Source organism: Erpetoichthys calabaricus, chromosome 3 (genome assembly GCF_900747795.2).
Source record: "Erpetoichthys calabaricus chromosome 3, fErpCal1.3, whole genome shotgun sequence".
Classification (NCBI taxonomy): domain Eukaryota; kingdom Metazoa; phylum Chordata; class Cladistia; order Polypteriformes; family Polypteridae; genus Erpetoichthys; species Erpetoichthys calabaricus.
In genome coordinates, this window is record NC_041396.2 from 5,362,291 (window position 1) to 5,434,379 (window position 72,089).

At 41.4% G+C, this 72,089-nt stretch overlaps 1 protein-coding gene across 1 annotated transcript; it reads right to left on the reverse strand.

Moving 5' to 3' along the window:
- Nucleotides 1-14,407: 14,407 nt before the first annotated feature.
- Nucleotides 14,408-37,058, reverse strand: LOC127526998 (cytosolic phospholipase A2 gamma-like). The gene is made up of 6 exons (XM_051924293.1): nucleotides 36,845-37,058; nucleotides 35,058-35,178; nucleotides 27,463-27,599; nucleotides 23,498-23,717; nucleotides 19,711-19,831; nucleotides 14,408-14,556 (listed from the first exon to the last, which is right to left on the reverse strand). The coding sequence occupies exons 2-6, from the start codon at nucleotides 35,109-35,111 to the stop codon at nucleotides 14,408-14,410; spliced, it is 681 nt and encodes a 226-aa protein (XP_051780253.1). The 5' UTR covers nucleotides 35,112-35,178; nucleotides 36,845-37,058.
- Nucleotides 37,059-72,089: the final 35,031 nt, after the last annotated feature.

A 72,089-nucleotide genomic window follows, 5' to 3' on the forward strand; every position in this document is an offset into this window, starting at 1 on the left:
CCAACAGTTAGTCACAGTGCATCAGTTGCAGCAAGCAATGTGCTTGGAAAGATCTCAGTATGGATTTATTATAACAAGAAACTAACTTTTGGGTTTAGCGCTGTTGCAGGGTGTCCCCGAGTTGCAGACCAGCAGTGGACAAAGTCTAAGACAAAGTGCAATTGCGTTGGGCTTCTGCGGAGTTGGAGAAAGGGAACAAAGTTGCATAATTACTTAGACCCCATTGTGAGCAGGTTTAAAATATTTAGTGTAATATAAATATTAAAAATATTAAAATATAGAGTGTAATCTTACAAATTTAATTTCACATTCATCAAACAGACTATTATAGATATGGAAAACCACAAAAAATTGCATTTCAAAATATCAAAGCTATATTTTATATTTAGATTGGGACTGAAGTACAGAGTGATACAGAATCAAATATGTTTAATTTTGTCTATCCATCCATTTTCCACCACTTATCTGAAGCCGGGTCACGGGGGCAACATTCCTAACAGTGAAGCCCATACATCCATTTCCCCAGCCACACTTGCCACCTCATATTGTGGGATCCCAAAGTGTTCCTAGGCCATTTGGGAGATTTAATCCTCCCAGCATGCCCTGGGTCTTCCCCGGGGTCTATTTCCAGGTTGTTGTGCATGTAAAACCTCCAAAGGGAGGCGTCCAGGAGGCATCCGTATCATATTTAATTTATTGCCATATACAAGGACAAGTAAGGCATTGAAAGATTTATATTGTGGAATTTAAAAAATAGAAAAATACAGATGAACATCCATTTCACCATTAATCTTCAGTAAAAAGATGCAGGGTACGAGTCCTTAATAAATAAATTGGGCTTGGCCGCTGGTTTGGAATGTGCACAGCGAAAGATATCTGCAAGTTTCTTCCATGCTGTATTCCTTGGGAATGCTTTGGAGACCTGAATTCAAATCATATTTTATTTGTCACATACAATTATACAAATTGTAGTGAAATGCATAATTACAGAAGCTGAAGAAAAATATGAATATTATAAAAAAAAGCAATAATCCCCCCATAAAACACATTAGAACTTCTTTATGGGTGTCCTCCATAAGAGGAATATGTATTATATAGCACTTGCGCTCTACTGTGAAGTGTGTGCTGCGATGAGACTTTCTTTATGAGTATCGTCCAGCCTGTCACTAGGTATGCATATGCATTGGTGACTGTTGGATTAATTTGGTCATAACAAAAGGTGGGCGTTGTCATGCATGTGCATCTGAGGATCCATCCAACCATCCAAGCTCTTCCCAGGTATGTAATACCACCGTGGGCTGAGAGGGGGCACTGCTGCTAATGGTCTTGTCATCTTCTTCTTCCAAAGCCTCAAGAAATTGCCCAGTGAGGCTATACTGACCTGACCTTTCTGTTCCTGTAGCTTCAAAAGGACGACTGCCCAATAGGAGGCATCATCATTGTGGAAATGACATGAAGGAAGGAGCTACAAGTCAGACATCCCATATGCAGAGCCTAATCAATTACAAGTCACTCCACTACATGGCAATTGCTTTTGTTGTTTTTCATATACTGTACCATCAAGTGTTGTTTTTTCATTGGACAATATCGGTAAATGGGGAGGACCATGTCAGGAACCCCAAAATATTCCTGCTTAGTCGCCCTTCCTTCACTTAGGTGACCAGAGCACTTAATGAGTAGGGAGTATCAACTCTTTTGTTACCGTATTGTCAACATAATACCTCCACAACACTCCAAAGGAATACAGCATGGAAGAAACTGGCAGCATCTTTCAATGCAAACTATCTGATCTGGCGGTCAAGCAATTTCTTAACAAAGGACATTGACTCTCCATATTTTTACTGAAGATAAGGGTAAATCTATGTTCATCCATATTTTTTTATTCCTTATAATATGCAATATAAAAATTTCCATGTCCATTGATAAGGTGCCACATGAGAGGTTGTGCACAAAACTAAAAGAAGTGAAAGACCAGGGTGATTTTAGTAGATGGTGTGGCAGATTGCCGGGGTCATTACCTGGCCGGGATTCCTAAAAGGACCAGAAGGTGGCAGGAATAGCTTCCGGGCCACAAGGGGGCAACCACCCTGGAGCAGGAGAGGACCATGGGAAAAGAACAAAGAGCTTCTGGCCTGTTGGGACCCGTGACCACCGCCAAGGGGCGTCTCAAGCCTCTTAGGACTCGAAAATAGTTACTTCCACCACACTCGGCAAGATGGTGGAGGAACCTGCCAGGGACGCCCGGAGAGTTTCCGGGGCAAAGGGCAGCACTTCCGCCACACCAGGAAGTGCTGCCGGAAGGACGTCATTAGACACCTGGAGCACATCCGGACAGGGATAGAAGGCGCCGCCTTCCAGCAATCGGGGATCCAGAGTCGGGAGTGGGAGTGGGACAAAGCTCCCAGGAGGAGAGTAGAGGCGGCTAAAGAGAGAAAAAGGACTTTATTAGGGTAATTATTGCTTTGTGCATTGTGTGGTGTTTTGGGACTGTGTTTATTTATGAATAATAAATGTGTGAATTTTATAAAGATGTGGTTTCCGACTGGTGGTGTCCGGGAAAATCTCGCAATGGGTACAAAATTGACTCAGACACAGGAAGGAGAAGGTTATGGTGAGTGGAACCTAATCAGAATTGGCTGATGTTAAAAGTGCTGTCCAGCAGGCTTGAGCAGATTTGTGGCAGGTGAAATTTAATGTCACTAAATGTAAAGTATTACAGATAAGAAGTAAAAATGTTAGGTTTGAATACACAAAGGAAGGGCTGAAAACTGAAAGTACACCTTAAGAGAAGGATTTAGGAGTCGTAGTGGACTCTACACTATCAACTTCCAGTCAGTGATCAGAAGCTATTAAGAAGGCAGATAGAATGTCAGGTTATACAGCAACCTGATGTGTGGAGTACAAGTCACAGGAGGTTCTGCTCAAGCTTTATAACGCACTGGTGAGGCCTCATCTGGAGTACTGCATGCAGTTTTGATCTTCAGGCTACAAAAAGGACATAGCAGCACTGGAAAAGATCCAGAGAAGAGCAACTAGGCTGATTCCAGGGTTACAGGAGATGAGTTATGAGGAAAGATTAAAAAAGCTGAGTCTTTCCAATCTAAACAAAAGGAGATAAAGAGGAGATGTGATGGATTTTTTTTTAATTATGAAGAGAATTAGTCCTCTAAATTGAGACTGTAACTTTAAAATGAGTTAATCAATAACATTGGGAAACAGTTAGAAATTTGTTTAGGGTACATTTTGCACAAACATTAGGAAGTTTTTCTTCACAAAGTGAACCACAGACACTTGGGATAAGTGACCACGTAGTGTGGTGGACAGGAGGACTTTAGGGACTTTCAAAACTCGACTTGATGTTTTTCTAGAAAAATTCAGTGGACAGGACTGGCAAGCTTGATTGTTGTAATGTTCTAATCTTCTACGGTCTTGCTTGCCATTTTCTATTTCATTGAGTTAAACAGATTTAATTCAGTATCACACTCTACTTCAGTCACAATATAAATGTAAAATATAGGTTTGATTTTTTTTTAATGGCATATTTCCATAACAGTCCATCTGACGCATGTGGAATTAATTTTGTAACATTACCCACTGTATTAAACCTGCTTATGAGGTGGTGTAAGTTAGAATGCAATTTTTTTCCCTTGCACTGACTCCAGGAAGCCCACTGCGATTGTGTTTAGTCTTAGTCTTGTTAGGCTGCTAGTCCATTGCTCTGGGGCATACTGTACTGCAACAGCTTAAAACCAGAAAGTTAATCTTATTATTATAAAGACATACTGAGGCCAGATCAACACAAGATCATCCTCAGCACATAGCACACTGCAACTGACCCATCATGATTATCCCATATTTATGGATACTAGCACTTTGAGGTCAGCCAGAGTTTGATCTTTGTATTTTCAAACATCCAACTCACTGTGACTAACTTTCTCCCAGAATGTAGTTAAGTCAAAAATTCCACATTAGACAGACAAGGAAAACCAAACAGACAGTGGCTGGGCTGGGATTCATCCATGTTGAATTAATAGTTTGCTTATTCTATCTTCTGCTGTGTGTATTTTTTATTATAATCTCATTTACAATTTCATTATTATTGTCTAGCCATTTATACAAAAGGCTGAGTGCACTACAGTACTGGTGACTTGTATGAACAAGAGATAAGGAGAGACAATAAATATGAGGGCAAAGGTGTGATAGAAATGGAAGTACAGAGGAAGAGAAAGCGAGGGAGGCCAAAGTGGAGGTGGATGGATAAAGTAATAGAAGAGCGGAAAGTAAAGAGTCTGACTGGTGAGGAGGTACAGGACTGAGCTGTTTGGAGAAGGCTGATCAGCACATTGGCCTCACACAGAAGTGAGAAAAGATGAAGAGAAGAAGAAGAAGTTAACTTTCAGAAATAGTGGTTTACCTTTTAAATAGTTCCACAAGTAAGTGAAATCTCCCATTGCACTTCCCCACAAACCTGAGAAATGAAAAAGAACAAACTTATTAGGTGTTAGATAATAATCATAAATTGTAGAAGATTAAAATATGAGTAAGGAGAGAAAAAGAAGTTCCTCCCAATTTCTTTTAATTTTCTTCCCCCAAATTTTCTTCTCTTAGACTGATCTTTTCTTCCACTCTTTTTAGGTGCATTTGCGTAGAATGTGCAAAGCACCTATTGCAATAGTCCTGTCTGTCTGTCTGTCTGCATGAAACAACTTATTCTTAAAAGAAATTTGTTGATATGTTGAGATATCTTTAACAGATTACGCTGTATAAAGTTTTGAAATTTCAAAATCTCCCATTGAAAATCATTGGTGAAGCTAAGAACTTGTCTGCCTTAACACAGAGAAATGTTCTGTGTGACTTCAGCTAAGATTTAGTTTACTGCTTCAAATTTACCTTGATAGCACTTACACCAACTTGTATATTTTCTAGTTTTACTCATCTGACAGCTGCTTGCCAAGTTAGTCAAAACTCTGCAGTAGATGCACAACACACAAGCTGCATGTAGAGACACACACACACACACACACACACACACATAAGTCACCTATCTGGAAATGTGTGAAAGAGTAAAGAACTTCTATAAACGCTGCCCATAGACTGACCTACCATGTCCTCTGCATTTATGTTACAGTATAAAATCCCTTACGGCTGCATTGTCTGAACAATTTTAATTTGCACAACAGACATTATCAACTTGTATCTAAAAGGTGTGTAAACTAATAAATTTCACAATTAGATGTAGCTGCCATAAAAAGAGAATTGGGTTGGAAAAGGAACTGCAGTTTACATACAGGGAAAAGATCAGAGGCATGGGGCATATAACAAGAACCACAATGTGTTTAGCAGTTTCTTCAGTGCACAAAGGGCTGAGTGCTTCAAATAGCAAAGATGGAGTAGATCTACAGCGTGTGCCATTCTGAAACAGGTGCATTGTAGTATATCGTTTGACAAAGAGTTGGGGGTATGGCCTGAAAGGCTGCTTTTCCTTCTGTGTATTTTAAGACTGAAATTAAAATCTTTTAGACACCGTCACCTTTGGTATTCCCATAATACAGTAAATCAGTTCTTAGATATTTAGATTTCATAAATCACTGTATGATATAGTAGGTCTGTAGCTTGTGCATTTTAGATAAATAACACACTTACGTTTTTGAGCAAGGTGTAGCTACCATGGCAGTGCGACTATGGAGAAGATATGGGAGTGGGTGATCCCACATTCACATGTGCATATACAGGACTGATCTGTTCCCTCCTTAGTGCTGGAGCCATGATGCACCTGCATCCCACAAGGTTTTAAAAGGAAACCAAGGCATGAGGGCAAGGTGAAAAAGAAAAACTCAATGAGGATTGCAGGTTAAAGGAAAAGAGAGGACAGGAATGGGAAGGAGCCGGTGAAGTATGAGAGGGGAAGCAGGTGGATGGGAAATTAAGCCCTGTGTGACGAGCAAATGGCCAGATGCTCAAGAGAGGAGCAAAGGGGCTGCACCTGACTGAGCACCCTTAGGAGCAGGCCTTAGGGTGGCTCCCACAGAAGCCCAGTGAAATGTGGTGTGGAGGGACAAGGACCAAAGCTTGGCATGGTGCCTCTGAATGCCAAGAGACTGTAAACAGGAACCCGAGCAGGAGTTAAGGTTTTTTCTGCGTCTGTTGGTGAATGTCTCCTCATTTCCTCCTCCAAGGAAACGTCATATTTAGAGAGTCACACCAAGGCTTGTGGTTTTTAAAGATGGATAATTTTTGCTCTTGTTTTAAAGGATTACGAGCTGTATATACCCGGCGTTGCCCGGGGCAGAAGTAACCTAATCGGTCAAACACTTACATATATACCAAAGTAAACCTAATCGGTCAAACAGTTACATATATAAAAAAAGCGAACCTAATCGGATAAACAGCTAATCTATATACATAAGCAAACCTAATTGGTCAAACAGTTATGCATGTGCAGAATGATTTTACAAAGATTATGCGTGTTAACAATCATTAAAAAGAAAAGATTGAGGAACTCTTCTTGTATATGTGATGAAGCTGGATGAAGCTGACTTGACGAAGACGTAGGTGGCACAGATTGGTTTTTCTAAAACAGAAGAAAAAAATGAGTATCTATTATTATTTTAAATTAGAATGAAAATGAGAACCTTCATTAGAGATAGATTATCCGTATTAAAATATGTGCATGAATAAACTTTTGCTAACTCTGTACCAAAAGTTTCTTCATACAAATTGGAATGGGATGGCTTTGTGAAAAAGTAAAAATTACATAAAAATAAATTGAGAATGCGTACTTCCATTTGACTGAGATTATCTGTAATGATGAAAAAAAAGTTTAGTATGTTTTTTTTTCCATACGGGAAGGATGTAAAACCTTACATAGGCACCCTTCAGCCCGTACTGAAGGGTAGTGTCAGATTGTTACTGACTAAAAAACACCCTTTTTATTCCACAGCTACCCGAAAAAACCACTATTAGGCATTACTTTGGGGTGGCAGTAGTTTAGTTATGAAACAGCTGGGTCCTGAAAAAAATCTGTCTTATTAGTGGCTTCATCACATATAGAAGAACAGTTCCTCAATCTTTTCTTTTTCATGATTGTTAACACGCATAATGTTTGTAAAATCATTCTGCACATGCATAACTGTTTGACCAATTAGGTTCGCTTTTGTATATATGAAGCTGTTTGATCGATTAGGTTTGCTTTTGTATTTATGTAACTGTTTGACCAATTAGGTTTGCTTATGTATATAGATTAGCTGTTTGTCTGATTAGGTTCGCTTCTGTATATATGAAGCTGTTTGTCCGATTAGGTTCGGTTTTTTTTATATATGTAACTGTTTGACCGATTAGGTTTACTTTGGTATATATGTAAGTGTTTGACCGATTAGGTTACTTCTGCCCCGGGCAACGCCGGGTATATACAGCTCGTAAATTATTAAACAGTAAAATCTTCTTCTGTAATTTGCTACCGTGGCAATTTGTGTGTCTGTCCAGGATTTTAAATGACCTGTAGCTCGCAAACCGTTGCACCTATACACTTGAAATGTGGTACACATATAGTACGTCACGTCTACTATCCGCTTTATGGGTGATGATTGTTTTAGTCTTTTTATCTTTATTTTATTTTATTGTACAATCAAGTCCTATCTGCGCACAGCAGGGCAGCCGTGGGCGGATGCGTATGGTGTATTCACTCGATGTTATCGTGCATTGCGCTGTCAGTGGTATTTTGATAAAAGAATTTGAACAACATATAAGAAGCGTATAAATTATTAAACAGTAAAACATTAACATTTAAGAAGTAAAGTTACATTGAGTACTACTGCAGTGCCTTCGGGTATACCTCATTTTTTCTTTGCCCATTACATGCTTAAATGTATACATTTTTTGGTGTACCTACCCGAGAACACGCGACATATAACCGACCGTGGGAGAAGCATGGATTTTAAACACGCGTTGAGTTCATCTGCTGGTCTCCCTCGTGGAATAACTGGTAATGTTTGAGTAAAATCTACAGCGAGTAAAACGACATTACCTCCTTTTTTTTTTTTACGATCTCTGAGATCTTGCTTTTTTCGGTTCAAGGCTTCATAAGCTCTTTTATGTTCAATGTTGTACTTAATAAGTACTAATTATCCCAAACCATCATCTTTGAATGTTGCAAGACTTTCGCCTTGTATGTAGATCGGGGTAATTACATTCATTGCATTCCTAGTCTGAATCACAATGTGATTGTATGGGTGGTTACCTGGCACTGTAGGGTTGCCACCCGTCCTTTAAAATACGGAATCGTGCCGCGTTTGAGAATGAAATTGCGCGTCCCATTTTGAATCAATACTGGACGGGATTTATCCCGTATTTTTTTTATAATTTTTTTTTTAAAGCAGCGTCTCATGCAAATCATCCCACACGCATTTTATGAAGATGCCTCCTTTCCTACTTTTGATTGGGTAATACTTGATGTCATCGTTAGTTTGATTGGTGTTTTTAACTGTCCAGTGAGTAGGGCGTGTCTTTCAACCGTAAGCAGATTTTTTGCACTGGTATCACTGACCTCGACGACGGCGACGTCATACGTCAAAAATAAATTACGATAAATGACGATTTTAGCGATACTTTATTACGACGGCGGCTACATAGACACGATCAAATAAAAACAAAAAAATCAAATAATCATTCTACATTTTCAAAACGTCGAAAAAACGACGGAATGAAAAAAAGGCCCACCCGACGACCCACCCATTCCATTTTTATATATATAGATTTATTTAATGAACATTTTAATCTCCACCAATGTTTGTCATGGATTATTTTTAATTTATTTATTCAATGAAACACTACACTGTTTGTACCCTTGTTTGACTTTATTTGTAATAAAAGCGCTAAGCACTTGACCTATGCCTTTCTGCTGTGTGTGTCCTCGTTTGCCTGGCTCTTCCTCGGGTATGTTATTGACAGTTTGGTTTCAAGTGGCTCCTGGAAGCAACCAGGAGTGTGGAGCTGTCACGGACCATTACACACCGTGTTTCAACAAATATTTGTAACAGCCGACCCCTTACTCAGACCGGCCACTTCACTACCAAGACTTATACATTGGATTACCTGAGGTTTCTTACTCTAATAACAAGCAGTACTCCTTACATGACAAAATAACCGGAAACAGTTATATTGGAAACTGATATATTGGAAAATAAAAGACAGACAAACATTCAATAATAAATATATATGTGTGCGCAAACCACCACTTATCCCAAAAGCACCAGTGACTAATTACTATATATAATAACGCAAATATTTCCATTAAACCCTCCCTTGCCCCTAAACAATGAACAAAAGCAAACAACACAAATACAAACATAGATCTGATAAACACAGCAGTTGAAAATGTGGTGAAAAATGTGTCCCAAAATAAAGTCCAGCGGTATTGAAAACTGGCTGTGGTGATATTGTGCTTCCTCCCGACAACAAAACGACCTCACCATAAACGTCCTGGCAATGGTTGGAATGAATTCGAACCCCGGGGTTCCTCAGCTCTGGCTGTCATGATGTAGGATCAGATGATGAAAAAAGCAAGCAGTGGACTAGAGCAATGATCAGAAGTGATGACTTGATAAGTGGATGGTTATATTGTCCTCTCTCTCTCTCTCCTCGCTTCTCGACTGTCCTCTTTCACCTTTGCTCCTCTTTTTTAAATGTAAAATGTCCCGGATGTACCTGGTGTGTAAACAGGTATTTCCGTCTCTGGGCTGTGGTCTCACTCCATCATCCTTACCCTCTGCACTTACGGGAACAACATTCACTGATGCACAAATAACGGACAGTAAACGGGACGATGAAAACAAAACGCACTCAGCACAAACATAGTATATATTATTATGTAGCCCCGCTACATATTAATAGATCGACAGAGAATTTATTTCAGGTGCTTGTCTTCTTTCATGGAGTAATACAGATTGTGATTTTATGCTGGCTTTCTCATTTCCTTTTCATAGTTGTTTTTCTTTGGGTTATTCCATTTTATTGTTCATATAGTATGAGTCAGACTTTAGTTTGTTTAACTGAGTGGTGTTATATTATTACTAAGATCGAGAAAGATGGGATTGTTTTTATTGCACTAAACACCTTTTAGGTGTTTATTGGGGTTTTTATATTTTTGGGATCACTTTTGTTTAAAAGAACACTTAGTCACAGACCTTCCACAACTATTAACAGCACATCAATCAATGTTTTCTGTATGTGAAGTTGTTGAAGTTCATAAACTACACAAAATACAGCATGGAGGACACTGGATGTTTTTGAACTGTGGACAAACTAAAAGCTGGCAAATTCAAGGGGCAAGGGAGATCTGTGAAAATAAATTGTAAATGCATTCTATGTCGTGTTATAAATCAAAATTATTCATCTTTGCAATGTGGCCTACTAAAATAAATATATTTTAGAATGGTCAGAGGTGGCTTAAATGGGACATATTTCTCTTGATTTTGCGTTATTCAGTATGATTCCTTTGAATCCTTTCTCATCACAAGAACTTTTACCAGTGCATCAAAATCTCTTAATATGCCACACTGCATAGAGAAGAATAACCATTTTACTGATGCTTTGTAAGTGTTATTAAGAGCAAAAAATGCCTTTGTTAAGGTCTTGTTACACACTAATACTGTAAATGCATTTTTGCATTACCTATAGTATTACCAACTTTCTAAGCAATATGAGCAATAAAACACCCCTGTGTACAAAAAATGTGATAGTCTTAAACAAAGAAAAGAGAAGCTCAAAAACACAAAATTGAGCTGTTGTCATTCTTTGTCAATCACTAGGAGAACTTTAGAAGTTTAATGTCTATTCAGATGAAGGAGTATTTGAACTGGTATCTTTTTTTCCTTGGAAACGTGAACCTGTAACGTAATGGTTCACAACTAAAATCGTGAATGTACAGTAGTGTGTGAGTTTTGTCTGAGAGAATACACTCTCCCTATCTCAGTACTAGCTTATTAATACGGTTAATCAGATTTAAGTTAAGCACTTTGAGCTGCCTTGTTTGTATGAAAATGTGCTATATAAATAAATGTTGTTGTTGTTGTAATTTGTGGGAACTTGCTGTTTAACTGCGTCATTTAACAATTAGATTTATGGGCAGAGTTTAAAGAGTGGCCTTGCTGCACCCCCAAAAGATGCACTAGGTTACTAAAATAAATCTCCATTAAGGATATTTTTTGTTGGAAGTTTTTTTAAGGCCAAAGTTAATGTAAATATGTTAATAATCATCAAATACAATAATGAAATTCATCCTACCCTAAGAAACCTTTTCGTTAGAACCTTAGAAAAACTTTCGATGAGAACAGGCAATTCAGTCCAACTAAGCTCGCCATTCCTATCCACCTAATTCCTCCAAAACAACATCAAGTGGAGTTTTAAATGTCCCTAATGTCCTACTGTCTACCACTCTACTTGGTCACTTATTCCATGTGTCTATGGTTCTCTGCATGAAGAACAGCTTCCTAATGTTTGTGTGAAATTTACCCTCAACAAGTTTGTAGCAGCGCTACTTAAATTTGCCTACAACTCCCAGCAGCCCAGGCAGGATTATGCTATTGGGCAGATTCAGAGGGTGCAGGGTTGCTGGGAAGAAGGTTAATTCGGAATGCAATTTAAAAAGGAACCAAACAGACAGCTAGGAGATTGTGATTAACATCGTGTAATTGCCTCTACGCATCACACAAACTGTTGGATTACAGCTTCAACTACCGTGGATTACATTTTCCTCGAAATGTATGTGCTGTCCTGTGCCTGCTTGTCCATGTGGTTTTGTCTTGATACTTTTTCATCTGGGGAGTGCTCCCAGTCACATTGAATCTTCAGGCTGCAATGGGTACATGGTAGGACAAAACTTTACGTTTCCTTCAGAGGGCTGTTCACAGGGTTTTTCATTCCACATCCCATCGCCATGAGTTTCTACTGTATTAGACTGTTTTGGACTTTATTGTAAGTGTTAATTGTTTACTGTAACCCAGCCACAGGAGATGCACAAACCTGTATGTTTCTTCCTGCAGGTTCCAAGCCCAGATAAATGGGGAGGGTTATGTCAAGAAGGGCATCCTGTGTAAAATTTTGCCAGATCAATATCCGGACAACAATACAGATTTCCATATCAAATTGGTTGAAGCATGGGTTAACATTGGAGACCACTAGTACTGTTAGCCAACAGGGTACTGGAGGAAATTGGGCTATTATTGGCAGAAGATGGAAAAGAAGAGTAGGGAGATGTGTCCGGAGACAGGAGGAGAGGAGGAAGGTAAAGAGAGAGGAACTGAGGGTAGGAACTTTGAATGTTAGCAGTATGACTGGCAAGGGGAGAGAGTTAGCAGATATGATGGAGAGAAGGAAGGTTGATATATTGTGCGTGCAAGAGACTAAATGGAAGGGGAGTAAGGTCAGGTTGATCGGAGGTGGATTCAAATTGTTCTATCATAGTTTGAAAGAGAAATGGTGGAGTTATTCTGAAGGAACAGTATGTTAAGAGTGTTTTTGAGGTGAAAAGAGTATCAGACAGAGTGATGATTATGAAGCTGGAAAATGAAGGTGTGATGATAAATGTTGTTAGTGCATATGCCCCACAAGTTGGGTGTGTGATGGATGAGAAAGAAGATTTCTGGAGTGAGTTGGATAAAGTGAAGTACCCAAGGGACAGAGAGCGGTGATTGGAGCGTATTTCTTTACTGTGTAGTGTATGTAAATAATTATTACCGTCAAGATACTGAGGAGGACATTTGCATTCATGTTTTTGTGCAATATTGTTTATTTCTCTTCACTATTTCATGAATATAGTCTTTATTTATTGATTTATTGAGCCGCTTATCAATGTCTGTGTGAGTCAGTATGTGTGTGCCAGGGTCAAGGCTGGATGTGTTCCTGGGGTCCCCCACAATAAAATAAACAAATCACAGACGGTGCAGATCTTAGCGTTCTTCCATCTGCTGCATTTTCCAGATGTGTCCCTGTATTCGTGATGAACTCATTTTATAGTCACGGTCTCGATCCACTGGGCTAATTCCTTTCATAATTTTAAACACTTCAGCAGTGTCATCTTTTAATTTCCTTTTGCTTAAACTGAAAGGGCTCAGCGCTTTTAATCTTTCTTTGTACTTCATCCCCTGTAGTCCTGGAATCAACCTAGTCGCTCTTCTCTGGACTTTTGCTAGGGCTGCACACAGTACTCCAGATGAGAACTCAGCAGTGTGTTATAAGGGTTGAGCATAACCTCCTTGGGCTTGTACTTTACACATTAGGGCGCTATATAACCTGACATTCTGTTAGCCTTCTTAATGGCTTCTGAACTGTCTAGCAGCTGAGAGTGTCGCATCCACTATGACTCCTAAATCCTTCTCATAATGTGTACTTTCAATTTTTAGACCCCCATTGTGTATTTAAACTTGACATTTCTACATCCTACATATAATACTTTTCATTTACTGACATTAAATTTCATCTGCCACAAATCTGCCCAAGCCTGTATTCTGTCCAAGTCCCTCTGTGATGATTCAATTGATTCTTGATTATCTGACAATCCTCCTGGCTTGGTATCATATGCAATATTAACCAGCAGCCCCAGCACGGACCCCTGCTAAACACCACTTTTAACTTCACCCAATTCTGATAAAGTTCCTCACATCATCAACCTTTGCTTCCTGTATTTTAGCCAATTCCACACCAATCTACACACCACACCCAGAGCTGTCACTTCTTGTAGTTTGATGCCCATCCCCTCATGTGGCACCATATCAAATGCCTTCTGAAAGTCCAGATAAATGATCTCATATGCTCTACTCTGATCGAATTCTTTTGTTGTGTTGTGTGGAAGCTGGAATCTATCCAAGAAAGCATCAGGTTCAACGTAGTCCATCACAAAGTGAACACACACACACATACCAGGGTCAATTTTAGCATTGCCAATCCACCTAATCTACATTTCTTTTAAAACAGTTAACAATCAACCCCAGAATGCACCAGAATTTTATACCATACAGACATTTTCTAACTTTGTTTACAAAATAAGAAAGGGCTTATTTTGCGACAATTACAATAAGCAGACAAACAAACAAACAAAAAAGTTTTTCTGTTATTTCAGTATTGTCAATGGTGTACTTTATCGGAATTTTAAAGATTTAAATGTGTTGTTGTGACATTTAGTTTATATTTTAACTTTATATTACCAACAATTTATGATTTTGACTTCAGATATAATGTAAATATGTAGTAGTAAAGTTGTTATTATAAAAAAATGCAATTATTTTTTATGGATTCCTATAGCCTAAATGTCAAACTGCACTCGTGATTTGATTTTTCTTATTTGTATTGCTTGACATTACATTTTTTAAAGAAAGCCAGAAGAACATAAATTGAGAGAGACAATCTAATCACATTATTTACCTTGTAGTAGGCACACATCAGGCTCTGAATGATGTTCTTTCTTAACCCCGTTTTCAAATTTGCTGCCAAAGTCACTCGTTTCAACAAATATTCCATAACACGGAAAGCCACATTCATGGGGAGTGAATTCAAACCAGATTTCTATCATAGAAGAAAAACAAAAATAAATAAATAAATAAGGAGAAATGAAGATATTTTTATTGTCAATGTGATTATAATTTATCTGCCCTTTATATGTGTTAATGTTTTTTCTGGCTTTCAGATAAAATTCTTTTAATGGGGTCTGTGTAGTCAGAAGAATTTAAAATCTCAATATACAGGTGCTGGTCATAAAATCAGAATATCATGACAAAGTTGATTTATTTCAGTAATTCCATTCAAAAAGTGAAGTACGGTGCGGTAAGACTCGCGGTGGCGGCTTGTGTGTTTACATCAACGCGAAATGGTGCAAGAACTCTGTGCTAGTTTCTAGTTATTGCTCATCGCTGGTGGAGTTTGTGACTGTTAGATGCAGACCTTTTTATTTACCACGGGAATTCACCACCATTTTCATTATCGGAGTGTACATTCCACCTGGCGCTAATGCTAAGGAAGCGCTATGGGAACTGTATACAAAGATCAGTGAACTGCAAAATACACACCCGGATGGACTGTTTATTGTTGCTGGAGATTTCAACCATGCAAATCTCAAGTCAGTGCTTCCTAGATTCCATCAATATGTGGACTTTGCAACGAGAGGGGAAAACACGCTGGATCTTGTTTACACAAACATCCCCGGCGCATATCGGGCTGAGCCCCGCCCCCACCTCGGCTACTCAGACCACATCTCTGTTATGCTAATTCCGGCATACAGACCACTTGTCAGGCGTTCAAAACCGGTTCTGAAGCAGGTGAAAACCTGGCCAGCAGGAGCCATCTCTGCTCTTCAGGACTGTTTCGAGAGCACTGACTGGAACATGTTTAGGGAGGCTGCAACTTACGGCGACTTCACTGACTTGGAGGAGTACACTTCATCAGTGACCAGCTACATCAGTAAGTGCACCGATGACGTCACTGTCTCCAAGAACATCATCTCACGACCCAACCAGAAACCGTGGATTACTGCGGAAGTGCGTGCACTTCTGAGGACCCGAGACTCTGCCTTCAAAGCGGGAGACAAAGTGGCCCTTAGAAGAGCAAGGGCCAAACTCTCTCAGGCCATCAGAGAGGCGAAGCGCGCACACGCCCAGAGAATCCACAATCACTTCATAGACAGCGGCGACACACGGCGCATGTGGCAGGGTTTACAAGCCATCACACACTACAGGACGACATCACCTGCCTGTGACGGTGACGGCTCCCTCCCAGATGCGCTGAACAACTTCTACGCTCGGTTCGACAGGCAGAACGATGTGGCGGCGAGGAAGACCACCCCTCCTCTGAACGACCAGGTGCTGTGTCTCACTACAGCGGATGTGAGGAAAACTCTACGCAGAGTCAACCCACGTAAAGCTGCTGGACCAGACAACATCCCAGGCAGAGTGCTCAGAGAATGTGCAGAACAGCTGGCAGTTGTTCTTACCGACATCTTCAACATCTCTCTGAGCAGCGCCGTCGTTCCCACGTGCTTCAAGGCCACCACCATCGTACCCGTGCCCAAGAAGTCTTCTGTGTCCTGTCTCAATGACTACCGTCCTGTTGCACTTACACCCACCATCATGAAGTGCTTCGAGCGGCTCGTCATGAGACACATCAAGACCCTGCTGCCCCCCTCACTGGACCCACTGCAATTTGCGTACCGTCCTAACCGCTCAACGGACGACGCCATCTCCACTGCACTCCATCTTGCCCTCACACACTTGGACAAGAAGGACACATACGTTCGAATGCTGTACATAGATTTCAGCTCAGCATTCAACACGATCATCCCCCAACAACTGATCGGGAAGCTGAGCCTGTTGGGCCTGAACACCTCCCTCTGCAACTGGATCCTGGACTTTCTGACCGGAAGGCCTCAGTCAGTACGGATCGGGAACTGCACCTCCAGCACCACCACACTGAGCACAGGTGCCCCACAAGGCTGTGTGCTCAGTCCCCTGCTGTTCACACTGCTGACTCACGACTGTGTAGCAACACACAGTTCAAATCACATCATTAAGTTCGCTGATGACACGACCGTGGTGGGTCTCATTAGCAAGAACGACGAGTCAGCGTACAGAGAGGAAGTGCAAGGGCTAACGGACTGGTGTAAAGACAACAACCTCTCTCTGAATGTTGACAAGACAAAGGAGATGATTGTTGACTTTAGGAGGACACGAGGCGACCATTCTCCGCTGAGCATCAACGGCTCCTCTGTGGAGATCGTCGACAGCACCAAATTCCTGGGCGTCCACCTGGAGAAGGACCTCAGCTGGTCCCTCAACACCAGCTCCCTACACAAGAAAGCCCAACAGCGTCTCTTCTTTCTGAGAAGACTGAGAAAGGCCCAGCTCCCACCACCGATCCTGACCACCTTCTATAGAGGAACTATCGAGAGCATCCTGAGCGGCTGCATCACTGTCTGGTTTGGGAATTGTGCCATATCGGACCGTAAGACCCTACAGCGGATAGTGAGGACAGCAGAGAAGATCATCGGGGTCTCTCTCCCCTCTATTGAAGACATCTACACCACACGCTGCATCCGCAAAGCCACCAGCATTGTGGCTGATCGGACACATCCCTCTCACACACACTTTACCCTCCTGCCATCTGGAAAAAGGTACCGAAGCATTCGGGCACACACATCCAGACTGTGCAACAGCTTTTTTCCACAAGCCATCCGTCTCCTCAACAAAAAGGGACTGGACTGATAAACACACACACACGCACACACATTATCACTTAGCTTAACTCAACTACCTCAAAACATTGAGATTGGACTGACTAATCAACACAAGCGCAAACACACTGACCTACACTACCAAACTATCGTATACACCAACCTGTCAATGCTTTTTTTGCACAATATCCATTACTGGACAACTTTTTGCACTAACTTCTTTACTTCCTAATTTTTGCTGCTACACTAAGGAATGTTTACTGTTTCTCCACTACCTCAACTCATCACCACAACACCTTATTATTATGTTACGTTTGTGTTTTTGTCACACTGTCACTTTGTTGCTTTTGTTTGCACATTTCTTAGTTAGCTAGTTTAGTTTTTCTGTTAATTTATGTTGTAATTTATGTTGCATGTAGCACCTTGGTCCGGGAGGAACGTTGTTTCGTTTCACTGTGTACTAACTGTATATGGTTGAAGTGACAATAAAGCCTACTTGAACTTGAACTTGAACTTGAACTTGAAACTTGTATATTAGATTCATTCATTACACACAGACTGATGTATTTCAAATGTCTATTTCTTTTAATGTTGATGATTATAACTGACAACTAATGAAAGTCCCAAATTCAGTATCTCGGAAAATTAGAATATTGTGAAAAGGTTCAATATTGAAGACACCTGGTGCCACACTGTAATCAGCTAATTAACTCCAAACACCTGCAAAAGCCTTTAAATGGTCTCTCAGTCGAGTTCTGCAGGCTACACAATCATGGGGAAGACTGCTGACTTGACAGTTGTCCAAAAGACGACCACTGACACCTCGTACAGGGAGGGCAAGACTCAAAAGGTAATTGCTAAAGAGGCTGGCTGTTCACAGAGCTCTGTGTCCAAGCACATTAATAGAGAGGCGAAGGGAAGGACAAGATGTGGTAGAAAAAAGTGTACAAGCAATAGGGATAACCGCACCCTGGAGAGGATTGTGAAACAAAACCCATTCAAAAATGTGGGGGAGATTCACAAAGAGTGGACTGCAGCTGGAGTCAGTGCTTCAAGAACCACCAGGCACAGACGTATGCAAGACATGGGTTTCAGCTGTCGCATTCTTTGTGTCAAGCCACTCTTGAACAAGAGACAGTGTCAGAAGCGTCTCGCCTGGGCTAAAGACAAAAAGGACTGGACTGCTGCTTTCTGATGAAAGTAAATTTTGCATTTCCTTGGGAAATCAAGGTCCCAGAGTCTGGAGGAAGAGAGGAGAGGCACAGAATCCACGTTGTGTGAGGTCCAGTGTAAAGTTTTCACAGTCAGTGATGGTTTGGGGTGCCATGTCATCTGCTGGTGTTGGTCCACTGTGTTTTCTGAGGTCTAAGGTCAACGCAGCCATCTACCAGGAAGTTTTAGAGCCTTTCATGCTTCCTGCTGCTGATGAACTTTATGGAGATGCAGATTTCATTTTCCAACGGGACCTGGCACCTGCACACAGTGCCAAAGCTACCATTACCTGGTTTAAGGACCATGGTATCCCTGTTCTTGATTGGCCAGCAAACTCGCCTGACCTTAACCCCATAGAAAATCTATGGGGTATTGTGAAAAGGAAGATGCAATACGCCAGACCCAACAATTCAGAAGAGCTGAAGGCCACTATTAGAGCAACATGGGCTCTCATAACACCTGAGCAGTGCCACAGACTGATCGACTCCATGCCACGCCACATTGCTGCAGTAATCCAGGTCAAAGGAGCCCCAACTAAATATTGAGTGCTGTACACGCTCATACTTTTCATGTTCATACCTTTCAGTTGGCCAACATTTCTAAAAATCCTTTTTTTGCATTGGTCTTAATTGATATTCTAATTTTCCGAGATACTGAATTTGGGACTTTCATTAGTTGTCAGTTATAATCATCAACATTAAAAGAAATAAACATCTGAAATACATCAGTCTGTGTGTAATGAATGAATCTAATATACAAGTTTCACTTTTTGAATGGAATTACTGAAATAAATCAACTTTGCTGCGGTGGGTTGGCACCCTGCCTGGGATTGGTTCCTGCCTTGTGCCCTGTGTTGCCTGGGATTGGCTCCAGCAGGCCCCCGTGACCCTGTGTTCGGATTCAGCTGGTTGGAAAATGGATGGATGAAATCAACTTTGTCATGATATTCTAATTTTATGACCAGCACCTGTACATCCTACCAACAATATGGACTCTTGCTCTGATGGATTCTATTTTATAAATGAAAAGAATTCAAAGTCAGAGAGGTACTTGCCTGAAGGAAACTGATGAGAAATGGTGTTTATAATCGGGTTATGTTTGACTTATTTACAAATCCTTTTTGGGCTTTATGCACTGACAATGTCTCTGAGCTACATGTCTTATTCTCTTTCTCTGGACTGCATTGTCTACTTCCTACTGATACACCTGCCTCGAGTGTCCAGTCTTATTTGCAGTCTCTCACCCTTCCATGTTTCACTTCACTGTATCCCTCTGTTTTCCCTTACCTGGAGGATGGGGTTCCTCTCCTGAATCAAAGGTGTCCTTATCAATTGCAGCATACACTGGGTATGGGTTTTGTCCACTGTTCGCAGATTCTTGATGCTTTGAAAGCGGAGAAGTATTTTCCTGAAAATGCAGTGAACACTGTTTTATAGTACAAAATAACATACATTTTACACTAAATGTATATTATTATTATTAGTAGTAGTAGTAGTAGTAGAAGTAGTAGCAGTAGTAGTAGTAGTAGTAGGCCTGATGTGTGCCTACTTCAAGGTAAGTAATTTATTTATAAGCTCCTTTCAAGGTACCCAAGGACACGCTACAATAATATACATAAACTCAAATAGTCCAATATACAAGCAAAATTAATGAGAACAACAAAAGGCAATATTAAAAACATAGGTTATAAGTTTACATTTAAAAACAGAAAGTGAGGTACGTGTAAGGCACTCCAAAGGTAGGACATTCCATAGCCGTAGCCCTGATACACTAAAAGCTCGATCTCCCATACTGCACAATCTGCACAGTGGAATGGTTAACAGTCAGGAGTCAGAAGAACGAAGTGAGCGCGATGGAGTATAGGGACAGCTAAGGTGAGGTCCGACCATGAAGAGCATTAAAAAACTAAAAGGAGAAGTTTAATACTGAATACAGAAGGGAACAGGTAACCAATGCAATTTTAGAAGTGTAGGAGTAAAATGTTCCCAGGATTTTAAAAGGGTAACCACTCTTGCTGCTGAATTTTGTACATATTGTAACTTGTTTAGGCTTCGAGCAGGGATTCCAAACAACATTGCATTGCAATAGTCAAGGTGACAAAAGCATGGATGAGTGTCTCAGTTGCAGTATTAGAGAGCAATGGATGTAGCCTTGAAATTTACATAAGGTGGAAAAGGGCAACATTGGTAAAATTATTAATATGAGGATCAAAGGAGAGTGTAGGATCAAGAATAACACCAAGACCTTTAACTTGTGCAGACAAGGATGTGATAAAGTTGAGGGATTTTTACTGAGAAATTGTCTATTTTCTTTAAAGTGTCTTGAGATGCAATGGTTAAAGCCTCAGTTTTATTATCGCTATTTAGTCTGAGAAAGTTTTCAGACAACCAGTGTCTGCTGTCTGCCAAACATGCAACCAATGCAGGAGGAGGTGATGTGTACATAAACCCTTTGTGTAAATAAATCTGTGAATCATCAGCATAACAATGGAACAGTAGAACATGATGTTTACTAAGGGCACCGAGAGAAAGCATATGAATGATAAAAAGCAGAGGGCCAAGAACTGATCCCTGAGGGACACCCAGGAGCAAATAGGATGGGTCAGACCTAAAACTACCAACAACATCAAATTGCAGACTGTCCTCAAGGTACGATTTAAGCCATGCAAGAGCTTTGTCAGCAATATGTAACTCATTCTCAAGTCTAAACAAAAGAACGTCATGATGGGCCGTATCAAGAGCAGCAGTGAGGTCTAAAAAGATCATTAGTGTTAAAAGACCACAATCAGCTGCGATTAGGAGATCATTAGTCACCTTGACGAGTGCTGTCTCTGTGTTGTGATTGGCCCTAAAACCAGACTCAAATTCCTCAAAAAGGTCATTATAGGCAAGATGGTCTTTTGAATGGCCCACAACAGCACATTTTAGTATCTTACTAGGAAAAGAAAGGTTTGAATTTGGTCTATAGTTTATAAAAATCCTCAGGGTCAAGTCCAGGTTTTTTGAGGACTGGTGCAACAACAACTGTCCTTAGGCTGGAAGGGACCAGGCCAGTACAAAGAGATGTGTTGATGATACTGGTGATACAAGTAAGAAGAAAAGGCAGAGCAGCTTTAACCAAAACAGAAGGCATGGGGTCAAGAATACCAATAGTTGGCCTGGCGGTCATGACAAGCTTATGGAGTGTAGGATCGTCAAACAATTGGAAGCTACATAAACAGCTGCCAGTTAAGATAGCGGATGACAGATTTGACTAGACAAATGGACCTTTTTGAAATTCAGAATTAATCAGATCAATCTTATTATTAAAAAAAGGACAGACATTTCTGACCAAGGTCAAAGGAGGCACTCAATGGAAAGTTATTTGCAGATTTAAGTAGCTTATCCACAGTAGCAAATAGCGTTCAGGTATTATGCTGACCACATAGAATGCTATTAGTATAGTAAGCAGTCTTCGATCTCTATGTAGTGCCTGAGTATAGAGAACAACATATTTGTTACAGGCAAGTGCATGGGCAACTAAACTTGCTTTCCTACTAAGGCGCTGAAACCTTCACCCACAAGCTTTTAAGTGACACAGATCAGGAGAAAACCAAGGATAAGAGAGCTTAAATGTCACACTACGAGTTTTAAGTGGAACAAGATGATCCAGACTAGATGAAAGTATACAATTATCATGATGAACTAAGGTAGCAGGAAAAAAAGAAACACCAGCCTGATGCGGACACGGCTTCAATGTAGAGAGCAGTGGCAGTGACATTTTTTCGTTTTCCTAAATCACAAGGTGATTTTTGCCCATGTGACTGATCACGGATAAGCACATCAAACAAAAAGTAGCCTCATAATCAGAGATGGATAAATCAATACCATATAAATTAGCAGGAGTAATACCAAAGGTAGTAGGAAAATTGACATGTTGAGTAAGATCAAAGCACTGAAGCACAAGGAGAAAATCGGCCATTGTAGCTTTTACAGAATTTACAGAGTCTACATGTAAGTTAAGTCTTTTTTCATCAAGATACCATTAAATTGTCTTAAAAATTGAACAATACATTACCAGTGTTGCTAATGGCTGTTACTGTTTAAAAGTACTGATTTTCAATTTATTATTCACATAGGAGTGTTCTCCTCCTTCACTTATCCGTAATCAGTCATGTTTAAATACTAATTTGTTATTAGGGAAACCTCTGAAATTACATTAGCATTGTTGAAACTTGATATTCTGTTCACTTGTGCTGCAAGGTACGTTTATTCGTAAAATTCTGATCTTGGATTCAAAAAATGGCCAAAACGAGACAGCTTTCTCAAGAAACACGTCCATCTGTTGTATGTTTGCAGAATGAAGGTTATTGAGAGATTGCCAAGTAATTGAAGTTTTCATACTAAGGTGTTTGTTTGCTGTCTTGACAGAAGAGGGCACACTGGATCTAACCAGGGTCATGAAAGTAGGGGAAGACCCAGATGGGTTACTTACAGAAGAGGAGAATGATAGCAGAGTGTGTAGTGTGAGAAACAACCACCTTACAGGTCCTCAGTGGGCTTCTTCATTAAATACATGGCAAATGTCATCTACAACAGTAAAACGTCATCTACAGGATGCTAGCCATAATACACTTTTCCAGTTATCTTTCTTCTAATGCTTTTGTTCTTTTTCCCATTTTAACTTTTTTTCGTTTTACTTGCCAGTTTCAGCTGTGGTTTTTTCTTTGAAGCTCTGTGTCTTAGTCCAGCCTCCTAGAGTCACTGGAGAAAGCCAAGTAGGCATCTGCACATATTTGTGTTTACGCGTGTTTAAATTCAACACATACTGCACATGCAATCATTCTTGAATGCACAGTTTTTTGGAGGACAAATGAGAGTCCCCAAAAATATCCTACATTCTGAACCCTTGTTTTCCAGTGCAGGGTGGTAAAAGCAGAGTCCTATCCCAGTGTCTATGGCCACAAGACAGGAATCAAGCCTGGACAGAATCCAGATCACCACGGGCCAACAAAATAAACTATTTAGTTGTTTAAAGTGCTGTCTGCAGGAAAAGTAAAGATAAAATGCACATTCCAGAAAAAATATATCTTACTGTTCCAATAAGATAACTGACAGTTGCTGCCCAGATGTCTGTTAAAGAGTAGACTTCTTTTGAGGCAGCTTTCACCATTCTCTCCCAAAGATGTCCTTTTTCAAAGATCAACTCTTTGACGTATTCCCAAGAAAATTCCTCTCCCACAAGTTTTTCAGAGATATCTTTAGTGGGTAATTTTGTGGACCAATCGACGTTTTCATATAACTGACTCATAGCCCTAAATGAAGAGAAAACAGAGATATTATTGCCTTTTTACAATAAAAAACAGGGTAATACTCTGTACTGAGAATACTGTAAACTGACAGATGTCAGGTGATGGATCACAGTCTATTCCAGGTCAAACCTGCAATGCCCAGAGTGAACTCTTCCAGCTATGTGTGCAGTGTCTGAATGTAACAAAGACCAAAGAAATGATATTTAATTTTAAGAGACAGAAATCTGTATGTTCACCTATTGTAGTTCTGGGAGAGGAGGTAGAAATAGTGAATGAATATAAATACTTAGGAACTTACTTAGATAACAATCTTAACTGGAATACAAATACAAAAAAATTATTTTCTAAGTGCAACCAGCGCTTATTTCTCCTCCATAAACTCAAACTATTTAAAGTAGACAAGGACCTCATGTTGTCCTTCTATCGTAGTATGATCCAGTCCATGATCACTTTCAGTTTCATTGCCTGGTTTAATAGTCTGACAAACCAAAACTCAAAAAAGCTCCAGCAGATTACGAAGTATGCAGCTAAAGTTATTGGGGCTGATGTAGATGATTTGACTAGTGTGTGTCAGAGGGCAATGCTAAAGAAACTGGAAATCATCTCAACTGATGACAGACATCCATTACATGTAGAACTAAACTTCAGTAAATCAGGAAGGATAGTTGCTTTGAAAACCCACACAAATCGCTCCAGAAACTCCTTTCTTCCTAGTGCCATACGACTTTTCAATAAGAAATATCGGAGATAATGTTTAAGGTTTTGATATATATCCTGTTACCTTTTTTTTTTTTTTTTTTTGGTATAGATATGTTTTATCTAACTGCCTTACCTTAACCTTTCTTATTTCTATTTGTATGTTTTATTTCATTCTGTCTGTTACTTGTTATTAGATGCAACTGAGAAGGCAAATTTCATGTTTTCCTGTGTAAACATGACTAAATAAAGAAACCTAAACCTAACCTAAACCTAGTGTCTGCCTGCAAGCAATGCAAAGCAATGCACCTCCCTGGTGAGTTCTCTCACTCACTAATCCACGCCATACTGCACAGCACCTCCTCTACACTCCCACCATCCACAGTGCAAATCCTGATGACTACACCAAGAGTATTATTGCACATTTACACCATGTACCATCCAAGGTCGGTCATTTTACACTGTGGCAACTACCAGTGATCAACTGCAAACCCACAATAATTGAATTACAAAGTCCCTCTGAAGACATTTCTTGCAGCGTTACAGAAGAACTACAGTAATTGCAGAATTCAAAGTGGAGCACGCTCTAGTGACACTGGCTGATCTGTCACTCTCACACATTCCGCCGCTGTTCTGCGCAGCATGTCCTCTACTGTACACTCCATCCATTCACAGTGAAAATCCTGATGACTACATAACAGCAAGTGTACTTTCACGTAGACACATCACAATCCATCACAGGTCACACATTTTACACATTTGTGCTAACTGACGATGGTCAGCTGTGAATGCTTGGATTTCAAAGGCCCTCAAAAGCAGGTTCTCTGCAGTGTAAAGAAGAACTCTATATAACTGTTTTCAAAATGACATAAAATATGGGATCATTTATGGCTGAAGTAAACTACTCAAAAAAATTAAAGGAACACTTTGAAAACACATCAGATCTCAATGGGAAAAAAAATCCTGCTGGATATCTCCACTGATATGGACTGAAATTGTAATATGTTAGGAACAAAAGGATGCAACATTGTTTGATGGAAATGAAAATGATCAACCTAAAGAGGGCTAAATTCAAAGACAACCTAAAAACCAAAGGGAAAAAATGATGCGGCAGGCTGGCAGGCGAGTCCATTTGGCCAAAATTTCATTGCAGCAACTCCAAATTGTACTCAGTAGGTTGTATGGCTCCCACGTGCTTGTGTGCATGCCTGACAACGTCGGGTGGGAGGCATGCACCTAATGAGACAATGGATGGTGTCCTGGGGGATCTCCTCCCAGATCTGGACCAGGACATCACTGAGCTCCTGGTCAGTCTGAGGTGTCGAATGGACCGAAACATAATGTCCTACCCAGAGGTGTTCTGTCAGATTGAGGTCAGGCGAATGAGCGTGAGGGCCAGTCAATTCTATCAATTCCTTCATCCTCCAGGAACTGCTTGCATACTCTCACCACATGAAGCCAGGCATTGTCGTGCCCCAGGAGGATCCCAGGACCGACTGCACTAGCATAGGGTCTGACAATGGGTCCAAGGATTTCATCGCGATACCTAATGGCAGTCAAGGCGCCATTTCCTAACCTGTAGAGGATATGTCTCCCGAGACCATCACTGACCCACCACCAAACCGGTCATGCTGAACTGGCAGCATAATGTTACATGTCTGTCACATGTGCTCATGGTGAACCTGCTCTCAACTCATGGTGAACCTGCTCTCATCTGTGAAAAGTACATGGTGCCCATGGTGGACCTGCCAATTCTGGTATTCTATGACAAATGCCAATTGAGCTCCTTGGTGCCAGGCAATGAGCACAAGGCCAACTAGAGGATGTCGGGCCTTCAGGCCACCTTCATGAAGTCTGTTTCTGATTGTTTGGTCAGAGACATTCACACCAGTGCCCTGCCTGCTGGAGATCATTTTGTAGGCTCTGGCAGTGTTCATCCTGTTCCTCCTTGCCCAAAGGAGCAGATTCCGGTGGGTCCTGCTAATGGGTTAAGGACCTTCTATGGCCCTGTCCAGCTCTCCTAGAGTAACTGCCGGTCTCCTGGAATCTCCTCCATGGCCTTGAGACTGTGCTGGGAGACACAGCAAACCTTCTGGCAATGCCACTTATTGATGTGATTGCCATCCTGAAGAAGTTGGACTACCTGTGCAACCTCTGAAGGGTCCAGGTATCACCTCATGTAGTGACACTGACCATAGCCAAATGCAAAACTAGTGAAAAAACAGTCGAAAAGATGAGGTCAGAAAAATGTCAGTGGCCTCCACCTGTTAAACCATTCCTGTTTTGGAGGTAGAGTGGCACAGTGGCTTCCCGGGTCCTCCCTGCATGGAGTTTGCATGTTCTCCCCGTGGGTTTCCTCTGGGCGCTACGGTTTCCTCCCACAGTCCAAAGACATGCAGGTTAGGTGCATTGGCGATCCTAAATTGTCCCTAATGTGTGCTTGATGTGTGGGTGTGTGTGCCCTGCGGTTGGATGGCACCTTGCCCGGGGTTTGTTTCCTGCCTTGCTCCCTGTGTTGGCTGGGATTGGCTCCAGCAGACCCCAACAGTTAGTTGGATAATGAATGGATGGATGTTTTGGGGGTCGTCTCATTGTTGCCCCTCTCGTGCATTTGTTGTTAATTTCATGAACACTAAAGCAGCTGAAACTGATTTACAAATCCCTCTGTTACTTAACTGACCAGATCAATAGCCCAGAAGTTTCATTGACTTGATGCTATACTCTGATTAACAAGTGTTCCTTTTTTAATTATTTTGAGCAGTGTATTTATTTAAAAAGAAACAAAATTGTATTATTTTAGTTTTGTACTTAGTTATATCATTCTCACACTGTCCTCTTTACATTGTGAGATGGCTTTTATTTTATATAAAATGTTTCTATTTCATTAAACACCATTATGTTTAACTGATGAATTCTACAGAAAAGGTTGGATTGATTGACTGAAAAACTGACAATAAGACGAAACAGACATCTTGAGACTGGATATTATTTTGAGGTATTCATTTAGTAAGAATCAATGGAAGCAAGTTAATATATTTTTCAGTGTCCTCACCAAGTTGATCCAGACACTCCACAGATGTATGTCACACAGTTTAACAGTCCAGTTTCCTGAAGACCTTCCATTGAGCCCAGCAGACTCAACATGGCTCGGATACCACCTCCCGAGCCCAGCACGGCGACGACAGGAACCTGTTTGAAAAATAAAAAAACAAAACACCAACAGTGAATTTCTCAAGTACAAAGAATTCATTAAATGGGAACAGACAGAAATCAAGTATGTACCATATGTACATTAGTTAGACCTTCTTCACATTTCTGTATTTTTATGTGTCTGATAATAAAAGTAAATGATAAATGACAAGTTGCTGAATTATACTGTATAATATGTGAATTGAGCCAGCTAGTCAATAAGTGAAGGATTCTTTTGTTATCCATTATCAAATTTAATTTTCTTCAGGGCATGGAAGCTGCTGCCAGTCCTGTCAGCAATGGGCACACGGCAGGAACTAATTTTGATTATTGCCATCCCATATAGACAGAAACTGCACAGGGTTACTTACAGTACATCCAGATCATTTAGATTTACTAAACAAATTAACCTGCATGTTTTTGAGATATGGTAGGAAACTGGAATACCTTAAAAACAAAAACAAAAAATAATGAACATGGGGAGAACATGCTGTACACCAATGATTGTGTTCTGCTAAAAAAAACTGCAAACTGCCATTTGCAATGTCTCTGGAGACAAACATTTTTTGAACTTCTGAGTTTAGTTGTTTATGAACCCGATTACTTTCTGATTTTCTGGTTTTGATATCAAAAGTTATAAAGATCGGGTGTTTTAGCCCCAGCCATTGTAAACAAGTGCACAAAATCAAGCTCAGAGCCGTGAAATCTCCATTGGCAAACATTGGGTTGCATTCAATTTGATTTTAAATGTGGCAGCATCATAGGATGCCTCCTTTACCACAAATCAGTACGAGGAATTTCTTTTCTGCTAGATTTGCAAACTCACAGATTGGGACCAACAAGTACTGAAGTGCATTTTGTGCAAAAGTCATATTTTCACTGTTGCCTGCTTCACAACAGAGTATCAAACTGCCTTTGGAAGCAACATTAGCACAAGACTGGAGTTCCAGCAGCTTCATAAAATGTGTTTCCTGCACACAAGTTGAAGATCTCAATGCTCAATGGGAAGTGTCGGCTGGTTTCTGGAGTGGTATAAAGGATATCGTCCGTCATTGGACTTTGGACCAGTGCAAACATGTTCTCTGCAGAGATTAATCTCACTTTACTATTTGGAAGTCTGATGGACCAAACCTGGGTTTGGCAGATGCCAGGAGAATGCTACCTTTCAAACTGCATAGATCCTACTGTAAAGGTTAGTGGAGGATAGATCATGGCAGGGTTTGGTCTGGACCAATGGTTTTCACAAAAGGGTTCCACAGCATGTGACGATGTGGGTTCTGCTCAATGCTCCCATCTTCTGTTCGGGAGCCCTTCGATACCGTCGATAGTCATAACCGAGATGAGCTAGACAGTGAGGCAACAACACAGCAAGGGGATGATGTAAAGTGCAAAAGTGCTTTATTCAACAAACAAAACAAAGTCCACAAAGTGCAGTGCATTTTCAAAGTTCCAATAAATAAATAATCCCATAAAAACAAAACGTGGAGGTTTAAAACAATAGAAAAAAACAATCCTTTAAAACCGAGGTTAAAACGCAATGCAGGAAACAGTCTTTTAAAACAATTAATGACAAACCCAAGCCCAGTGCTTCTTTTACATTAGCGTCTCACCTGCTTCTCCCATGCGCTCCCTGCAACAGGTGAGATGCTCTCTCTGCAGCTGACCTTCTCTGTGTTTGCTTCTACTGCTGTCAGTCGCCTTACCGATCCTTGGCTCCGGCCGGCCCCTCCTGACAGTGACTTGGGACTCCCCAACAACCAAGGCTCTCACGCTGGGGACACCACGTCCCAAGTCCCGCCTTCCATGGCCTCACACGGAGAGTCTCCCACCTTCCAGTCACTCCCGCTCTCCGAAGTAATGTCAATGGAAGTGACCACATCTACTACTCCCCCAGGTGTCGGCCAAACACCCAGGCTGTCTCCTCAGCTGCCGCGAGCCTGCTCACGCTCGCTCTCCCGCACCGGCTTTCTCGCTCACTGCATCCTCCTGCAACCTCCATTTCCTTCTCTTTTTTCTTTTGTTCTTGTTTAACCGTCTCGGGATTCTCTATATAATGGACGTGGCAGCTGTGGCAATCAACAGTTCCCATGAACAATTATGCTGCAAACCGTCCCTCAACTGTGCACTTAGGTGAGAAACGCCCGCAGCACGAATCCACCCGGAAACCGCTTCAGCCACACTACCATGCCCCTCGCTACACCGCGAGGGCGGTGATTATTTATTTAAAAACTGGCCTTTGCTGAGAGAGCTGTAGACCCACAACACCACACAGCACTACTGGAGAGGTTAATGTTCTAAAAAAATCATGTTGAGTTTTGAAGATTGACTTTAAATTGCCTCAAATAGTTGTTTTTTTTGACAAATGCAGTTCAAAATATTCTGCAGTCATTGAATAAAAGTAGTCCTGTATTAATGTAGTTATAGTCAAATGCTGCAGTTTTTCTCCACTGCGGTGTAGGAATTTTGATGATTAATAATCAATAAGACAGCCACCCAGGAGGATGCCATGATAATGTGGGATTTGAAAAGGAAATTTTAACTTGGTTAATTAATCATTGATTTTGCCTTTGGCACTCACAGTAATCTTCTTATATAATACGCTACCATGGCTGTCCGTTTGTCTGTCCAGGATTTTAAATCATCTGTAGCTTGCAAACTATTGACCTGAAATTTGGTACACATTTACTCCGTGACGTCTACTATCCGCTTTCGGGGTGATGATTGACCTCCAATGTTATTCCTCTTTTTATTTTATTTTATTGTAGAATCAACTCTCGGCTTTGGGCAGCAGGGCAGCCGTATAGCACATGCGTATGGGCGCCGTTCTCATTCCTACCATCTTCGCCATCACTTCTTCATATCTTAAATCATTCTTGAGGCAGATTGAACACTTAAGTGCCCGCTTAAGTGAAAAATTAAGAAAAATGTACTAAGTAATTGCAAAACAAACACTGACTTAATCAGTTTTAACATGTGTAGCCACCAAAGTATAAGGCGAGATCGAGCATGGGTAAAACATGTGCTGAAAGAAATCTTTCAGTCCAAAAGTTTGTTTTAAAAATATTTAGTGAAAGTTAAAAGCAAATAAGCCACACAAGAATAAAGGAAAAATAGTTATACACGTAGAATAAAAGGAAAAAAAAGGAAAAATGTATCTTCTCTAAACTTAGCTTTTCTTGAGAAACTCTAGATATTTCTGTACTTAAAAGTTCTTTACTTCTTCTTCTTTACTTAAAGATTCTTAACTTCTTCTGTACGCTATAAACATATGGCTATGCACTTAAATAAGTGCTGTTTTAGGCACAAGAGTCACATAGATACGGGCACGGTTTAAAACCTTATGCCCTCTACACCTTACACATGGCAAGGCTGGTCACTAACTGAAGGATAATGTTTAGTCAAAGCAGATAGAAATGGCAAGAATATACCAATACGATTCTACTTATGTGGGTTATAGGAACCTCCCATAGATTATGCATTGTCATCTTAATATAATATTTATGAATCTTATATAACTTTGAAAATGGCTCTTACAACATGAAAAGATGCCAACGGAAGAACAGAAGAAGCGGGCCGCTAGGGTCAAGAAAACGAGCTGCTCAGGAAGCAGCAAAAGCATCAACTTCTGAGCAAACGACTCCTGAACGTACTGAGAAAGAGTAGGAAAACTATATATCAAGTGTATTCACTGCATGTTATTGTGCAGTCCGCTGTTACTGGTTAATCCAATAATTCAGTAAGGCTTCTACTTCATCTGTCTTACCTTTCTGTGTTGTGGGAGGGAGTCTATCATGGTAACTGAAGCCCACTCGTTTTAAGAAACAGCATAATACATTTTTTTGATAAACACAGGTTTACAGTAGTATGATAAATTCATATACAGGGGTAGGATTCAAAAGTAATGAGCCTCATTTTGTTCTGATGCGAACATACCTCGCCGCGCGCCCCACTTGCCAGCGACGGCGACGGTGGGTGTTGGCTTCACAACGCAACGGCCTTGACGGGAACCCCTGTGTGGTAGTGCGTTACATGGCGGAATGGAAAGTTCGTTAGAGCAATGGTACGCGATCAAGTTCTGCTTCCGGTTGGGCAAGTCTCCTTCCGAAACGTTCGCAATGCTGCGACGAAACTTGGACTTTTCAGTGCGACCCAGAGACAAAACGACAAAGCTCTGAGTGGCACACCTCAAACTCACCCCGTCCCAAGAAAGCGCGGATGAGCAAATCGAAGACGAAGACCATGCTCATTGCCTTCTTCGGAGTGAAGGGGATCATCCACTACGAGTTTGTCCTGCAAGGACAGACCATGAATCGATCGAGGACATCCAAGCAAATGTCAAGGCAGTCCTTGCAGCCATCCCGGAACAGGCCTACGTGGACGCCTTCGAGTCATGGAAAAGCCGCCTACAAAAGTGTATTGATGCAGGAGGTGCCTATTTTGAAGACTATTAATTAGTTGTACCGATTTGCTCAATAAATTTGTCTTTTTGAACAAAGGCTCATTACTTTTGAATCCTACCCCTGTATATATTAACATACTGTATAAGATGACGCAGACAGACAAACATATAACGTATAGGCTGGCTTTTTACTGGTCATTTAAAGTTCTGCTTTGTCTTGGCACAAATAAAAAGTTTTACAATACCAAGACTTTATAGTCACTCAACCAACGTTATATTTCTATTCTGTTTTCACCGCCCAAGCCTATTCATGTCTGTGGGGTCCACGGTATTCATTCCCTTTCACTCTCCATCTTTTTGAGGTGATTGACTGCCAGAATCCAAACCAATCAAGAATGACATGCTAAGAGGTGAATGCTGTCTGAATCACACCAACACAAGCAGTCTGCAAAGCCGGTCTCTCTTTCTATCTCTCTGTCTCTCTTGTCTGGTCCATTAATAGTACAATCGTTTTAATTTTAATAAACTTCTTTGCTATGTAATCATTAAAAGGCAGCATGTAGTAGTTAAGTCTTTGGATCTGGGGCTTCAAACACTGAAGTAGTGTTTTCAGATCCTACTGCTGACGCTGTGTGACCATTAGCATGTGACTTGAACTGCCTGCGCTCCAACTGGAAAAGCTAAAAAAATGTAAGTAATTGTAAGTCTGAAATGTTGTAAATCACCTTGAATTGAGGTGTTAGCCAAATTAGAAATAATAATAGAAATGGCAGACAAATTCTGATGAATATACAATGTGGAAGAAAGATGAATGTTAACAATTATTAATTACAAAATGCATACATTTAACATTTCATTTTAATGTTATTAATATCAATCAACAGAGGTCATTTTTTGTTTCAGACAGATTTGCCAACATTCATTAAATGTTGATATTGTTTTTCAAATTTGTTAATAGATGAACAGATAAAATCTGTTTTTCCTGATGGTGTGTTCTTTTTGAGACGTATATTGTGGTCTGGTTTGTTTATTATAATTATTATTAATATATAATCTATTTACAGTAATCCCTCGCTACTTCGTGGTTCACTTTTCGCGGATTCACGACTTCGCGGATTTTATATGTAAGCATATCTAAATATATAACGCGGATTTTTCGGTGCTTCGCGGGTTTCTGCGGACAATGGGTCTTTTTACTTGCTTCCTCAGTTGGTTTGCCCAGTTGATTTCATACAAGAGATGCTATTGGCGGATGGCTGAGAAGCTACCCAATCAGAGCACGCAGTTAAGTTCCTGTGTGCTGCTGATTGGCTCGGTGACGGAGTGTTGCATTAACCAGGAAGTCTCATCTCACTCATTCAGCATTAACGTGCTACTGCTTCAGGGGCCGTGTCCAAGCACCAACAGAAGATGAAAATGATTGCAGAAAAGGTAAAAGTTTTGGATATGTTGAAGGAAGGGAACAGCTACACCGCTGGAGGACACCATTACAACATCAATGAGTCCACGATTCTTTTTATTTAAAAAGGAGGAAAAGCATATAAGATCTACGGCTGCTTTTTCTTTTAACAAGGGCGCAAAACGAGTTGCAAGTGGACGTGATAAGGCAGTAGTCTGGATGGAATCTGCTTTAGGAATCTTTGCAACAAGGTCGACGACATCATGACTGCCTACCAGCTGCTACGTGTACTTCGCTATACAGTAAGTGTAAACTTATCTACCGATTTTATATTGCTTAACAGTTGTCCCTGTTATTAATAGAGTAAATGGTGGGTTGTAAACAATACAGGGAGGGTTTAAAAACATCCAAATACACGTTAAATAATTAAATAAATATGGTGTCCCTACTTCGCGGAAATTCAGTTATCGCGGTTGGCCTTGGAACCTATCTCCCGCGATAAGTGAGGGATTACTGTATATATTATTTTTATATACTGTATGTGTTTTGCGGTCAGAATAATTTGCTCCACTTTGCATCAATGAGTTTATGTGGTATAGCGGATCTGTGGCTCAAAAAAAAAAAGAATGTTTTGTCAATCTCTGCTCAAGTAAATATTAGAACATTTGAACAATCCAGACAAGAACAGGTCAGTCAGCACAACAAAGCTCCCCAGTCGTAACATCAGGTCGAGTTTTGAAAGTCCCAAAAATCCTACTGTCTACCACACCACTTTTTCCGTGTATCTGTGGTTCTCTGTGTAAATACCTCAAGTTCACATTCACCTTTTTTCTTCTGTACTTCCATGGTTTGTAGTAAAGATGTCACTCAAGAGCATGGTGACTAGATGATGAATGTCTAAAAAAGGTGTTTACTGACATTAGGTGACGGGGAGTGGCTAAATGCGTGTTTACGAGCACATAGTTTTAAGTTGATTTGAGATTTATTAAATCGCCTCAGTGTTACCCTAGTGTGATGGATGGCCGGCTAAATATTCCGGCCCACACCTCCAGGCCGCCAGGTGGAGCCCTCCCAACAGCATGGAGGTTCCCCGAATTCCAGCAGGGCCTTATGGACCTTGTAGTTTGTATACACAACCCTGCTGGATACCATGGGGACCACCAGGAGCCACTGTAGGGAGGCTTGGGTAGTGCTATGTGCCCTATAACCTGGAAGTACGTCCTGGTCACATGAACAGGAGAAACGACGTGCTTCCGGCTTGAAGAAAGGAGCTTTTATCTGACCCGGAAGTGTTCACGGTCACATGGACAGAAGAGAGAAACCTTCCGGGTCATGGACTATATAAAGGACTCTGGGAGACCAGAACACTGAGCTGAGCTGGGAGGAAGGGTGGCTAAGTGTCTGGGAGAGGAGGAGTGAGAATTGTATTAGGATTGAGTATTGTATGTGTAGTGTGGAGTGGAGGGTGCTTAGTGCACAATATTATAATAAAAATAAGAAGTATTATATTTTTACCTGGTGTTTGGCGTGGTACCTGAGGGTTCAAGGGAGCTCTAGCGCCCCCTACTGCTACACTAGGTATAAGTACAGATTTATAGTGTCCTCCATTATATTAGGAACAAAGACACATTTCTCTCTGATGTTTCTGCCACTTTCTTACCTCATTTTTCGAAACGTTTTTTCCCAGTAGCTGTCCTAGTGCTTCAGCAGCCATTGCCTTTCGTGCATCAACTGCTGAACTCTCTCCAAAAGAAAGCTCATCTGAAATGCGAAGCTTTTTGCTAAAATGAGGGGAAAAAAATAATTCTGTAACTGCAGTCAAATCCATACAGATTCATAAATTGGATGACATGGGTATTCATCTGAGATCTTCATGGGAGAGGCACTCAAAGTTCATAAATAAATAACATGCCTTTTTAGGCAAACGTAATAGAAAAGTTAACTGAAAATGGAGTTTTTGTATCCTTAACAGCCCACGCTCATAAAAGAACAGTGAAGAAAAATTGTATTTTTAGGGATGTTTCTGGTAAACAAGGAAGCATTTAGCTGGTAGGAAAATGGGCTGTGTAAGGCGGTGATCTTTGTCTGCAATTTGGAAAGAAAATAAGTGTTGACAGCATAAAATTAAAGAGGTTATAACATTAGATTAGATAAACGTTATTAATCCCAGGGGGGATTTAGACACATACAGCAGCAGAAATATAAAAAACAAAAATACAGAAGGCAAAAGAATAGAATTATTCCACACATACAGTGTTCTCTACAATATTTGGGACAAAGACACATCTATCTTTGACTTATGCCTCTGCTCCACAGTTTAAAATTACAAATCAAACAATTCAGGCATGATTAAAGTACACCTTGCAGATTTTCATTTAAGGGTATGATAAAACAATCCTGCAGTGCCTGTGGGAAGCTTAAAAGAATATTCCACCCAAAATTATAATAGAAATGAATGAAGAGGAGAGGTAGATCTTCGACTGAAAACCTTAATCCCATGTGAACACACTTCCTGTTTATGCACTACCGTAGTATTTATCTACTGTATATTTAAACACTAAAGTCTGTGTGTGTGTGTGTGTGTGTCCGATTCTTCTGAGCAACCTGATTGGTTAGTTTGGCTTTGGTGATGCGAACATGAGAGGAAGTGTGAGTGTAAGACACACAAGGAGGAGTAAAGGCTTAAAAGGCACACTGAGAGTTGCCCACCTACAGGCAGGAGGTTTTAAAGAGGACAGGTGGTGAGCAAAGCACCTCAAAATGACAGACTCTGAAAAGCAGGCCTAATGAAAGTGCCTTTCAAGAGAGATTCAGACACAGGACGACACAGGGGGCTGAAGGTAAACGAAGGGCAAGCAAGAGATATCAAATATTTTAAAATTCAATCTATTACTTGTTTCAACAGGTAACATGGCTAGTTTCACAATATTTTAACAAAAATGTCTGCACTTTGAATATTGTAAGCATATGACAGGATAACTGATATTTGGATCTTCAGTAACAGACATTTTAATATTGTTTGCTTTTCTTCACTATTGGCTCTCTGTGAATTCCTATTGTAACCCATACACGTCCTATTTGTCTAACATTGGATTATAAACTTCATGTGTGGTGTGCTTTTCCTTATGCTTTTCTGTCTTTCTGAACAGACTTTCTCAACTACACTTTGTAGCTTTTGATTTGGCTTTGGTAAAAGATAGAAATGATTTTTGGTTACAAACATTCATTCAGTTTAGACTTCTGATCTTCTGACTAAAGGCATAACACTACCAGCTTCTAGCAGCTGCAGCCCTCCCACAATGCTATGCTGATTTGCTTTTTCTTTACATGGGTTGCTCTCCTGCTTTCATAATTTTATCTGTTTTGGTTCCTCTTGCACTTTTAATGGTAAACTCTGGATAACTGGGCATGCCATCATAATAGCACAGATTTTCTTCAGACACTCACCTGGAACTGATCGTTGTGTCCTGAAGGGACTCTTCTTCTTCTTCTTTTTCTCCTCCACTGCAAAAATCAAAAATGCAATTTTACAATTTACTGAAAATTTGTTCATTGCAGCACAATGTGAGTGTGTACAGAGGGCTGTGTTTAGCTCTGCAACCTGAGGGCCCATTTACATTTGAGAAGAGTAAATTTTCAGCATTTGATTGCCATTTTTCAATTCTTTTATTGGTGTTTTCCAAGCATTTTTGTGGCATTTTGTGGGCGTTCACATGATTTTCACGTGTTTTTCAGTAGTACTAGGGTGTTGTACCATGTTAGCCATTATGAATGTAGAGAAAAGCCAAGCAAAATGACACCTTTTATTGGCTAACTAAAAAGATTACAATATGCAAGCTTTCGAGGCAACTCAGGCCCCTTCTTCAGTTGCCTCGAAAGCTTGCATATTGTAATCTTTTTAGTTAGCCAATAAAAGGTGTCATTTTGCTTGGCTTTTCTCTACATGTTTTTCAAAAATTTTTCATGCATTTTCAAAGAAGTGTTTTGCAGGGAGAAAAAAATGATGGACATCATTTCCTTTTACCATTTAAATGGTTGCGAGGAAATTGTTGGGTCTCCAGAATGTCTTCTAAGACTTTGCTAATTTAAATCCTGGTTCTGAAGAGAATGTGCCATCACCATCAGGAGTGTAGATATTTGGATCAACTGGTTTTGCAGCACAGGGAGCATAAAGGTCAATTCTGGACTTCCTATGAAGAACTCAGGCAGCATCCTAAATATTTCCAGAATTAAGCAAGGATGTTGATGACAACGAAAGTACCATAATATCCGTTAGTAAGACGGAGTGGTGGCTCTGAGGATAGGGATATGCACTGGCAATCGGAAGGTTGCCAGTTTGAATCCCGTAAATGCCAAAAAGGGACTCTGCTCTGTTGGGCCCTTCAGCAAGGCCCTTAACCTGCAATTGCTGAGCGCTTTGAGTAGTGAGAAAAGCGCTATATAAATGCAAAGAATTAGTAATAAAAAAAGTAATAATAACCTGTGCTATATTTGTAAAAAATAAATTGCCTGCTGCAGTAGACATCATGCAACATCAGGCAGGCACGTGATCCGGTCATCAAGTGACAGCTAGTTAGAAAAAGGTTAAGCATGTGCATAGCATGTAATAAGGTGAATAGAACTGAACAGATATTATATTCATATACCAGGGGTCCTCAATCACAGTCCTAGAGGGCCACAGTGGCTGTAGGTTTTTGTTCTAACCATCCATCCATCCATTATCCAACCCGCTATATCCTAACTACAGGGTTCTGCCGGAGCCAATCCCAGCCAACACAGGGTGCAAGGCCGGAAACAAACCCCGGGCAGGGCGCCAGCCCTCCACAGGGCGCACACACACATACACACACCCACACACCAAGCACACACTAGGGACAATTTAGAATCGTCAATGCACCTAACCTGCATGTCTTTGGACTGTGGGAGGAAACTCACGCAGACACCGGGAGAACATGCAAACTCCACGCAGGGAGGACCCGGGAAGCGAACCCACATCTCCTAACTGCGAGGCAGCAGCGCTACCCACTGCACCACCCTTTGTTATAACCCGGTTGCTTAATTAGAAAGCAATTCTTGCCAATAATTTCATTTGATGGCTTGTTAGTTCTTTAACTCTCCTATGTCAGGTAATTTTCATGTCCTGGATTTTCTTCCCTCTTTCTAAGGATATTATCCAAATGCTCTGAAGTCTAAAATGGAGGAGCAATTCTCAGTCCTTCACTTTTTTCTCTTTACTTTCATTCCAAGTATTTAATTAAACCCAATAGCGCACGATAAATACACACATGTGTAAATGGTAACAAGCTAAATGAAGAACTGCTGGTCTCTTTTGTCATTTTCATGTTATTGCTAATTAGGAGCATTTAAAAACCAAGAATACAGCTGTTTAAGACTCAAATAAGCAATAAAGGTTCAAAATCTTAATGAGCGAGACAAGTGATTGAGGTCCCCTGTATATACATTTAGCTCTGTTTGTGCTGAGGTGTAAATTTAATCTACCCAGTTTAGGGTCACAGAGAGCAAGTGATCATTACAGCAGCACAGAGTGTAAGGCAAGAAGCAAACATGGTGGATGGCACGCCTATACTTCATAGAGCGCAACTGCCCAATTAAACTAAAAAAAGAGTTCTGCATATAGTCCAGTAACAGAAACCTATTAATTAGCATATCTCTTTAATTCAGTTATTTGATGAAGCTACTTTGAAACTGTGATCTGGTGGCTTAGAAAGCTGATGTTTATATTTGGGGGCTCATGTTGAAAAAAGGGATGGATATTTCTTACTGCAGAGCACATGAAGAACTAAATATATTTTCTTAATTGAGAATGATTACTGATGCAATTCTTGTATTCAATGTGAAAACAAGCAGTCATCTACATTTAAACACACTTAACAATGCTGAACAATCCAGAAATACACAGGCAGAACATAACAGATACCATACAGTTGTTGCTATGAGGCAGAAACGACAGCTCTGCACTACTACTCTACCTATAAACTTATTAAACTTTAACTTGACTAAAAGTAAATATATCCCTATAACTTCTTCTCAGTTCTTGTCATTTGATTGGAAGCTACCTGCGTACGGGACCTCTCCCTCAATGGCTTTTACTAGACAGCCAAAGCATGGATGAGCAAGAACAACACCAGCGTATTACTTTTTTTTCTAATTTTAAAGAGCTGCATCATCCAGGCTCATCCAGGAGGAGGCAGTAACTTCCTATAAGAACACTTCCCAAACACTTCTTTGTTTTCTTTTACCAGCTTTTTTATGGGTGTTACCTTTGATTTCAATACATAAGAATATAAGAAATCTGACAAATGTGAGGAGCTCATTTAGTCCATCAATCCTGTTTGTTTAGCTAATCCTATCAGCTCAGCTATCCCGCTATTTAATCCAGAAATATGACACTTCTTAAAGGTTCTCCAGGTTTCTCCTTTAACTCCTGGCTAGGTAGTCCCACAGCTCTTTGGATAAAAAAGTGCTTCTTAGGTAGTTCAATAGAACAAATGTTTGAATAAAAACACTCAAAAAATGCTGCAAACAGGAGTGTTCTAAGTCGCTTGCTGCTAAGACACTTCAGTACGAATAGTGCCATAAAAAATAATGGCAAAAAAACTTTACAAGCAGTTTAGGAGCATTATTGTCTAACTCTAAAACATGAGAAAAAAAAAAACACTTAAGGGTGTGAATGGGCCTTAAAGTGTGTGGAGGCTCATTCTCATTTTACCCACAGATTGTTCAAACAGGGCGTCTTGAAATTAAAAGGCAGGTGGAGAGCGTCAGTGCTGCAGTCCAGTCAAACCGCTATGAGCATTCTCATTTGGCATAACAACCTCCAGCAGAATATGGACCTTCTAAGTGTTACAATGAATGCTGGTTAACTTCTCTCATATTTAATTTAACTCTTTGAGGGCTGAATATTTTTTCCAAAAAACCCAGTTTTCTGAAAAGCACACAAAGCAATGGTTTCACACATAAATCAACATAAAATGTCTGTTGCTACATGCTGGCTACTGTTGGCACATGTTCAGCATATCTGGCAGCAGTGGCTTCGCGGGGGGTGGGGGGTTGGTGCCTCGAAGGCTAGCAGGAATGCACAGTGGGCCAGCTGTCCTGGCTGTCTTCGCACAACAGGTGGGCATCAGTGCCAGTCGCAGTGTGGCACAATATGGCTCGTACCTCTTGTCATCATAAGTGGTGGTCCTCCCAGGCGAACGCTGCTGTAGGCATATCAGCTACACGAACATGTTCAGCACCACGATCAGCTGGGGACTGATCAGATGACGCTGGTACCTCACTTGCATTTTCGATCTACATCTCCAGATCACTTGCATCAAATTCCAAGTCTGACAGGTCAGAGTCCAATTCAGCGATAATACTTAAAACGTCCATGAAGTATTTTAATTTGCATATTCACTTTAGTCTCTCGCCAGATGTCGATGCCATTATAGAGGTTGTTTGCTCTTTGCCACTCACACACACACACAGGCAATCAAGGTTAAAACAACAAAGCTACTTAATTTGACTTCTAGTAAAGAGAGTTGAACTAAAATGTAAGGGCGAGTTTTGTCACAGTTTACAGCCGATTACCAACCTCTACCCTTGAATTTCAACAAAAGTTGAAATAATATTTTATAGACTGACATCTAGACCACTGTGTACATTAAACTTGGATTTTCTTTTGCACCAATTTCCCGAGTGGCACGGTGGTGTAGTGGTACTGCTGCTACCTTACAGTAAGGAGACCAGGGCTCATGTCTCAAGTCCTCCCTACGTGGAGTTTGAATGTTTCTCCCGTGCCTCTGTGAGTTTTCTCCTGATGCTCTGGTTTCCTTCCACTGTCCAAAGAAATTCATGTTAGGTGAATTAGTGACGTCAAATTGGCCCTAGTGGGTTTGGGTGCGTCCCCATTCAGGGTGTGTTCCAGCCTTGCTTCCTATGCTTCCCCTACAACTGTGGCCTGCACCCATGGGGCTCGGCCGGGCACAGCCCGAAGAGGCAACCTGGGTCCCCCTTCCCATGGGCTCACCACCTATGAGAGGGGCCAAGGAGGTCGGGTGCAGTGTGAGTTGGGTGGTGGCCGAAGGCGGGGACCTTGGCGGTCCGATCCGCGGCTACAGAAGCTGGCTCTTGGGACGTGGAATGTCACCTCTCTGAAGGGAAAGGAGCCTGAGCTTGTGCGTGAGATTGAGAGGTTCCGGGTAGATATAGTCGGGCTCACCTCGACGCACAGCTTGGACACTGGAACCAATCTCCTTGAGAGGGGCTGGACTCTGTACCACTCTGGAGTTGCCCCCGGTGAGAGGCGCCGAGTGGGTGTGGGTATACTTATTGCCCCGTGACTTGGAGCCTGTACATTGGGGTTTACCCCGGTAGACGAGAGGGTAGCCTCCCTCCACCTTCGGGTGGGGGGACGGGTCCTAACTGTTGTTTGTGCGTATGCGCCGAACAACAGTTCGGAGTACCCACCCTTTTTGGAGTCCCTGGAGGGTGTGCTAGAGGGCATACCATCTGGGGACTCCATCGTACTGCTGGGAGACTTCAATGCTCACGTGGGCAATGACAGTGAGACCTGGAAGGGCGTGATTGGGAGGAATGGCCTCCCCGATCTGAACCCGAGTGGTGTTTTGTTATTGGACTTCTGTGCTCGTCACGGATTGTCCATAACGAACACCATGTTCAAGCATAGGGGTGTTCATATGTGCACTTGGCACCAGGACACCCTAGGCCTCAGTTCGATGATCAATTTTGTGGTCGTGTCGTCGGACTTGCGGCCACATGTCTTGGACACTCGGGTGAAGAGAGGGGCGGAGCTGTCAACTGATCACCACCTGGTGGTGAGTTGGCTTCGATGGTGGGGGAGGATGCCGGTCAGGCGTGATAGGCCCAAACGTGTTGTGAGGGTCTGCTGGGAACATCTGGCAGAGCCCCCTGTCAGAAGTAGCTTCAACTCCCACCTCCGGCAAAATTTTGACCATGTCCCGAGGGAGGTGGGGGACATTGAGTCCGAATGGGCCATGTTCTGTGCCTCTATTGTTGAGGCAGCTGACCGGAGCTGTGGCGGCAATCCCCGAACTCGTTGGTGGACACCGGCGGTGAGGGATGCCGTCAAGCTGAAGAAGGAGTCCTACCGGTCCCTTTTGTCCTGTGGGACTCTGGAGGCAGCTGATAGGTACCGGCAGGCCAAGCGGAATGCGGCTTTGGTGGTTGCTGAGGCAAAAACACGGGCATTGGAGGAGTTTGGGGAGGCCATGGAGAACGACTTTCGGATTAATTGGGTTAGAAAATTAAATGAAAAAACAATTTCCCAAATGCTGTTTAAACTTCAAGCCTATAATTATTATTGATTATGTTTGTTTTTTTTTTAATTTAGTTTTACCGCCTGGAAGAAAGACTGTAAGTTAGTTGTCTGTAAAATATTAAAAATATTACTTGAACCAATTCAGCATCGTTGCTTGGGATGGGTGAAACTTCTCCTCTTCAAAAACAGGCACCTCAGCAGTGTAATCAATAACCCAATCCTTTTCTTCTCAGCGTGTATATTTCACAAAATATACTCTGCAAAAATAAAAGAAAAGAATAAATACTGTAAATAAAACAAAGTTACTTTTTGATTATTCTTGTGCTTCTCCTGTCCTGTATGTGACATTACCTAAAATTACAACCTTATGCTGTTTATTTCAATTTGTGCAGTCCAACACAAAAAGGTGCGTCATCCAATGTTCAACAATAATCTCTAATCCATCCTGAAGACTTCCCAGATACCCCCAAGCTAACGTAGAGTGTTAGAGATCAGACTGCACTTTTGCTTTTTTTTTTAGAAGTGATTCATTTACAGAGAAACAGACTTTTGGACAGATAGCAGTTTAAGAGTGTGGCTTCGGATATGGGTATGTGAGAGTCTAACATTTCACGGTAACAGAAACCTTTAAAACTGGTTTAATTCACTTTGCAAATGGTTCACTACCTGAGTTTTCTATCTTGTAGATGTGTTCACAGAGCTCGATAGTGCTGATAGAGTCCCCTGTGAATTCTTTTAATTTCCAGATTCAGACAACTGGAGTCAAATAAGTGAAGACATTTATTTATGCCCTTAAAAGACTCAAATATTGTTCTTTCCAGTTCAAGAATTGTACCCTATACTCCAGACCTAAGCTGCATCTTAATATCAAGTAGGAACAGGAGAAAAGAGAAGATTACCATGAGCAGAGTCCCATGCTCCCACTGCAAGTATGAAAACATAACTCTCGCTTTACAAATACAAGGAGCAAATTGGGACACCGGAGTCTCTGTGTTCCTATGGCACCCTCTGCACAAGTCACTTTGGTGTATTTACTCTTAAGCTTTTACCAAATCTGAAAGGCAGACTTATACATACATACAACAAGCATTTAAGCATAAAAGAAGCATGTAATTACACAAGACACTACTTCATTTTCTCATCCTTGTTTTCTGTTCACAGCCATTAGTGCTGCATACCTTTCCAGTATCACAGCCTTCTTTCCACTCCCAGCAGGAGGTCTGGTTACATCTAATAATTGCTGTGTAACAGTTACTTCATTCTCACATGTGTATGCATTTAAACAGAAATTAAAAAGATACTGTCATTTTCAGGTGACTATCATTTTCTTCCCAAATTTGAATTATGGTGAGGGTTTCCCCATGGTACAGACTACAATTTTTCTGTTTTCTGTTTGTTTCTGTCAAAACCTTAAATAATCCCTCTCCATCCTATATTTCAGAATGCCAGTCACTTTACACTCCAAATCATAACCTTAGATCTTCAAATGAGTGTCTTCGTATAATTCCAAGAGCTAAACTTAAAAGAAGTGGTGATGCGTACGGCCTTCTGCTGTTATGCACCTAAAATCTGGAATAGCTGACCGATAGAAATTCGCCAGGCTAATACGGTGGAGCACTTTAAAAAACTGCCTGACAACTCATTACTTTAACATGGCTTTCTCACAGCTTCATTTTAGTGTAACCCTGATTTTCTGTGTATGCATTGAATTATCATTTTTATCATGTCTCCGCAGTGCGTACTAACCCCTACTTTCTGTTCTTTCTTCAGTTTTCTGTGGTGGCGATCTGCGCCACCACCATCTGATCAAAGCACTGTGCAGCCCTTACATTAATGGATTGAAGGCCAGATGTCCACATGACCAGAATCATCTAATTCCATCCATCCATCCATTTTCCAACCCGCTGAATCCGAACACAGGGTCACGGGGGTGTGCTGGAGCCAATCCCAGCCAACACAGGGCACAAGGCAGGAACCAATCCCGGGCAGGGTGCCAACCCACCGCAGATCATCTAATTCCTCCATGTGAAGTCTGAAAACCATGAGGACTGATTGAGATCATTTGTGTTAGGTAGAATGGCTAGAGGGGGTTGTGTGGTCTCTTTCTTCATCTTGTAAAGCTGTCAGAGGAGGACACTTTTACATTTTTTTTGTGCACTGGGTGGTTCCATTAGGCACCCACTGTTGGGACTGGGGGGTGAGAAGTTAAAAGGCTGTCTGTACTTATTAATGGTATTTGCTGTCTTGCAAGGGAGTCACTGCTTTGAAGTCTGGCCTTAGAGAATGTTTGTATTTACCTGGCTTGGAAATATTGGTTCCTAATCAACATATCTGTACTTATTAATGGTACAGTAATCCCTCGTTATATCGCGCTTCGCCTTTCGCCGTTTCACTCCATCGCGGATTTTATATGTAAGCATATTTAAATATATATCGCAGATTTTTCGCTGCTTCGCGGGTTTCTGCGGACAATGGGTCTTTTAATTTCTGGTACATGCTTCCTCAGTTGGTTTGCCCAGTTGATTTCATACAAGGGACGCTATTGGCAGATGGCTGAGAAGCTACCCAGCTTACTTTTCTCTTTGTCTTGTGCTGACTTTCTCTGATCCTGACGTAGGGGGATTGAGCAGGGGGGCTGTTCGCACACCTAGACGATACGACGCTCGTCTAAAAATGCTGAAAGATTATCTTCACGTTGCTATCTTTTGTGCAGCTGCATGTCAGCTCGAAGGGCACGTATTGATTTTTGCTTGAAAAACAAACTCTCTCTCTCTCTCTTTGTCTGCTCCTGACAGAGGGGGTGTGAGCTGCCGCCTTCAACAGCTTTGTGCCGCGGTGCTTCGCATACTTAAAAGGCAAACAGCCCTATTGATTTGTTTGCTTTTGTCTCTCTCTATCTCTGTGACATTATCTGCTCCTGACACGCACTCCTTTGAAGAGGAAGATATGTTTGCATTCTTTTAATTGTGAGACGGAACTGTGATCTCTGTCTTGTCATGGAGCACAGTTTAAACTTTTGAAAAAGAGACAAATGTTTGTTTGCAGTGTTTGAATAACGTTCCTGTCTCTCTACAACCTCCTGTGTTTCTGCGCAAATCTGTGACCCAAGCATGACAATATAAAAATAACCATATAAACATATGCTTTCTACTTTGCGGATTTTCTTATTTCGCGGGTGGCTCTGGAACGCAACCCCCGCGATGGAGGAGGGATTACTGTATTTGCTGTCCTGCAAGGGAGTCACTGTTTTGAAGTTTGGCCTTAGAGGAATGTTTGTATTTACCTGGCTTGGAAATATTGGTTCCTAATCAGCATATCTATACTTATTAATGGTTGGTAACCATACAGTTTGTTAACTTGTGTTTTTATTAATTGTTAAACCTAGGCAATTTAGATGTGCCATTGATTAAACTGTTTGTCCAGGACTGACAACAGCAGGGGCTGAAGTAAATATAAACTCCTGGCCAGCAGAAGGCAGGAGGGAGAACCCACAGGAAACGCTGCCAAGACACTCGGACAGGGCACAGGGGCTCGCAGGCAGACAAGGGTACCTGGCTGGCACGACGTGAGGCACAAGGACAGCAACATTTACTTCCAGGGAGGAAGAGACAGCTCCACAAGGAGACGCCAGTTGTGGGTCCAGCGAAAGAGGGAAGCCGCATGAGAGGACCAAGTGAGGCTGACAGACGAGGAATGAGGCGTGCCTAGGTCACAGCCACACAAGGAGCCCAGAGTGGAAGAAAAAGGAACAACGAAGAGACGCTGACAGGGAGTCAACAACTTGACACAACTTCTGCCGGGGAACAGAGTGCATCCATGAACAATTAAGTGTTGGGGTAACACAGTGCCCAAACTGGACTCTGCACCACTAAAGGTTGTATCCTCCCAATTCTTGTTTTTACGGACTTTTAGAGTGTGGACTGTGTATTTTCCTTTTAAAAAAAGGAAATTAATTCCTGATATGTTTAGGTTCTGTTATGTTCGTTTATCTTTTTAATGTACCTCATATTGTCTTGTACAATAGAACTTACTGTTGCCTTTTTCTGAAATTACTGTTGTGTCTTTCATTGTGTGTTTACTCACCGCCCAATTTAAAGAAACCTGTGTGCTATTATTGGTAAATTTCAGGAGTTCCCAGTCTCTTAATAAAACTGGGTGGCATAGTCGGATATTTTAATGGTGTCTAAGTTAGATTACCTATAAGTGTGACCAGACACCTGTGACAAAGCACTTTAAGCTACATTATTTGTTTGAAAATGTGCTATAGAAATAAATGTTTTTGTTGTTGTTGAAACAAATAACAAATATTCTGCCACCTCCTTTCATGATTCCTTCTTCCAAGACTTGGCTAATCAGATTCTAACACACTAGTCGCAGTTTGTGTAAATTTGTTGCTGATTTTAATGTGGTTGATTCATTTTATTTAATTAACCCCTTTTGTACTCCCTTTTTCTCATCACTTTAACTCTCGGTCATTCATCGATTACATTTTTGTTCCTCGCTCTCTAGTTTCTGCCATTACTACTGCTAGTCTCCTCTCCTCCTGCATCTCTGATCATAAGTGTGCTATGCTATACATGTTTACACCCTCTCTGGTCTCCTGGGCACCACAATGGAAATTTAATACATCACTGCTTCAGAACCCTAAATTTATTGCTGATTTTGCTCCTAAGCTTGAAGAATTTATTTCTATCAATGTTGGGTCAACTCAAGATCCTGCCTTTTGTTAGATAGCTATTGAAGGGTTCTTTTGTGATGCTACTATTTTGCCAGTGGCTTGACCCGTGAATCTTGTCAAAAGATCTCTGATCTTGAAAATCTTCTCTCATTTTTATAGAGTTCACACCCCCATGTGGTGGATAAAGAGCATGAAATACTCATTGCCAGCACTAAGGATGAATTGAATGCTTTGCTATTGCTTCATGCAGAATTTCTAGTTTGTTGCACCAGGACACATTACTATATTTCCGGATCTAAACGTCTGGCTTTCAGGCTTTACAAATGTGATTCCTTCACTATGATTTCAGCCATTAAAACCAAACAGGTGTGTCTTACTACAAACCCAGTCAAAATTAAGAAGTGTTTTTTTTTTTTTAAGTTCTTCATCTTCTCCCTATGATCTCGTTGATGTAGACTCATTTTTAAAATACCTACCCCTCTCTGAGCTTTCAGAATCAGAAACCTCTGCTCTGGATGGTCTCCTATCACTTAAAGATCTAAAAGCAGTGAACTCTATGGGTTCTTGAAAATCTCCAGGGCATGATGGGTTGCCCCCTGAGATCTTACATTTTGGAAGTAACAATCGGTCCCATTCTTCCAGATGCTTAACACTGCCCTTTCTTCATCCCACCTTAGCACTTTATTTAATTTGGCCCTGATTACCTTGTTGCTTAAACAGGGTGAAGACCCCACAATTACTCCAGTTATCACCCATTATCACAAATGAATTCTGATGTCAAGCTGCTTGCAAAGATACTTGCACATGGGCTGTAAGCAGTGATTCTTAAACTGATTCAATCTGATCAAAGTGGCTTTTTTAAGTCCCGTCATGCGGTTGACAATGTTCGGCGCTTGCTGCATGTATTGCATGTTGCCCCTACTCTTTCCACACCTTCTGCTATTTTTTTTCCCTAGAAGCAGAGAAGCCATTTGAAAGGACTGTCCACTTTCTATACTTCTCTTTATCCTTTCATTGGAGCCTCTGGCAGTAGCTCTCTGCAACTCATTTGTAGCCGACAACTTTCACGGGTTCTGACGGGTGTCAGAAACTCCATTTCTTCTTGGTCCCATCTCCCTCTCTCACTCAAATCCAGACTGTCAATTATTAAAATGCATTTGCGCCCTAGAATTAACTTTGTTAGCTCTACGCTCCCTGTTTCTCCTCCACCTATGTTCTGGCAATCTGTTAAGTCTCTGGTGTTTTCATTACATTGGAATAACAAGAGACCATCTATTAAACACTTCACTTTAATCAGAAACAGGTTGATTGGGGGGCCTCTGCCTCTCTGATTTGGAGCTGTACCACTTTGCTTGTACTCTAAGGCCAGTCTGGAGCTCCCCAGCATCCTCCTTCCTGGTTGCCCATAGAAACAATATACATTTTCCCCCATTGCACAACTTCATTTCCATTTCTTTTTTAAAAATCCCTTTCTCCTACTGTTTTTCCCATTGTACCTTATGCCCTTCAGACATGGAGAGTATTGAAAAATTGATGGGTCCTCTGCCCAGATGGTACCTCCACACTCCTTAATTTTGTAATTCTGCCCTAAATATCAGAGGGCGTCCAGTTTTGCTGTCAGTCTGGTATAGCTGTGCTAGGAGATACATTTAATGAGTCAGGGATGGAAACATTCCTTTCTCTTCAAGCTACACGTCCTATCCATTCCACTTTCTTACTATTTCTATTTGCAGCTAAGGTCTGTGATCAGGACATGTGGAGTCTCCCTTTCTTGCAACTTTCCAATGCTTCCCTTGTTCTCATTTGCTTCATCCGTTTCCCTTTAGCCCAAACCAACATCTGGCCTCTGTTTCCTCCTCCGCAAAAGTTCCCTTCAAAAATACTCCAAATCATGTCTAATTGGCTAGCAAACCTTTCCCCATCCTCTGCGCTGTGCTGGAAAACCATCTTTCTAAATATCATAAATTGCTCTAAAAATTGCAATCACCAGAACACACAATTTAAATTTGTTCATTGACTGTACCCCCCCATGGGAGATGTTATCTAATGGAACTAGAATTAGATTTTCTATGTCACCTTTGTCCTCTTAAAAGTCCCTGGCACTTTTCTCTCCACATGTTCTGGGACTGTCCTCCGGCTGTGGCTCCCTGGCGCTATGCGGCTGAATCCCTCTCTCTATGATTCCTTCTTTCTCCATCCTTTTGTCCCCTCAAATTCTCCTCCTCTCATAACTTTCTTGTCTTTCGTCACTTTCCCTTTCTCTCTCTCTCAAAAACGGAGCCTTATAATGATAGCGACTATAGCAGATAAACTGCTTTTAGCCTCTCACTGGAAATCTCCTGCCCTTGTTTCTCCTGCAATCTGGAAGTCTTCATTTTATAATCTTGTCCTTCTTGAACTTTCTGCATCTCGGATCAACAACTCTTCTGGCTCTGTTATCCACACATGGCTTCATGCTGCTCAGTTAGTAAAGAGCTGGTCAGTGGTTGCTCCATGTGGCAGTTTCTCCTGTCCACCTTTCCTTTTTACTTTTCTTTTCTCTTACTTAGCCTTGAGCTCCTGTGCGTGTGTGTGTGTGTGTGTGTGTGCCAGTTTACCTGTTGACTCACCTGAATCTCCTTTTTTCTCTTATTGTGTTTCTGTTTCTGTTTTGTTTATGTGTTATATATATGTGTGTTATTGTGGTGTTTCCCTCTACTTACCCTTTACCTAGGGGTAAGTGTACTCGTCAAGTTCGTTATTGGGTTGGTCTACTGTTGCAGCTTAAGATTAACACACGCATACATAGCTATACGCAGGCACACAGACCCTCACCACAACAGTGCCCTATGAATGACACACACACAGCTGGTTAACCTCTAGCACTTTAAACCACACAAGTACCTCATGAATAACACAGCCTGTCACTCTCGCAGCACTTCAAGAGACTTACTTATTATCAACACAAACAACATATGATGTTTTAAATATATCTCAGACCTAAATATTACTTTTGGTCTCCAAGAAAATATTCAAACATACAAAGGCTCAGCATCCTTTACTATAGGCCATTTATCAGCCAAGAATGCCTTACTTTACATCCTGTTCCCTACTATTGGGTGGAGCTCACACCCTCAGCCCTTAATAAACCTGGCAGCACAGAGCGTATGGCAAATCTTGGGCTGCACCAGGTGCTCAAAGAACTCTGCCTATTACTTCAATAACTCTAGACCTTAAGACAAAGCATAGAAAGTTAAAAACAGCATGGTATTTATTAAAGGGATAATAATATCAGTAGAGAAAAGCATAAAAGAAAAGGTGGATAGTAAAGTCTGGACATATATAGTCTTTAGAAAAAGCTTACGAAAAAGTAAAAGATGACAAGGATAAATGTCACAGGCGGCTTCTGATCTAGAACTTGTAGTTGTTCATGAGATGCTTTGCCGACGATGAGATGGAAACGGATGCACATTACTGGCTCCCTCTTCTGACATTGTTCTGTTCTCCTCTTCTTCTCCTCTTCTTCCCGTATGTCGCTCTTCAGACGAGGCATATCTACTGTATATATATAAAATTCTTTTCGTGTTTGAAATGGAAATGACGTATGACTACGGGTAACGGAAATTACGTATGACCACAGAACATATTATAATATAAGAACTTATTATTTGTGTGAGAGTTATTCTACTGATATTGAAAAGAAGAAAAAAAGTTTAAATAAGGAGCTGGGAAGGTGAATGTAAAGAAGAAGCCAGTGGTAAAGCAAGTGAGACTCCGTAATAAGGACGGCTGGGTGCACGGAGAAGGAGTGCCGGCTAACCTCGAAGGACCTTCGGAGCACATGGCTTTACTTTGCTTTTATGGTGCGGGCGTCGGCCATGGACAACACTAACGCCGAGACACCCGGGTGAGACGGACTTCTTCCTTCAACAAAGGAATCGTCGCCTGGCAGGTGAGATCACTTCTTTTACATTTAAATTCAGTATACGAGTCAGCGGAACATATCTGACTTGATCACTGGATTCATTGCAGATTTCCTAGGCCGTGTGAATTTAGACTTTAAAACAAAGTTGATATAAAAGAGACTGGGGAATGTGTGGGGATTGTGTGTGTGTCTAATTTATATTTGTATATAGATGTAATATAGGTTTAAGTACTGTGAATATATGTGTGCTGTTTGTAAATAGGGTAATTTTCCGTTTCTTTTCCTTGCTTGCTTTCTTTCTTTGCTGTTTCGCCGTTTTCTGGGGAGTATATTATAGAGTGTTTAAGGGGGTGGCATATTAATTAGGGTTTGTGTAGTTATTATAGATTGACAAGGATTTAAAGGGTGTTTATTGTTTTGCTTGATTTATAATATATTCTTTTTTGATTGTTTAAAGAATTGTTGGGGTGATTATTTCCTTTGTATAAATTCATAAAAGACAACTCCAGATGAGGATATCAAATTGGGGCTAAGGTTCGGTTGGGTTCCGTACTTAATAGAATTAATTTTCCTAAGAGTAGGAGATTTTTGTGTGTGCTGGGCTCCTCATTCAACTTAAGAGGAACATGCTACACCTTGATAGTAAAAGAGATGAAGAAAACAGCTTTGAGTCTTTCTACTTTTTAACTACGCCGAGCTGTAAACAATGTGAAGACGAGACCGCCTTCAGTGGGGAGGTGTCGTAAGAACAAAGTGGAAGCTGGGAGGCGAGGAATGTCAGGCTTTTCCTCCTGGTCAGCAGCTTCGCAGTTTCGGGCAGCGTCCTCTCTTCTCGCACTGTTTCTCACACTTCAAGTACCCCGTCGACTCCTGGGACAGTGGAAATCTTTGCGAATAAGTGTAATCTTAAGAAACCTGCTCTGGACTGCTCAGATGTTAACCACTACAGACCAGTATCCCTGCTCTCTTTTCTTTCTAAAGTACTGGAACGAGCAGTTTATAACCAACTTAATGTGTTTTTGTCCAATAACGCCCTTCTTGACCCTCACCAGTCTGGATTCAAAGCAGCTCATTCTACCGAGACTGCACTTCTTGCTGTCTCTGAAGCACTTCACACAGCCAGATCTACCAACCTGTCCTCAGTCCTCATACTCTTGGACCTATCTGCAGCCTTTGACACGGTCAACCATCAGATACTTCTGGAAACTCTCTCTAGTCTTGGGATCTCAGGCACTGTCTGGCAATGGTTTGCTTCTTACCTTGCTGATCGGACATTCCAGGTTGCCTGGCAAGGCTCCCAGTCAACTCCACGAAGACTGACCACTGGTGTTCCTCAGGGCTCTGTCCTAGGACCCCTTCTCTTCTCCTTATACACAGGTTCTCTTGGGAAGGTAATAGCTGTACATGGATTCTCTTACCACTGCTATGCGGATGACACTCAACTCATTCTCTCCTTTCCACCAGATGACCAGCAGGTCTCAACCCGCATCTCAAACTGCCTTGCTGATATCTCTTCTTGGATGACTTCCCACCACCTCAAGTTGAATCCCAGCAAGACTGAACTCTTGTACATCAAAGGCAACTCATCTCCGAATCTTGACCTTGCAATCTCTTTTGACAATTCGGTTATCGTCCCCTCAAAAACGGCAAGAAGTCTTGGTGTCACTCTAGATGAAGAATTGTCTTTTTCTCCACACATCAGCAACCTCTCCAGGTCCTGCAGATATCTTCTTTACAACATCAGGAGAATCCGCCCCTTTCTCACTACAGAGGCTACTCAGCTTCTCATCCAGACCTTGGTCATCTCTAAGCTGGACTACTGCAACTCTCTGATGTCTGGACTTTCACTAAAGGCAACACAACCACTTCAATTGATCCAGAATGCAGCTGCAAGACTCATTTTTAATATTCCCAAATTCTCACACACTACACCTCTGCTGCGGAACCTGCACTGGCTCCCTGTGGCTGCCCGCATCAGGTTCAAAACCCTAACACTTGTCTTTAAGGCCAAAACTGGAACTGCACCACCTTACATATCAGCACTGGTTAAGCAGCGTGTCACTTCTCGCTCTCTCAGAACATCAAACACTGCTCATCTCGAACCACCCTTACTTAAAAGAAGAGGACGACATGCATCAAGACTCTTTGCAGCGTTGGCTCCTCAGTGGTGGAACGAACTTCCTCTTGCTGTACGAACAGCAGAGACCCTCACTGTCTTCAAACGTCGTCTGAAGACACACTTCTTTAAACAGCACTTGGGGGACTAAAGTCCCCATACTTTACCCTTTTCTCAAAAAAAAAAAAAAAAAAAAATTTGTACTAACAACTTACTATTTTTTTTCTAGCATGGTTTTTTGTGTAAAACTTGGTCAGCGGTAACTTGTTTAATGACAGTAGATTTAATCCTAGCCTTAAAGACTGAAGAACAGTCAAACTACTAAGCACTGTTGTAAGTCGCTCTGGATAAGAGCGTCTGCTAAATGTTGTAAATGTAAATGTAAATGTAATCGGCGCTATTGAAGCGGTACTCTCTTGGTAAATTGCGGTGCATGGCTACTTACTGTCCCTTAAGATGAATTCGGGTCACAAAAACCCTGCAACATTCAAGGTAGCTTTTGTGATGAATTCTTTTAAGAAAATGGAGGGTTTACATCTAAAAAGATGTACCAACCACATGTTAAGTATTAGACTTGGGAATTGTTTGGACCTTCTGCCCGTTAAGCATGGAAAGGCAGTGTCCACATTTCTCAGAATAATTTTTCGCTTAAATCACAGGCACATAGTGCAAGGTAGATAGATAGATAGATAGATAGATAGATAGATAGATACTTTATTAATCCCAATGGGAAATTCACAATCTTCAGCAGCAGCAGCATACTGATACAATAAATAATATTAAATTAAAGAATGATAATAATGCAGGTGAAAAACAGACAATAACTTTGTATAATGTTAAATGTTAATGTTTACCCCCCCCCCCCCCCCCCCCCCCGGGTGGAATTAAAGAGTTGCATAGTTTAGGGGAGGAACGATCTCCTCAGTCTGTCAGCAGTGTCATCAGCGAACTTTTGCACATGGCAGGACTCCGAGTTGTATTGGAAGTCTGATGTATATAGGCTTAACAGGACCGGAGAAAGTACAGTCCCCTGTGGCGCTCCTGTGTTGCTGACCACAATGTCAGACGTGCAGTTCCCAAGACACACATACTGAGGTCTGTCTTTAAGATAGTACACGATCCATGCCACTAGGTATGAATCTAATCCCATCTCTGTCAGCTTGTCCCTAAGGAGCAGAGGTTGGATTGTGTTGAAGGTGCTAGAGAAGTCTAGAAACATAATTCTTACAGCACCACTGCCTCTGTCCAAGTGAGAGAGGGATCGGTGTAGCATATAGATGATAGCATCCTCTGCTCCAACCTTCTCCTGATATGCAAACTGCAGAGGGTCAAGGGCGTGTTGAACCTGTGGCCTAAGGTGGTGAAGCAGCAGCCTCTCCATGGTCTTCATCACATGTGATGTCAGAGCAACAGGCCGAAAGTCATTCAGCTCACTAGGACTTGATACCTTTGGGACTTGGGTGATACAAGATGTTTTCCAAAGCCTCGGGACTCTCCAAGCAGGTAGTTTGCCTGAAACCACTGCAGTAGTACTCAATGCATCTTTACTTCTTAAATGTTAATGTTTGACTGTTTAATAATTTATACGCTTCTTATATCTTCTTCAAATTCTTTTATCAAAATGTTTCACTACTTAATAATTTCGTATATTATTTCTATTTATTGGAAATGCTCTTTATTTGTTCAAAAATAACATTGGTAATTAACAAACTTATTTTATAAATACTACATTTTAGTTTTTTTCCCTTGCACTCAGTGAGCGAAGCCACTGGGTAATCAGCTAGTTTATTATAAAATTCTACCGGGTGTTTCGCAACACGTGATTGTTAGATATTGCAATTGGCTGGCTGTCGAGATGATAGGTAAATTTAGCTGAAACACTTTAATCTATCTTTTTCCCAAATAATAAAGTTTTTTGATGTTGCCTAGTACCTACTGGCATGTCTTCCTTTCCACAGCTATAAACCAATTTAGCAATTTGTTTTGAACAACTGTTTTAAAAATGAGGTATAATTCAGGAAGAGGATATGCTTTTGATGTTAAAATGCCTATAGAAGTGTTTGCATTAGAATTCATCTTATTTGGCTTGAGCAAAATATAATGAAAATATTGAGAAAAATTTGCAGATTTTATACCCCACAACAATATAAGCCAAAGATCAGTTATTATTGTTACATCTTTTGCTGTATAAATTTGATTATACATATAGTATATATATATTTCAAACACATTTTTTTTATATAAATTAAGTCATAAACGGCTGTTGTATGATGTCGTAAACCCAAAACAATGAAATTTGAGGTAATCTGTTAACACCATCCAAGTCAGATATTTGAGAATCATACAAAAATGTTGAAATTGGTGGTCATCTTAATTATAGCTAATTAACTTAAATACTAAACAGACACAGCACGTTTATCAGATCACATCTGTTCATGAGCCCTGACATGAAAGTCTAAAACAACACTTTTAACACTCATATAAGTTTGTTGTATTCTTCTTAAAATTAAAATAAAATAAAATGCCGAACAACTGTATATCTGCTCTCAAATTACATACAGTCAGATGAATACTTACACATGCCAAATGCTGTGAACTTTTGATTTTGATCTCTATGATCTCATAAAAACCTGCAGGCAAGTCTGGATCTGAAGGATGTGGCTCACGGGTTTCCTTTTTATTTCAGACGTGACAAAGGTGTCTTTCTGTTGTCAGCCAATCACTTTTACCTTTCAATTATGTGACAAAAAAATAATTTGTGGTTTTAATCTTTTCTTTTTTTTTCAGCCACCTACTGTATTTTTACTTAAAAAGACCACACATGATATACCTGTTTTTAAAATGAATGAATAAATAAAAACAATAGTGACAGAGCTCATACTGTTAAAGTCAAGTCAAGCTGGGGAGCATGCACTGGTTCAGCACATTGCTGCACCCACTACACGACAAAACATCTCGGGATCCCGGTTGGCAACCCCCCAGGCAGACACGCGGTCCAGTCCCACCATCCGGAAATGACCCTGTATCTGCTGCAGCCAGGTGTTACATGGGCAACCCCTTGGCCTGGTCCATCCCCAACAATGAGGATTTTACGAGCCGGATCACCCTCTGGGAAATACGCCACATAACCGTAGTGCCGTAACTGACGCTCCTTCACAATGCAGGTAATGTGCCCCATTCGGGACTCCATGAGCAACCGCTCACTCGACACAAAGTCAAACCAACAGTACCCAAGGATTTTCTGGAGAGACACAGTACCAAAGGAGTCCAGTCTTCATCTCAAGTCACTGGATATCATCCATGTCTTGCAACCATATGGCAAGACAGGAAGCACCAGGACTCTAAAGACTTGGTCCTTCGTCCTTTTGGATAGATATCGGGAGCGTCACACACCCCTTTCCAGCGACCTCATGACCCCCCATGCTCTCCCAATCCATCTACTGACTTCACAGGAAGTGTCACCAGAGACATGAGTGTCACTGCCAAAGTAAGTAAAACTCTTGACAAGATCGAAACTATCTCTGCAAACAGACACACTGCTGATGGCTGTGCCCAAGAGGTCATTAAAACCCTGGACCTTGGGTTTTATCCAGGACAATCGCAAGCTCAGACACTCAAACTTCTCACTCAGTCTCTCGAGTGCCCCGATCAGAGCCTCCATTGACTCCGCGGAGATCACAGCATAGTCAGCAAAATCAAGATCCGTGAATCTTTCTTCACCAACAGATGTCCCACAGCCACTGGACCCCGCGACCTTGCCCAACACCCAGTCCATACAAGCACTGAACAGAGTAGGAGCAGAACACACCCCTGACGAACCCCAGAATCAACTGGGAAAAACACAGAGGTTCTGCCTCCACGCTGCGCAGCACTCACTGTACCAGTGTACAGGATTTCCTCAAGGTTGCTGGATATCATGGCCAGCCTGGATATCATACTGTTAAAGTTATCTAAAAATCCATGACGCTTGTATTATTTGGGGAATTATACAGACGTGTTTAGAAAGTCTTGCAAACATTACTGAGAAGTATACAGTATAATAAACCAAGCATGACAGCTCAAAAATATCTGGAATATTAAGCATGTTTTAAGATACTGTTTATGAAGATAAGCCAAAGGGTCTATATAAAGTAATGTTTTAAAGAGAAAGCAACAGATTTATTTAATCATAAGAAATCACCACAAGAGGACCGCTGCAACCTGCCGTATGGATAATGAAACTAGGCCCAGCATTGGGCTTCCGCTGGTCCATCAATCATATTATTCTTGCTGGGCACAAAGTTGCTTCTTTGTCCAGCTGACCAACTCATCTGTCCTTCCTCTCTGGCCTCCATTCCTGGTAAAAACTATCCTCCTTACTGGCTGGGATGCCTGTTCTCTGACATCAACAAGAGATAACAAAGTTTGTAATATTCTGTGTTTGTTGGACTTGGGGAGTGTGCAGTGGTGAAGCCACATCAAATTGTAACAAGCACAGAGATGGAAAGACTGAGAGACGCACCAAAAAAGAGTTAAGCCTGAAAATAGGTGTATTTATATAACAATGAATGGTTCATAGCCATACTTCTAGAGTATCATTGTCCCAGTGTTAAGGCCACAGGAATTGACTAATAAAGTGACAGTTACCTAAACTAGCCTGAGCTATTCCGAGTTTCCAGTGTCCTCAATTGTTGCCCAGAGTCATGTGCTGTGTCTGTCTTCATGATCCTCTTATTTTCCCTCAGGCTCTGTTTATCCAGTGTTCGAGGAGTCTCTGCCTACCTTCTCGAACCTTCTCAGGAGGGCTTGTATGGTACAACATGAATGTTCCATGGGTTCATGGAATGCAGAGCTCAGCATACCTGCAGACATTTTGCTGTCGATCGCATGTCCAACCACATCTATCTTTAAGATAATATTCTGGCTGCTACAATATTTTACCTTCTCTTTCCTTTTCTACAAACTTCTAGTATGTGGCCTGTAGGGTGCGTCTCACAATCCTCAAATCCTTGACACAACTTTACCAACACAGTTTCAGTGCAAATACAGTTATATTATGTACTAATAACTTTCACAGGTTTCTTCCATTTAACAGTCTACTACTAAAGCACAGTGAGGCTCCTCTTCTCCCAGAGAAGTCTCTTTCGACTCCTCTCCCAGCATTGACCCCCCATGGGAATGGAGGTGTTGGTCTGACCGTTAGACTAAATTTCCTTGTTGTTAAGCAAGGACCTAATCCGTCCCTTGGCTTGATGTTTCCAGCAAGAATCAAGGAAAGCGCAAGGTGAAATGGTGGTAGGGCTGAAGGGAAATCTTCAACGCAAGAAGTTAGAAAAATAGAGAATATATGAAAAAATATGAACAACAGCAACAACAACATTAATTTGTATACCATATTTTCATACAAGTGGTGTAGCTCAACTTGCTTTACAAGATGAAGAAAGAAAATTTTGAAAAAATAAAAATAATATTAGACAATACTAAATAACAAAGAATAGGTCCTATGGCCAGGATGACAGAAAAAACAAAAAAGAAAAAAAAGAAGTGGTTGATAATAAAATAATTCATCATCCATCCATCCATCCTCTTCCGCTTATCCGAGATCGGGTCGCGGGGGCAGCAGCTTGAGCAGAGATGCCCAGACTTCCCTCTCTCCGGCCACTTCTTCTAGCTCTTCCGGGGGAATCCCAAGGCGTTCCCAGACCAGCCGAGAGACATAGTCCCTCCAGCGTTTCCTAGGTCTTCCCCGGGGCCTCCTCCCAGTTAGACGTGCCCGGAACACATCACCAGGGAGGCGTCCAGGAGGCATCCTGAAAAGATGCCCAAGCCACCTCATTTGACTCCTCTCGATGTGAGCTTCTCACCTTATCTTTAAGGGAAAGCCCAGACTCCCTGCGGAGGAAACTCATTTCAGCCACTTGTATTCGCAATCTCGTTCTTTTGCTCAATACCCATAACTCATGACCATAGGTGAGGGTAGGAACATAGATCGACTGGTAAATTGAGAGCTTTGCCTTGCGGCTCAGCTCCTTTTTCACCACGACAGACCGATGCAAAGCCCGCATCACTGCGGACGCTGCACCGATCTGCCTGTCGATCTCACGCTCCATTCTTCCCTCACTCGTGAACAAGATCCTGAGATACTTGAACTCCTCCACATGGGGCAGGATCTTGCTACCAACCCTGAGAGAGCACTCCACACTTTTCCGGCTGAGGACAATGGTCTCGGATTTGGAGTGCGCTTCACACTCAGCTGTGAACCGATCCAGAGAGAGCTGAAGATCATGGCCTGATGAAGCAAGCAGGACAACATCATCAGCAAAAAGCAGTGACCCAATCCTGAGTTCACCAAACTGGACCCCCTCAATGCCCTGGCTGTGCCTAGAAATTCTGTCCATAAAAGTTATGAACAGAATCGGTGACAAAGGGCAGCCCTGGCGGAGTCCAACTCTCACTGGAAACGGGTTTGACTTACTGCCGGCAATGCGGACCAAGCTATGGCACCGATCGTACAAGGACCGAACAGCCCTTATCAGGGGGTCCGGTACCCCATACTCTCGGAGCACCCCTCACAGGATTCCCCGAAGGACACGGTCGAATGCCTTTTCCAAGTCCACAAAACACATGTAGACTGGTTGGGCAAACTCCCATGCACCCTCTAGGACCCTGCTAAGGGTGTGGAGCTGGTCCACTGTTCCGTGACCAAGACGAAAACCACACTGTTTCTCCTGAATCCGAGGCTCGACTATCTGATGGACCCTCCTCTCCAGGACCCCCGAATAGACTTTTCCAGGGAGGCTGAGGAGTGTGATCCCTATGTAGTTGGAACAAATATCCATCCATCCATTTTCCAACCCGCTGAATCCAAACACAGGGTCACGAGGGTCTGCCGAAGCCAATCCCAGCCAACACAGGGCACAAGGCAGGGAACCAATCCTGGGCAGGGTGCCAACCCACCGCAGGACACACACAAACACACCCACACACCAAGCACACACTGGGGCCAATTTAGAATCGCCAATCCACCTAACCTGCATGTCTTTGGACTGTGGGAGGAAACCGGAGCGCCCGGAGGAAACCCACGCAGACACGGGGAGAACATGCAAACTCCACGCAGGGAGGACCCGGGAAGCGAACCTGGGTCCCCAGGTCTCCCAACTGCGAGGCAGCAGCGCTACCCACTGCGCCACCATGCCGCCCTGGAACAAATATTAAATAATTAAATTAAATTAAATAATTAATAATAAAATAATTATAATAATGAATTTCATTTGTAACCTTTAAGATCATGTTTATTAAGGAACCCATAACCAACAGGGAGTGGCGATTTTAAAGTGTGTGCATGAAAACAAGGTCTAGAGATTGCAGCTAGTTCTAATAGAGGAACTTCCCACGCTTCTATTCTGTTTTTAGATTGATGAGAGAGAAAGCACAAACAGATAACTATAAAATAATCTTAGGACCTTTGATAGTTTAGTGCAGGAAAACTAATTCTCTTTTATGCTTAGATCTAAATATTAAAGTAGACTTGGTGGTCCCTTTTATACCAGACCCAGGAATACACTCTGAAAAATAGGAAAAGCTCCTTCATGTGGCCTATCCTGGTGGCACCCATGGGACCCAGCAGGGCAGTCCTACTGGACTGCAATTCCCAGTGTGCTCCACAGCCATATAAAAGGGCATAGGGTCCAGGAATGCTACCACTCACTGTGTTGGGGAAGTATACATTCTTGAGGAAATGTCTCTCGATGCCCATCCACTATTCAGGCCGGTACACCAGACTGCCTCAGCCACTCCTCATAAGTATTTTAAAATGCTTTCCCTTTGGTCTGATGACTAGCCTTATGCTCATTTTCTGAAACTTCACAGGTCTCAGTTTCAATTACAAAAAGATCTGATGTAAAACAATAAACACCACATTTTCATAATGATCAGAACTTTTAAGTAAAGATATATCCTGACTTCAAAGGCATTACTGTGTAGCAGTATCCTCTTTAGCATGGATTTGTAATTTTTTATGAGGCTATCATAGAATGGCAAACTTGTGGTTTAAAACTACAGATTCAGGCTCAGATTCTCTGGTCAGGAATCTCTCACCGGCTCCGTTGAGGTTGTAACCCACCGTGGAAAGTGGAGGTGCTGTCGCTAAGTGAAAGGTTTGCAAATTTATTATAAACTAAAAACTGAAATATCTAATTTCTAGAAGTATTCAGACCTTCTGCTTTGGCACTCAAATTATGCTCAAGTGCATCCTATTTTCTTTAACTCTCCCTGAGATATGTCCAGAGCTTGAGTGAATTCATTAGACATTATTTAGAAAGGCACACGTGTATATGTGTATGTAAGGTCATATAATTTATGCTAGATATCAGGAAAAAAAAAACAAGCCATGAAATCCAAGGAATTCTCTATAGACCTCCGTGGTGAGGCATATATTAAGTGTGATTACCTGCTGTGCCAGGAGTTGGCATTGTGCTCTGATCCTTTCTCTTTCTCTCTCTCTCTGCAGACCAGCTGACTGATGACTCTTCCACCGATGATGTCATTTCCGGTTTTCTCTCTACTGGACCCGCCCCCGCCGGTCTTGCTGCCATATAAACCAACACTTATCATTCATCCTCAGTACTATTCTGTTGTGAACTTGTGTAGGTAAAGACTGCTTACAGTCCCTGTGGGTGCAGATGGGGGAACAGCGGACACAACTCACTGAGAGTGAGGCACAGAAGCAGAAAAGTTTGGCTCTCCACCAGGACCAAAAGCAAGCTCCGTCCCAGGTATTTTTACCATTACAAGATAATGATGACATTGAAACATATGTTCTTATTTTCGAGCACACCACCACGTTTCTGGGAGCAAGCGGAGTGGGTGAACATACTGGCGCCATTCTTGAAGGGCAAGGTGCAGTAGACTTACTACTACCTCAATGAGAAAGCCACAGCTGATCACGATTGCCTGAAGGCCAAGGTGTTAAAGGGGTACAGCATCTCCCCAGACCAGTAGACGAGGATATGCCAGTAGTGGTTATTCGACCCAGAGTGGCTGTCATGTTCCCAGGCTTTTGACATCTGCAGTTCGTTATCCATACTAGTTCATGTGCTAATGTAGCAGTGGAACTGGGTCACAGATCAATAGACTTTAATTAAAATACTTTCTAAGAGTGTTAAAAGCAAAAGTCATTCAATATAATCAATACATAGTCAAACACTGAAAATCACATTTATCAGTAAAAATCAATTATCATAAAGGCAGTGGAACCGGTGAAAGTTGGTGGCACCTTGAAATAGTTAACAGCGGACACTCTTTGCAGGAGGTACAGAACCTCACCCTGAAGTCCATGCTGGGAAACACGTAACATTCATCATTGTCTTGTCTGATCCAAAGTATCCTATTAAATGAGAAACAATTAATGTTAATAATTCACCAGAATATGGGTGTGAGACTAACAATTGCTTATTCAGCTGAAATCAATGAGTCACCAAACATATAATAAATGGTTATTGAATACACAAAATTGCACCTATACTGTTACCTTTGTCATCCTTTGCTTTTAACATACCAACTCAGGGTTAATCAGAGAATTCTCTGGAAGTGGCAGTGACATTTCTCTGGTACAAAGATCACCCTGGGAAACTGGCCCATCCGAAGGTATGCTTCTAAAGGCTTTCTGTTTATACTTCAATAAAAAGGGACTGGATTTTTGTACAGAGCCTGTTTTCTTTTTTTCTCACAAGAAGACTAATGAAACACTTTATATAAAGGATTTAGGGGTATCACAACGTGGAGAACCCACATTACTGCATTGTTGTACTCTTTGTTGTTATCAGTGCATGCAGTTCACTTTATTTGAGGTTAGTTTTGCTGTCACAGAGCACTTAATGGGGGAATGGTTTGATGAATTATTCATGTGCATGTATCTATCTATCTATCTATCTATCTATCTATCTATCTATCTATCTATCTATCTATCTATCTATCTATCTATCTATCTATCTATCTATCTATCTATCTATCTATCTATCTATCTATCTATCTATCTATCTATCTATCTATCTATCTATCTATCTATCTATCTATCTAAAATATGATAGGTCTAAAAGTATTTAATGTTTTAGAATGTTTCATGGTTGTGATATTTGATTACTTACCTGATCTATCCCTAATCTCCATTACACTTTAATTTCCAATGTGATGTACGAGTTAAGTCATATCTCATTGAGACTCGTATCTCAGTATACAGCACTATAGATGTAGTCAGCTTGCTGGTAAGCTTTGCTGCTTCATCTCAGTTACCAACTAGAGTGCTGCCATCTAGTGGAAAGCCATATTATTTTTTTTGTTGTAACATCTTGCAAAAACAATAACATTTATTTATATAGAAATTTTCATACAAATAATGTAGCTCAAAGTGCTTTACATAATGAAGACAAAAAAAAGACAAAATTAAAATAAGAGAACACTAATTAACATAGAATAAAAATAAGGTCCGATGGCCAGGGAGGCTGGAGAAAAATTTAAATCTGCAGGGGTTCCAGGCCATGAGACCGCCCAGCCCCCTCTAGGCATTCTACCTGACATAAATGACATCAATCAGTCCTCATTGTATTCAGGGTTCTTATGGAAGGACTTGATGATGACGGTCACGTGGACTTCTAGCCTTTAACATTAGAATTACCAGAGCCTACGAAAAAACTTGTAGTTCCGGCCCACCTTAAATCCCATCGCACCTCTCTGTCAGCGTCTTTTGTCCTGTAAATGTGCCGATAAAGACAAGCAGAAAGCAGCCTGCTATTCCATCCCCCCACCACCACAGAACGTGCACAATGTTCTCCCAGCTCATGCCTTGTTTGATTATCTGGGAGTGAAGTGCTGGAGTTTTAAAGTGGAAATAATAGATCGCTATTTGGAACACATGCATTTCACATGTGTTCTGTTTCTACAATAATCTGTGTAAACACATTGTTAAAACAGAAACGTTTTTCATATTTTAGTAGTAAATGACAAAATGTTGGCATAAACTATATAATGTATGAAGCCTGAAGTCCAAACATCAAATACACACTTTCACAAAAGGTTAAAATATAAGAGAACAGTTTCTGTGGCGTAGTGGTAAGATTTGCTGACTTGTGATTAACACTAGAATTACCAGAGCCTACGAAAAAACTCATAAATCCGTCCCACCTTGAATCGCGTCTTAAATCTGTTTGCACATCTCCGCCAGAGTCCTTTGTCATCTAAATGTGCTGATAAACACAAGCTACTAGCAGCCAGCTATTCCATTCCCCCACTGACTTAGAATGAACTTCTCCTAGCTCATGCCTTGCCTTGATTTGATTACCTGGGATTGAAATGGAGTTTTAGAGTGGAAATAATATAGCGTTATTTGGAATACACACATTTCATGTGTGTTCCGTTTCTATAGTAGTCTGTGCAAACACATTTTTAAAACAGAAACGTTTTTCATATTCTAATAGTAAATGACAAAATGTAGGCATAAACTATATAACGTATGAAGCCTGAAGTCCATATATCAAAGAAACACTTTCACTTATTCTTACAATTTTAGAATAACAACATAAATTTGATTTCAGTCTGTAACAGCCGGTGTAACTTATGATACTGGTAAAGGTTAGCTTTTTTTTTTTTTTAATTCACTTTTCATTCTCGCAGTCGCATTCAGAATCAATCCATACAACCCCATCTGACACAGCTGTTTTCACATAAATAAAAGTGCATTTTTATTCAAGAGTATAACCGAAGAATAAAGAAAGCAAGTTACAGTTGGTGGTTGATACGACAGCTTGCATGGTGCAATGCTAAGAACTGCTGATTTAGAGTGACGGTGAGATACGAAGAAGGCAGCTTCGCCAGCGTTTGTGTGTCAGAACCCTTTTGGGGGGGGGGGGGGGGGGGGGGGCGGTAGTATGCATCGTGGTACACTGCAGACCTATAGCGCATCTTTATGTCAGATGGGGTTGTATGGATTGATTCTGAATGCGACTGCGAGAATGAAAAGTGAATTAAAAAAAAAAAAGCTAACCTTTACCAGTATCATAAGTTACACCGGCTGTTACAGACTGAAATCAAATTTATGTTGTTATTCTAAAATTGTAAGAATAGGAGCAGTTCACTTCTCGAAGTGGAGCCGTGCGGGATCGAACTCACCACTCTCTGATTCTCAGTCAGGAGCTGATACCATTACACCACCGCAGCAGTTGTAGTAAGAGTGTCAATGTGGCATGCTAACGCTGCTTTTTTTTCTTTGTGCAGTTATATTTTTGAATAAAAGCGCACGTGTTCTCTTATTTGTACCTTTTGTGAAAGTGTTTCTTTGATATATGGACTTCAGGCTTCATACGTTATATAGTTTATGCCTACATTTTGTCATTTACTATTAGAATATGAAAAACGTTTCTGTTTTAAAAATGTATTTGCACAGACTACTATAGAAACGGAACACACATGAAATGCGTGTATTCCAAATAACACTATATTATTTCCACTCTAAAACTCCACTTTAATCCCAGATAATCAAATCAAGGCAAGGCATGAGCTAGGAGAAGTTCATTCTAAGTCAGTGGGGGAATGGAATAGCTGGCTGCTAGTAGCTTGTGTTTATCAGCACATTTAGATGACAAAGGACTCTGGCGGAGATGTGCAAACAGATTTAAGACGCGATTCAAGGTGGGACGGATTTACGAGTTTTTTCGTAGGCTCTGGTAATTCTAGTGTTAAGAGTCCCCACTTCGATCCCGACTGACTCCTATATTTGCCGTTTTCAGTAGTGAGCTGCTCTTATTGTTAATATTATACAGTACACACATACATTTGGTTTGCATCTGTAACAGACGGTGTACATTTATAATACTTATGAAAGTTACCGTTTTATTTTCACTTTTATTCTCTCAGTCACGATCACGATACATGCTAACGCCCCCCAACCCAGGGATCTGACCCTGATAGTTTTTATTTGAAACTGAGAATAACTGTAGATGTGAGTGGGTTGTTTCGGTAAATGGAACTAGATATTCTCTGATCTGGAGGGATAAAAGCAGACACACAAATGCTGGTGAATCTGCCTTCTTCGTATCTCACCGTCACTTGATTTTTTTTTTTATTCAGTTTTATTGAGTGTTCCTGCTCACGCTGAATTAGTATGCACCTTATGGTCAACATATAAAAAAAAAACAAAAACATAGACATGGGTATATATGATATTTGGAATAATTCATTTTATGACCTGTATAGTACATTTCGGAACACATTGTGGCACGGATGCAACATTATTCATATTATTCATATTCATTTGCATAACATCTTGCGCTTGTAATCAGTGACTGAGTGTTTCGCGTGTTTTTTTTTTTCAATGTCCACTTTTGTGTGCATAGTGCTGTTTCTTTTGTACTCCAGGACATGCAGAGGAAAAAATAGTACAGAGAGGTAGTACAGAGAAGTTCAGTGCTATATGCAGTCATCAAATTCAAATGTTAACAGTTCACACAATACGCATGGACCGTCCTTCATACATTTACGACATGTGTAGCTGTTACAATGTATACACTTCTCTCTATGCTGTTACATTGAAAGGGCACATGACACTGACTCAGTTTACTTTCCTGGGGGAAGCAGCTGTCCTGGAACAGAAGCTTGTCGATGTTGCATCCTTCTTTTCTTCTTCCATCGCCTTTTCTAGTAAGATGCGATGACGAAGTTCCTCTGCAAGGTGAGTCATGAACACTCTTCTTTTCTCAGTGGCCCCCGTGCATGCCTTGCACAGTACATGTGTGTTGATCGGCAACAGGTCAAGCTTGTTATAGCACATAGCAAACTGGCCACCTGTGTGTTCCTGCTTGCACTGAATAAGCTCATGCCTTCTGGTGCACAATGTCAATGCATCATGGAGAAAAAAAAGAAAGAGACAACTATATGGGACATTGGGTATAAATTTATTGTACTTGTAAAAGTTAGCTTTTTTCAGTTTTATTCTCTCAATCACGATCACGCTCTAACACCCTGCCCCTCCTGATCTGACTGTAAGTAACAGCACCAGCATAAATTCACACCCGATCTGACGCTGTTCGTTTTCAAATAATATTGCATTAGTTCGATTATGTTTTCTGATTGGTACTATTCAGGTCATAAATGATTTCTTCAAAATGTCACATATATTGTCTTTTTCTTTCAGGTGTGTAATAGAAACCACAGCACAGAGAGAAGTGTGTGCATTGCAACAGGTACACATGTCATAAATGTAGGAAGGACAGTCCTTGCGTGTGTGTGAACTGTTAACATTTGAATGTGATGATAGCATATAGCGCTGAACTTACCTCTCTGTACTATTTTTTCCTCTGCATGTCCTGGAGTACAAAAGAAACAGCACTGTGCACCCAAAAGTGGACACTGACAAGATCAGGAAAAAAAAAAACATGCGGTCACTGATTACAAGTGCAAGATGTTATGCGAATGAATATGAATAATATGAATAATGTTGCATCCGTGCCACAATGTTTTCTGAAATGTACTATACAGGTCATAAAATGAATAGGTTTAGGTTTAGGTTTAGGTTAGGTTTAGGTTTATTTGTCATATATAGGTTAACACAGGGTCAACATACAATGAAATGTGTATGACGAGAAAAACAAGTCACTCAGCCTAGATCCAATAAAGCTTAAAAAAAGATTACAAGTTAAAAATAGACAAGCCATATAAAATAAAATGTGTATGTTTTAAAAGAAGTTATAGAGCAATATGAGTTGATTGCACAGATAATGTTTTATAAGTACAGATGCATATTCCATAAAGTGCAGATGCATGTTCCAGTCAGTATTCTGAGTGTGTGCAGATACAGTTTGTGTGTGAGTAGTGCAATGTAGATGTAGTGCAATGTAGATGTAATGTAAGTGTATGTAAGTGTTCAGGTGTTGCTGTTGAGGAGTCGAATGGCCTGGTGGTAAAAACTGTTCTTAAGTCTTGTAGTCCGAGCAGCCAGACTCCTGTATCGTCTGCCAGACGGTAACAAGGAGAACAGCTGGCATGCTGGATGGCTGTGGTCCTTTATGATGATGCTTGTCTTACACAAGCACCGATGGAGGTAAATGTCTTCAATGGCAGGAAGACTCTTGCCCGTGATGTGCTCTGCAGCCTTCACCACTCTCTGTAGTGATTTCCGGCTGCTGGCAGAGCAGCTCCCATACCAGACGGTAATGCAGCCCGTCAGCAGACTCTCGACCACACTCCTGTAAAAGTTTGAGGTGATGTTGGCATTCATGCCAAACTTCCTCAGCCTCCCCAGGAAGTAGAGCCGCTGGCGAGCTTTCTTGACCACAGTGTCTATGTGAAGGGTCCACGAGAGATCCTTGGTGATGTTTACTCTGAGGAACTTGAAGCTGTTAACCCTTTCAACTTCTATGCCGCTGACGTAGATGGCCTGGTGTTCTCTGCCTTGTTGTTTTCGATAGTCCACAATCATCTCCTTGGTTTTGCTGACGTTAAGAGACAAGTTGTTATCTAGGCACCAATTACTCAATGCCAGCACCTCCTCTCTGTAGGCCGTCTCATCGTTGTCAGTGATAAGGCCTATGATGGTTGTGTTGTCTGCAAACTTGATGATGGTGTTTGTGCCGTGTTTTGCAACACAGTCATGGGTGAACAAGGAATACAAGAGGGGGCTAAGCACACAGCCCTGCAGCGCTCCTGTGTTTAAAATGAGTGACGAGGATGTGTGTTTGCCGACTCTCACCACCTGGGGCCTGTTTGTGAGGAAAGAGAAAATCCATCTGCAGATGGTCGTCCCCAACCAAAGGTCGTCAAGCTTCAAGACGAGTTTTGAGGGGATGATGGTGTTGAATGCCGAGCTGTAATCTGTGAACAGCATTCTTACATATGTATTTCCTCTTTCCAAGTGGGTGAGGGCAGTGTTTATTGTTAGCGCAACGGCATCCTCTGTCGATCTGTTTGCAAATTGGAGAGGATCCAGCGTGTCAGGGACTGAGGAGCAGATGTAACCTTTGACTAGTTGCTCGAAACACTTCATAATGACCGATGTCAGTGCAACCGGGCGATAGTCATTCAGACAGGAGACCACCAGTTTCTTTGGGACAGGAATGATGGTGGATGCCTTGAAGGAAGTGGGGACCAATGACTGCCTCAGGGAGAGATTGAAAATGTTGGTGAACACACCTACTAGCTGGTCAGCACACGCCCTGAGGGCACGGCCTGGGATGCCATCTGGTCCCGGAGCTTTGCGAGGATTGACCTTTTTGAAGGACCTTCTCACATCAGACGTTTCAAGGATCAGAGTGACAGACTCACTACCCCCTTGAGGATATAGCACCTGTTCTTTGTTGGCTGCATCAAAACGAGCATAGAAAGTGTTGAGCTCGTCTGCAAGACATGCAGTGGGCTGAACACTGACTGTGTTTTTCTTTTTATAGTCAGTGATGCAGCACAGTCCATTCCACAGGCGCTTGGTGTCAGAGCTGTGGTAGCTTGACTCCACTTTGTCCCTGTAGTCCCGTTTGGCCTTCTTGATGGACCTCCGGAGGTCGTATCTGGCTGCTTTGTATGCATCAGAGTCCCCTGAGCCAAAGGCAGAGGTCCGCGCCTTGAGCTTAGCCTAGATCTCCCTATTCACCCAGGGTTTCTGGTTAGGATATATGCAAACGGTGGTTTTAGTGACAACATCGTCAATGCACTTGCTGATATATCCTGTGACAGAGTCTGTGAATTCATTGATGTTGCCATCAACTGCATCCTCAAACATCTCCCAATCAGTTGTTTCAAAGCAGTCCTGTAAGACCCCCTCAGCTTCACTGTTCCATTTGTAGATGTTCCTGTAAACCGGTTTTTCCTGTTTAAGTCTTTGTTTATATGCAGGCAGCAGTAATATAGAGCAATGGTCTGCTTTTCCAAAAGCTGGTCGAGGGAGAGATTTGTAGGAGTCCTTGAATAAGGTGTAACAATGATCCAGTGTTTGATCACCTCTTGTGGGGGGAGAGATGTGCTGATAGTATCTAGGGAGAACTTTCTTCATGTTTGCTCTGTTAAAGTCTCCCAACACAATAAATGCTGCTTCTGAGTTAGCGTTCTCTAGTCCACTGATAACATCATACAGTTCATCCATAGCCGAAGCTTTATCAGCTTGAGGGGGATGTAAACAACTGAAAGGAGAACTGAACTGAACTCCCTCGGGAGGTAAAAGGGTCTAACTTTAATGGTCAGCAGCTCAAGAACCGGTGAGCAGTGTGTTTTTAAGACACACACACATCCGTAGCCCACGAAGAGTTAACCATAAAGCACACACCCCCTCCCCTTGACTTGCCTGAGTCCTTCGTTCTGTCTCCCCGATAAACTGTGAACCCGTCTGGTGTGACTGCGCAGTCAGGTACGCTGGGCTCCAACCACGTCTCTGTGAATGCCAAAACGCAGCAGTTCGTGATGTCTTTCTGGTGCTTTATCCGTGCGCGCAGCTCATCTAATTTGTTGTCCAGAGACTGAACGTTAGCGAGCAGGATGCTAGGCAGAGGAGGCTTGCTGTTTCTCTGTCGGGTTCGGCACAGAACTCCGGCGCGTTTCCCCCTCTTTGTTTTCCTTTGGCGTTGCGCGAGTAAGCAAAAGGCTCCAGGCAGTACAGTGCCCGAATAGTTCCAAATATCATATATAGCTATGTTTCTGTTGTTTTTGTTTTTTTTTAACATCATGGACCATAAGGTGTATACTAATTCAGCGTGAGCAGGAACACTCAATAAAACTGAATAAAGAAAAAATCAAGTGACGGTGAGATATGAAGAAGGCAGATTCACCAGCATTTGTGTGTCAGCTTTTATCCCTCCAGATCAGAGAATGTCCAGTTCCATTTCCTCAAAACACCACTCACATCTCCAGTTATTCCCAGTTTCAGATAAAAACTATCAGGGTCAGATCCATGGGTGTGGTTTTGGGTGGTAGTATGTATTGTGATCGTTATCTATACTAATGAAAGGCAAAGCCCTCACTGACTGACTGACTGACTGACTGACTCATCACTAATTCTCCAACTTCCCGTGTAGGTGGAAGGCTGAAATTTGGCAGGCTCATTCTTTACAGCTTACTTACAAAAGTTAGGCAGGTTTCATTTCGAAATTCTACGAGTAATGGTCATAACTGGAACCTCTTTTTTGTCCATATACTGTAATGGAGGAGGGAGAGTCACGTATCGCGTCATCACGCCTCCTACGTAATCACGTGAACTGAAAACAAGGAAGAGATTTACAGCACGACTCAAACGTGGGAACAAAGGTAAATGACGTTAATTGTTGAGTGTCTTTTAATACTGTGTAAGCATACATGTTAACACATGTGCAATTAAACGTGTGCATTTACGGGGTGATTTCTCAGGCTTAAAAGCTCACATTTTATTAAAAAGGTAAATGCAAACTGTTTTCATTCTGAAGGGCACAAACCACGTTGGATTTCAGCCGTTAAACGCGCAAAAATGTCGGTACACCAGATAAATAAGCACAACATATTATCAGTTGTATTGTATGCTTACAATACATATAGAAATGTGTTAATCGTTAACTAATAGTATGGGATGGTGTTTTTCGACTCGCACCTTGATTTAAACGATTCCATGTCTTGGTGGGTTTGCGTAGCTTATTGTCAATATCTTTACACCTGTTTTTAAGACTTATTGACTGAAACGGGCTTTCACGAAAAAAGTTAGGGCTTTGCTAC

Bases quoted from the DNA above. Each gene is read 5' to 3' on its own strand.
- LOC127526998 (XM_051924293.1), bottom strand. From the start codon at position 35,111: ATGGCTGCTGAAGCACTAGGACAGCTACTGGGAAAAAACGTTTCGAAA. The intron at 23,718-27,462 runs GTGAGGACACTG...CTCTTCATTTAG, and splicing joins GGAGTGTCTGGATCAACTTG to GGCTATGAGTCAGTTATATG. The intron at 19,832-23,497 runs GTAAGATATATT...CTGCATTTTCAG, and splicing joins TCAGTTATCTTATTGGAACA to GAAAATACTTCTCCGCTTTC.